This window comes from Gossypium hirsutum, chromosome D12 (genome assembly GCF_007990345.1).
Source record: "Gossypium hirsutum isolate 1008001.06 chromosome D12, Gossypium_hirsutum_v2.1, whole genome shotgun sequence".
Lineage (NCBI taxonomy): Eukaryota > Viridiplantae > Streptophyta > Magnoliopsida > Malvales > Malvaceae > Gossypium > Gossypium hirsutum.
The window spans coordinates 1-69202 of record NC_053448.1 but is presented as its reverse complement, the minus strand read 5'-3'; the positions used below and the strand labels follow the sequence as shown (position 1 = coordinate 69202).

General features: G+C 33.1%; 7 protein-coding genes and 4 long non-coding RNA genes across 53 annotated transcripts; 6 read left to right on the top strand and 5 right to left on the bottom strand.

Moving 5' to 3' along the window:
* Nucleotides 1-15298: 15298 nt before the first annotated feature.
* LOC121224599 (uncharacterized) lies at nucleotides 15299-17626 on the bottom strand. The gene is made up of 3 exons (XR_005922174.1): nucleotides 17538-17626; nucleotides 17027-17100; nucleotides 15299-15469 (listed from the first exon to the last, which is right to left on the bottom strand). It is a non-coding gene; the product is annotated as an uncharacterized lncRNA (long non-coding RNA).
* A 6041-nt stretch (nucleotides 17627-23667) lies between these two features.
* LOC107921013 (uncharacterized) lies at nucleotides 23668-26773 on the top strand. Its single transcript, XM_041107864.1, has 7 exons — nucleotides 23668-23962; nucleotides 24909-25041; nucleotides 25122-25280; nucleotides 25345-25434; nucleotides 25633-25689; nucleotides 25805-26185; nucleotides 26317-26773. Exons 2-6 carry the CDS (start codon nucleotides 24928-24930, stop codon nucleotides 26153-26155), a joined length of 771 nt encoding a protein of 256 aa, XP_040963798.1. The 5' UTR covers nucleotides 23668-23962; nucleotides 24909-24927; the 3' UTR covers nucleotides 26156-26185; nucleotides 26317-26773.
* A 348-nt stretch (nucleotides 26774-27121) lies between these two features.
* LOC107930906 (protein MKS1) lies at nucleotides 27122-29570 on the bottom strand. Of its 6 annotated transcripts, none has more exons than XM_041108083.1 (3): nucleotides 29304-29570; nucleotides 29078-29199; nucleotides 27122-28964 (listed from the first exon to the last, which is right to left on the bottom strand). In XM_041108083.1, exon 3 carries the CDS (start codon nucleotides 28057-28059, stop codon nucleotides 27421-27423), a length of 639 nt encoding a protein of 212 aa, XP_040964017.1. In that variant the 5' UTR covers nucleotides 28060-28964; nucleotides 29078-29199; nucleotides 29304-29570; the 3' UTR covers nucleotides 27122-27420. The 6 variants fall into 6 exon arrangements, with proteins under 6 accessions (XP_040964017.1, XP_016718159.2, XP_040964018.1 ...); XM_016862670.2 differs by having other exon boundaries at nucleotides 27122-28912; nucleotides 29304-29552; XM_041108084.1 differs by lacking the exon at nucleotides 29078-29199 and having other exon boundaries at nucleotides 27122-28912; nucleotides 29304-29553.
* Nucleotides 29571-30587: 1017 nt separating this feature from the next.
* On the bottom strand, nucleotides 30588-33744 carry LOC107931023 (valine--tRNA ligase, chloroplastic/mitochondrial 2). Its single transcript, XM_016862798.2, has 4 exons — nucleotides 33071-33744; nucleotides 31952-32537; nucleotides 31647-31813; nucleotides 30588-31069 (listed from the first exon to the last, which is right to left on the bottom strand). Exons 2-4 carry the CDS (start codon nucleotides 32052-32054, stop codon nucleotides 30941-30943), a joined length of 399 nt encoding a protein of 132 aa, XP_016718287.1. The 5' UTR covers nucleotides 32055-32537; nucleotides 33071-33744; the 3' UTR covers nucleotides 30588-30940.
* Nucleotides 33110-35269, top strand: LOC121224598 (uncharacterized). 3 transcript variants are annotated; one of them, XR_005922173.1, is made up of 4 exons: nucleotides 33110-33263; nucleotides 33561-33711; nucleotides 34384-34779; nucleotides 34871-35269. It is a non-coding gene; the product is annotated as an uncharacterized lncRNA (long non-coding RNA). The 3 variants fall into 3 exon arrangements; XR_005922172.1 differs by having other exon boundaries at nucleotides 33122-33263; nucleotides 33506-33711; XR_005922171.1 differs by having other exon boundaries at nucleotides 33122-33263; nucleotides 33506-34779.
* A 2173-nt stretch (nucleotides 35270-37442) lies between these two features.
* LOC107931033 (uncharacterized) lies at nucleotides 37443-40341 on the bottom strand. Of its 6 annotated transcripts, none has more exons than XR_005922169.1 (4): nucleotides 40052-40181; nucleotides 39585-39666; nucleotides 38121-38209; nucleotides 37443-37959 (listed from the first exon to the last, which is right to left on the bottom strand). XR_005922169.1 is itself a non-coding variant. In XM_016862834.2 (4 exons), exons 2-4 carry the CDS (start codon nucleotides 39663-39665, stop codon nucleotides 37794-37796), a joined length of 336 nt encoding a protein of 111 aa, XP_016718323.1. In that variant the 5' UTR covers nucleotides 39666-39669; nucleotides 40005-40341; the 3' UTR covers nucleotides 37443-37793. The 6 variants fall into 6 exon arrangements, 3 of the variants coding, with proteins under 3 accessions (XP_016718323.1, XP_016718314.1, XP_016718298.1); XR_005922170.1 differs by having other exon boundaries at nucleotides 39585-39669; nucleotides 39774-40163; XR_001693105.2 differs by having other exon boundaries at nucleotides 39774-40161.
* A 2029-nt stretch (nucleotides 40342-42370) lies between these two features.
* LOC107930916 (uncharacterized) lies at nucleotides 42371-51377 on the top strand. Of its 20 annotated transcripts, XM_041108077.1 has the most exons (21): nucleotides 42371-42576; nucleotides 42870-43037; nucleotides 43768-43865; nucleotides 44311-44333; nucleotides 44488-44660; nucleotides 45154-45267; nucleotides 45365-45407; nucleotides 45740-45822; nucleotides 46042-46137; nucleotides 46770-46824; nucleotides 47699-47798; nucleotides 48130-48322; nucleotides 48648-48813; nucleotides 48899-48930; nucleotides 49325-49388; nucleotides 49472-49582; nucleotides 49673-49707; nucleotides 49818-50192; nucleotides 50352-50739; nucleotides 50844-50898; nucleotides 51017-51377. In XM_041108077.1, the coding sequence occupies exons 3-21, from the start codon at nucleotides 43824-43826 to the stop codon at nucleotides 51038-51040; spliced, it is 2172 nt and encodes a 723-aa protein (XP_040964011.1). In that variant the 5' UTR covers nucleotides 42371-42576; nucleotides 42870-43037; nucleotides 43768-43823; the 3' UTR covers nucleotides 51041-51377. The 20 variants fall into 20 exon arrangements, with proteins under 20 accessions (XP_040964011.1, XP_016718182.1, XP_040964006.1 ...); XM_016862693.2 differs by having other exon boundaries at nucleotides 42870-43019; nucleotides 49818-50739; XM_041108072.1 differs by having other exon boundaries at nucleotides 49682-49707; nucleotides 49818-50739; nucleotides 51029-51377.
* A 657-nt stretch (nucleotides 51378-52034) lies between these two features.
* On the top strand, nucleotides 52035-54720 carry LOC107931065 (uncharacterized). Of its 5 annotated transcripts, XR_005922164.1 has the most exons (6): nucleotides 52062-52280; nucleotides 52402-52519; nucleotides 53078-53163; nucleotides 53916-54013; nucleotides 54109-54180; nucleotides 54321-54720. XR_005922164.1 is itself a non-coding variant. In XM_016862862.2 (5 exons), exons 3-5 carry the CDS (start codon nucleotides 53145-53147, stop codon nucleotides 54292-54294), a joined length of 303 nt encoding a protein of 100 aa, XP_016718351.1. In that variant the 5' UTR covers nucleotides 52035-52280; nucleotides 52402-52519; nucleotides 53078-53144; the 3' UTR covers nucleotides 54295-54314. The 5 variants fall into 5 exon arrangements, 2 of the variants coding, with proteins under 2 accessions (XP_016718351.1, XP_016718344.1); XM_016862862.2 differs by lacking the exon at nucleotides 54321-54720 and having other exon boundaries at nucleotides 52035-52280; nucleotides 54109-54314; XR_005922163.1 differs by having other exon boundaries at nucleotides 52078-52280; nucleotides 53916-54180.
* A 1995-nt stretch (nucleotides 54721-56715) lies between these two features.
* On the bottom strand, nucleotides 56716-59200 carry LOC107931080 (uncharacterized). Of its 2 annotated transcripts, none has more exons than XR_005922162.1 (4): nucleotides 58864-59200; nucleotides 57637-58564; nucleotides 57254-57321; nucleotides 56716-57019 (listed from the first exon to the last, which is right to left on the bottom strand). It is a non-coding gene; the product is annotated as an uncharacterized lncRNA (long non-coding RNA). The 2 variants fall into 2 exon arrangements; XR_001693107.2 differs by having other exon boundaries at nucleotides 57637-57677; nucleotides 58864-59118.
* Nucleotides 59201-59412: 212 nt separating this feature from the next.
* LOC107931005 (uncharacterized) lies at nucleotides 59413-60433 on the top strand. Of its 3 annotated transcripts, none has more exons than XR_001693101.2 (3): nucleotides 59413-59536; nucleotides 59656-59832; nucleotides 60046-60433. XR_001693101.2 is itself a non-coding variant. In XM_016862783.2 (2 exons), the coding sequence occupies exons 1-2, from the start codon at nucleotides 59665-59667 to the stop codon at nucleotides 60280-60282; spliced, it is 405 nt and encodes a 134-aa protein (XP_016718272.1). In that variant the 5' UTR covers nucleotides 59550-59664; the 3' UTR covers nucleotides 60283-60433. The 3 variants fall into 3 exon arrangements, 1 of the variants encoding a protein (XP_016718272.1); XR_005922161.1 differs by having other exon boundaries at nucleotides 59498-59536; nucleotides 59622-59832; XM_016862783.2 differs by lacking the exon at nucleotides 59413-59536 and having other exon boundaries at nucleotides 59550-59832.
* Nucleotides 60434-64532: 4099 nt separating this feature from the next.
* LOC107931099 (uncharacterized) lies at nucleotides 64533-69194 on the top strand. Of its 5 annotated transcripts, none has more exons than XR_005922067.1 (4): nucleotides 64533-64909; nucleotides 65805-66488; nucleotides 66574-66655; nucleotides 68077-68468. It is a non-coding gene; the product is annotated as an uncharacterized lncRNA (long non-coding RNA). The 5 variants fall into 5 exon arrangements; XR_005922069.1 differs by lacking the exon at nucleotides 64533-64909 and adding an exon at nucleotides 67217-67308 and having other exon boundaries at nucleotides 64925-66488; XR_005922070.1 differs by lacking the exon at nucleotides 64533-64909 and adding an exon at nucleotides 68532-69194 and having other exon boundaries at nucleotides 64936-66488; nucleotides 68077-68182.
* Nucleotides 69195-69202: the final 8 nt, after the last annotated feature.

Here is a 69202-nt window from a genome sequence, read left to right as displayed (position 1 = left end):
CAAATGTCCCTAATTGTCGCTCATCTATCTCTTCCAAATAAGTTATTGTTTCTTTTCTTCGTTAGTAAAGTTATAGCATAAGCGATCTTTGGTTCTCTATAATCTCCCATTGCTCATATACTCATTCCTTCTATATTTCGTCGTCATCTCATTGGTTTTCCAAATCTTCATCCCTCTCATACGTATATTTGCTTGGTTTAGGTGGAGTTCGTTCAAACACTTAGGATGCTTGTCTTTGTAATTTGGACCCCGTTGGCTTAACGAATCTTTATACAAGCAACTCAATTTGGATTCTTCGTTCAACGACCTATAAAATTCCAAATTCATCATTAAATTTGATAATCAACAAGGTAAAAAAAATATTGAAACAAAAAAAAATTACTTAACTACAAAAATTTAAAATAAAATTTTTTGAATACTAAAATAAAATAAATAAAAGTTAGAACACTATCTAGCTCGTTCTTCTTTCGATTAATATTATTTTACAATAATCAATCTAATAAAAATTTCACCGTTGCAATCCCCTACAACATCGCCAAAAGCTTGACCACCTATAAACGTGTTATCGTTTAAAGTAAAAATATCATACCAAAAAAATATATTAAATTAAATCGGCGGCGTCTGCAAGCGTACAAGTCAAATTGTAATATAATAAAATTTACAACGAAACACTAGTAAGTATTCTGAGGATCGTCCCCAAGGGATTGTAGTTTAGAGAAACTATTATTAAATCAATTATAGAAAATAATTACTAATTGAGTCAAGAATTAGTAGTGTTAATCCAAATTAATATATTGATTAAACTAATTAAATTAGTAGACCTAAATTAACCTAATGGAATTTCCTTTTTCTAGTGTTGACAATTCGAGCCTCTAGCCTATGATTGATTAAATCCCTAATTGTCTAATTAAATAATTAATTATTCCTGATTGAGTTATTTATCACCTTTAGCAAGAATACCCTTTTGGTCTCATCTACACTAAGGATTACCACCTAAGTCACCTTTTTGGGCTCTTCCTATACATATGGATACCATTCCGGTCTCACTACTTGGCACAAGGTATACACGACATGATACTCTTCCGGTCTCACCACTTGGCACAAGTTATACACGAGAGGATACCCTTTCGAACTCACCTTTTTCAATAGTCTATCAGAGGCTTCACCCTCTAATATACTAAGTACTCTTGAATAAACAACCAATTTCGGACAAATAATCACTTAACAAATAAATTAGTTTAATAATGGAAACATGCAAAATATAAATAAAGCACAAAAACCTATTCTAATATTTATACAATGATTAATTGAAAGATAAATAAAAGAAGAAACGAGAAGAGAAGAGATAGGAGAATGCTCATGAATAAATATTGAAGCATGGATCCGGAGTAATCTCCGCTCACAATTGTCTTCACATCAAAATAGAAAAGTTCTGACTGCAAGAACATGAAAAGAAAATAAATCTAAAAGTTGAATAGAAAAATTGTGTTTGATGAATGGATGCCCTAATTTGTGTACTGAAGTCTCCTATATATAAGCTAAAATATGTGCACTTTATGTCCAATATGCCCTCGATACTTTGGGTGCAAGTAAGAAATAAAATCTATGAGAACATACCAAAATACGGTTGCCAATGTCATCCTTGCTTGTGGGCCACGTTCAAGTTATGGCTCAACACAGGGTACGTGTCGCACCATAGACTTTGCATATGGTGCCACGACAGTCATTTTGTGGCTTTGGACGTTTTTTCATGCTTTCACATCTCGAGAAGCTTTTTTTGTGACTCACCCCAAGTTCCTATGCTAATTGGGCCTAAAATTAAGTCTCCTGCACACTTAAATACCCAAATTAAACCTACCTAAGGCCAATGTTGGCCTAGAAGGTCATAAACACTAAAAATGTGTTAAAAACACTTATTTTTATTAACTTTTTATCATAAGTCCTAAATACTAAAAATGTAATATTAAATACTATATTGGCTAGAAACTAAGCTCCTTAAGTGTGGAAATAAACCGAAATAAATACTACATTTAAGCTCCTTAAGTGTGGAAATAAACTGAAATATATACTACATTTGATGTCAGGTCAAGTACATTGAAAAGTTGTGAAAGAAATGGAAGTCCATTAGGACCAAATAGCATCGAAAAGACAGTAACACCCCAAACTCGGTCTAAACATTATGACCGAATCTGGATATGTCACATTGTAACACCTCTTACCCGTATTCGACGCCAGAATAGGGTACGAGGCATTACTAGAAGACATACATTTGCATACGTATTAAACCGAGTTACAAAATTTCATCCGAATTAAAACTTTTAAATTATTAACGCGCTTTTATAATTCTTTAAAACATATCCTCGAAATATTATATTCATAACAAATAGCGCATACAAGACTCGATATTTACTCATGTAATTCAAAGCTTCATTTCCATTTCATTCAATTCACAATTTCTCATGTTCACAATTCAAATCAATTTCTCAATCCAATATATATATTTCAATCATCTAAGAATATAATTCAAGTTACACGAACTTACCAGGCTAAATTGCAGATATACCGAAATTCAGAGACATTTTGGTAATTTTTTATTTTCCTCAAATTTCCACCCAATCTTGATATAAATTAATATTTCATTCAATTTATTAATTTAAATAATAAAAAAATACATTTCATGCAATTTGGTCATTTTTGACATTTTTACCAATTTACCCTTAAAATATTACTTTTATTCAATTTAGTCCTTGAACCTAAAACATGCAAATTGGCCATTTTTAATAAGAACTCATGCTAGTTGAATAATCCTTTATTTTCCTCCTCCTCCTCTCCATTCCACATCCTTAATGCATAATATGCTTATATGTAACATTATTTATAATTCCACCATTTATTTATATATTAATTTAAACCTACCCACTTGAGTCATACTCACTAAATTATTTATATCTTGAGTTACGGAACTCCAAATTAGGATCTGATAAATTCATATGAAACTAGACTCACATATCTTCTTACCATAAGATTTTCAGAATTTTTGGTTTAACCAATAAGTACATTTTATTCTTTAAATTTCCCCTGTTTCATTGTTTGACAGTTCCGACCCCTCTTCATTAAAAAATAAATATATTTTTGTACAGAATTTGGATGATGTTTCTATTTGTTTCTATTGAAAATAAACTCATTCAGGATTTTAAAAATATAAATTTAGGCCTCCAATTATTTTTATTCCATTTTTGGTGATTTTCCAAAGTCAAAATAGGGGAACCCGAATTCATTCTGAACTTGTCTCACAAAATTTGTTATATCTCATGATTTACAAATCCATTACTTACACTGTTTCTTCTATGAGAAACTATACTTAATAAGATTTAATTCCATATTTTTTTCATCCTCTAATTCGATTTACACAATTTATGGTGATTTTTCAAAGTTAACCTACTGCTGCTGTCCAAAACTATTTTAGTGCAAGATGTTGATTACTAAGTTTTAACTGCCTAATTCCCTTTCTCTATAATATTTCCCTTCATTTTCGCTTATTTCCCTTCACTAATATATCAAGAACATAAGACTTTATTCAATAAAACTCTACTATAACATCATTTCCATGCTTTTTCAACAATCACAAACTTAAAAATATATTGAAATCTTGATGTTCTTAACTTGTGCTATTAATTTCAATCTTTAACTTGATTTTCTCTCTCCTCCAGCTTCTATTTCTTGAATCTAACTTGACATTATAGCTCCCCATTGTCTCCTTATTATTTTTCTCTCTTGGAAGCTATGGAAATTCTTTTGATTTCTAGGTGAAAATAGTGAATTTTTGGTGAAAGGACCAAATTGTAAAGAAAGCGAAACTTTCTTTCTTCTCTTCTCTTCTCTTCTAACGTTGGTTGCATGGAAAGATGATGATTTTTTTCATCATCTTTCCTCCCTTTTATATTAATTATTTAATAATAAAATAATACTAAAAAGCTTAATAAAATATTAATTAAATAACATTTATCTAATTAATTAATTAAAAATATCACAAACATCATCATTACCTTCTAGAATTCTCTCTCTCTCTATTTGAATATTTTTCCCTTTATAATCTTTTGAAATTCCATCCATGAGTCATCACTTAATTTGGTAAAATTACAAGTTAGTCCTTCAAAATTCTTCACCTTTTCAATTTGGTCCTAATTCATCCATTTTCCTTAGTTTCTAGATTGTTCCACCCTTAAAATATTTATACTATTGGTCCTTCAAATTTTTCATATTTATACTTTAACCCCTCAAATTTTAAATATTTACTCTTGGGTAACAAAACTTTTCTCACTTTTACAATTTAATCCTTTCTTGAATTAATATGTCTTAATATACTTCCCAATGTTGACATAACTCAATATTACCCTTTTTATCACTTTATTTCCTTATTTTACTATATCAAAGATATTATCTTACTTTCTTACTGTAATAATTTTCGGCGTATTACCAAGACCATGTGAGAATACCAAAGGTTGGAATGGTCAAGGGATACCTGAGATAGATATAGTCTACTGAAAAATGGTATAGTGGTTGGAGTATCATAAATACTGGACTAAGGTGAATGAGTACTTTAGGCTTACATCATGGCATAAGTCCAACAGAAAAAATATGGTATTTTTTAGTCAGACGAACATCATATATAAGTCACAAAGGGTGATACAAGGAAGAGACCCTAGTCAGGGGAGGCGATCAAGCATTGGCTACTTCAAAAGGTAGGTTACCATTAGAATAGAATGACAGATCCTTATGGGGTTCAGTATGAATTAAAAGGATCAAGGTAGGGATCCATGATTTTGGCGAATACTTAGTTAAATGCTGATAGTTATTACCAACTCAAAATGGTAAATATGAGTCACAGTGAATAGGTCTATCAAAAAGAGTATAAGTAAAGTTTGGAACAATGATAAACCTGGTCAAGACCCATAATAGAACATCCCTAAATGAACCATGGCTATAATCAAACCATTGGTTGTGTCCGCCAAAGGTTAATTCAGAGAGAGAGTAGGACATTGGCTACACCAACAAAATTTGTGAATCCTTCCATAAGATTCAGGGAGTTTTAACTTGGGGCATATAATCTCCTCTTCTTAAATTTTTATGCACTTTTTCATGGTCACTTAGGTACAAATCTCAGTAGGCTCTTTTGAACTTATAAGAATTACTGCGCTTATGCAGGGTAGATAAAGACTTTAGAACTGAGTGGAGGGATTAGGCCAGACTCCGTTAGACTCTAGAGTTGAGTGCAGTAACTATTTCATGTATATAGAGGGGCACCTTTAGAGGCTACGCCTCAGGGTTTAAGTTGATTATATGTGTATTCAGGTTTTAATTTAAAATTTATAAATAGTTGTTGGAATCAAAGTTGTAAGGATTTATCACTAGTTTTGTACGAGTTTTAATAATAGTTAGATTTTGAAATTTAAGTTGTTTAAGTATGTAATTAAAGTAGAATAAAAAATTTTGTTAAGTTATTTGGGTTATTTTATCATCCGACACCTAAACCAGGTAATCAGGTCGGGTTTAGGGTGTTACACTTCCATTACGACGAAGCTCCTCTTGTTGTTGATCCTTTGCAAGTCTGCTATAGGAGTTTGTTCTGGAACCATTTCAATAAGGCTTTTTGTATTTCCCAAAATTTCTTCAAGAAAAATAACATGAGTTGGAACTACTATTCTTTGCTCTTTTGGGTTACAAAACAAATCACTCTTGTTCCCTTAGGATATCCCACAAATATGCACAATTCTATCCGTGAATCCAACTTCTTCACATCTTTATCCAATACGTGGGATGGGCATTCAAAAATCTTTAAATGACTTAGATATGACTTCCTGCAGTGCCACAATTCGTATGGACTCTTAGATGTAGCCTTATTTGGTATATCATTCAGAATATAATAAGTCGTTAGCAAGACATGTCCCCAAAAGGATATTGGTAGCTCTGAATAACTTAAGAAAGATCAATTTATTTTTTCTGCCATGCCATTCTATTGTGAAATTCCCGGTGCGGTTGTAATGACCCAATTTCCAATGGTTTTTGAAAAGGCAATTTTAGGACCCTATTTTTGTAAACCGATTACATAGGTGAATTAAAATTTGGATAGTCAATTTAGCCAAATTTGGAATTGGTTGATCATTGATAGTTATATATGTTTTATGTCAATCTATAGCCAACTTCGACCTAGATTCATCAAGAAGGAAAGGAAAATCCAAAATCATTGACAATTAGCTCAAAATTCCAGTTTGTATCTTTATTTTTCGGGAATACTTAATTTTCTACATATGTATGTCATTTAGCATTATATGGGATTCAAAGTGAGTTAGTGATGATTACTTGAGTCAATTTGATGGGTTTGAGATTGATTCCCGAGATAAGGACTAAATTGAATAGAATGGAAAATTTATGATCAAATTGATATTGAGAATTGGTATGAAATTGTGTTGAATATATGTTGTATTATATGGTGAAATGATGATTTGTAGGTTAATTGGATATAATAAAACATAACTTGATCTGTATAAATTGAATTGTAAATTTGATTACCCTATCAACTTTTGGACCGAGTCGAATATAGTTAGCATGACATAGGGTCAAATTGTTAATTAAAGTCATCGTTATTGGACAATTCGGGGTGGTACATATTACGCATCGAGTCATTGTTGTTGGGCAACTCGAGTGGCAAATTGATTGAGTTGAGAAAACCATTGTTGTTAGGCAATCAGTGTTTGCAATATGTATCTTTATAGCGTAATCGTTGTCGGGCTACTGGAGTGGCAGATCCATGTATTTGTACCGAGTCTGTATCTGGTTAATAGAGTTAAAAATACATGAATTGGCTATATGGTGATAAGATGGAATGAAATGGAAATGTGAAATGCGATATCATGTGAATTGAGTTGAAAATGATCCATGAGGGCTACTTGAATACGAAAGAGCTTATAGATGACCGCCTCCGGACGTTCTAACGTCCAGAGTGTGAATACTGCAACAAAAGATATATATAAATGGAGCGGTATTCGCAAGTATACGGTTTAGGTTTGTAACACCCCTAACCCATTTCCGTCATCGGATTAGGGTTACGAAGCATTATTGTACAATCGAAACATTTGAACATTATATCATTCAGTAATTCAATCACATCATAAACCATTCATATACATGCATATTGTCCCTAAATCGAGCCCTTGAGGCCCTAAAAATAGCTTAAAAGAAATTCGGGACCAATTTGAAACAAATCAAAAAGTTTAGAAAAAGGTAGCAAAAATTGGGAAACAGGGGTCACACGACCATGTGCCTCACACGGTTGAGACACACACCTATGTCTTAGGCCGTGTATCTTTCGAACTAGGAACACACGGCCGTGTCCCAGCTTGTGTCCTCACCTGTATGTCAGGCCATGTGTTAGGCCGTGTAACTTACTGACTTGGAACCTTAAGAAATTCTCAGATGACACATGACCATGTGGCCAGGCCGTGTGCTTCACAGGGCTGAGTCACGCGCCCGTGTCTCAAGTCGTGTGAACCCAAATTTCACCTAAATCAAGCTATTTCATAACCTTACCATGCATGAACATTCAACTTATTTGTCCATATTTAAAAGGGGACCTAAACGACATCCAAAAATACATTGAAATGCCATTTCAAGATCCTAGTTCAACTAACTAATATGCCATTCAAAGGCAGCACAATTATAACAACACAACATCTACCAAAACATATGAACATTACCTAATTCCATGCATAAAGACCTCATTCTATTATTTGCCTAAAACACAGCATAATTGACCATTTCCAAGTCAACATCTTGTACCAAAATTCCATACACATCAATTAGAAAAAACTGACCAAAAGGACTTACCTAATCAAGCATTACAAGTCTATCAACAATACTTAAACATCAAGGCACAAACATACCAAATTACCATTTACATATTCATCAAAACACCATTATAAACCACCTTATACATGTTAATATTGCCATTTCCAAACATGATAACCTAGTTCTAATATGAACTAAAACATGTCACAAGTGACTATTTCCAAACCATCATCAACATACCAAGAGAACCATAGCAACAAGTACTTTAAAGTAACCAAAATCACATAACTTGGTAAGGCATCAAGGTGTACCAAACCAATATAGCTTTCCAAAGCTTAAACATACCAAAACACCATTAACACATGCACCATATTACAACTCACCCTAGACATGCCATTATAAACCTTAGCCAAATTACTCAAAAACTATCGAATTGTCCATTGGATACTGTGCCTTTACATATAACCATAACATTTCCTTTACATCAATGTTTACAAGAGCTGTGAAATGAGCCTGCTCACACGAGCTGTGGGTCAGAATGTAAGCTACACGATGCTGCTCACACGACTTTTGGAGAATCCACAACAAATGTTGGAACTCAGCCATCAGCAGGACATTCAAGACCGCAATCCGAAACATGAAATCCCTAATGACATGTCATTTGTATCCTAAAATTCTTAAGGTTCAACCGGGGCTCAATATTCGTAAATTCATCATAACATTGATAAATTTGTATAATGATTCATTTACATCAAAATAACATCATAAACATTCAATTTAAACAAAATTTAAGCGATAATAGTTCATACGAACTTACAGGACTGAATTGCAACAATGACTAAGTACAGGGGCTATTTGGTAATTTTCTCTTTTCCTCGATTTTCCACTCGTTCTTGATCTAAAATAATAATTCCATTCAATTCACTAATTCTAACAGAAAAATCAATTCATTTTATGCAATTAAGTCCTTTTTGACATTTTTACAAAATTGCCACTAATGTTTTACTTTTATACAATTTAGTCCTTAAGCCCAAAACATGCAAATTAACTGTTTTTATTCAATTTCAAGCTCATACACATTGTTTGGAACTCTATTAAAGCCCATATTTGCAGTTATTTCATAGCAAGTACTTGTACGTTTACTAATTTAACATTTTAGTCCTCAAACATTAAAATTACCAAAATTACTTTACAAAAAGTTCTATCTAGCAACCAAGCTTAAGATTCTACCATAAACTTTCAAGAACATCTCAAATTCATAAAATTTGATAATTTAACAAATTGATCCTCGAGTTAGCTAGATTAAGCTAGTACGAGCCTAAAAACATAAAAATCATTAAAAATGGAGTCAAAACACTTAGCATGCATCAAAATCAATTTGGATGCATGCTTCTTCCCTATAAAAATTTGTGTTTTGATCATCCTTTCTCCAAATTAAAAAGATGATATCTTCTTCCTTATTTAATTTTAAGTTTAATTGGCTAATTACCATTTTACCCTTAAATATTAAACCAAATTTCACCAAATGCCAAGCCATGATCATCCATTAACTTTAAATTTGGTTGAATTACTACTTAAGGCCCTTATTTCATGCTTTTATATCCATTAAATACAAATAAAGCTATAGCTATTAAATTTTACATATTTACAATTTAGTCCTTTCGAATTAATTAATCATTTAAACATTAAAATTTTTGAACAAAACTTTAATACAACCTTAATAACACTCCATAAATATTTAATAAAATATTTACGGCTCAGTGTATAGAAACGAGGTCCCAATATCTCATTTTTTAAAACCACTTGACTTTAAGGTCATACCACTTGAACCTAATAATTCGTTCAAATAGCATAAATTGCCAATTCAAAATTTATTTTAATACTATAATTGAGTCGTAAATATTAAATAATAATATTTACGGGCTCACTTGTCAGATTTGTAGCCCTGAAACCACTATTTCTGACACCACAGAAAAAAAGGCTATTACAAGGTTGTAATATAGTTACAACGGAATAGGTGAGTACTCCGAGGATCATACCCAAAGGAGGATAGTACTAGATCAATTTTCAACCTAAACACCAAATGATCTAATTAGTACTTGAAATAGGTTATATTATGAAAATATAAATAGTAGGGATTTTTGGGGTTTTTATAAAAATAGTAATAAAAATAATAAAAGCAAATAATATTGGGAATTTGAAAAGTAAAATTGATTTGATCTAATTATTGGTGATTATCTCACTTCGATAATCTTGATCAACTATCACTTCGCGCTCCTCATTAATCAACTAGTTGATAACCTAGCAGGATCTTCCTATACATCTATTAGAATAACGAGTCAATAAAGACTACTTATCTTTCGATCTCATAGTCCAGACCGGCTCGGGGTTAAGGTGTTCACGGATAGGCCATATCAATTTTGGGTTAATTCCCACCTTGATAACTTCCAAGGGTCATCAACCCTAGGGTTTAGGTTCTCCCTTTCTCGAGCAGCTGATCCGTTGAGTAACCCTACAAAACAATCAATACATCATACATCCACTAGCTAATCCCGCATAGAGGGATTAGTTCCTCATGGTTTTTGTAAACAATATAAAGTTTATATAGAATGTAAACATAATAATTGAATTGAGAATATAAAGTTTAAGAAAAAACCTGATTTGTATTAAGAACAAGAGTGAATCCACAAAGTCTGATCGCACCCACAAACCAGATTTCCCGAGATAAAACAAAGAACAAACTGAAATAAATCTAAAACGTAAGAAAAGAGAAAAAAATACACTAGAATTAAAAAGAGAGATTCTAAGCTAAATAATTGATGTCCATAACACGTGCCAAATGAGCCTATTTATAGATTTGGGGTGGCTGTCATCCTTAACCCTAGGTTAGTTGACGTTTTCGAGTTTAAAGTTAGATTATGTCGACCAAAATGCCCTCGACTTGCATTAATTCCCATTCAGAGCTGATGTCGTGACACATCAGGACTTGTGTCGTGACGTAGAAGTTAGTATGATCCTCTTCATGGTGTTTTCAGAGGTATGCTGTGACACCCTTAGGCTGTGTCGCGACATCGAAGGCAGTCTTGAAATTCATTTATTCTGCTCTCTATGTTGCAACCTAGCAACCAATATCAGTTTAGCACGCCTTTTAATGGTCTCCTATACACTTACAAAGTTCATTAGCTCACTCTTAGGCTTCATTCAGCCCCTAAGGTCAATAAAAAAACTCAAATTTCACATTTTATTGAATTTAATTAAACTTAATAAACATAATTAAAACCTAATGGTAATGCTTATTTTTAAGCTCCTAAAATGTGGGAATTAGTTTAATCTACTACACCGAATTATGGCAGATCAATAGACTCAAAAATTGTTGAAATGAGAATATGGAATTGATCATATATGAATATGAAATGTATACTAAACGATGGATTTGTGATTGTGATGTGAATGGTAGGTTTAATCACCTATGTGATTAATAGAGTTGTAAGAAAATATGTAAAGTCTATAATAAGTAAACATGAATGTGCAATTGAATAGGCATTTAAGATTGGTATGAATGTTTGGAATTGAAGGTGTTTGATATAAATGGCATGAGTTTGAATACAAATTGAATGTCTGAATTTGCATAAGATTAATTATATTATTTTTCATGCACAAGTTAGGATCAATTCGAGAATCCCAAGCATACTCTTTAGCATCTAATGGAGAATTCTGGACTCACGACGTATGTGTATTTTCTTTCAATAGTTATCTGGCATGTACCTAGGTTGTGTTAGTTTTAATACCAAATTATGTCTAAATATACTTTTGACTTAAGATGATGATGTATGTTTTTTGCTAACTTGATAGTAGCTTTAACTGGTTAATGATTATGGTTAAATTACCTAGGAAAATTTTAAAATTGGCTCATAATTTGCTTCCGCAATCACAAATAATTAATAATTAGATAAAATTGAGGTGTTATAAGGTCGGGGTGTGTCTTGGGTGGTCATTAGCTGGAGAGTCACTTAGGTGGCTAATGTAATACTTCAAATTTGGGTAGGTCCGTTCCGATCGGGTTAGGGGTGTCACAAATCTCTTCAGTGAAATCCACATAAAAATCCTACCGTGGGTAGTTAAATTGTCATGCCATCACAAGAGACCATTGATAGAGGTCGTAAGTTTTATTTAGGGACCTTCTCCAACTCAATCTTTTAAAAACATGTAAGGCTTTTAATGTCCGATTTCAATCATGAATGATTAACAAATGCATGACAAGTACATGTGGCGTTATTCTTCTAAACTATATGGCATTCTTATTGTACATATGTATGAACATACTTTTGTAGTCAATAAAAGCATAAATTTAAATGACTCTAACCAGCCAAAGTTTTCATGTTTCCATCCTAGAAAAATAAAAAATAAAAATACAACGGTTACCCTAAAGCATAATTTAGGTCTTCTGGTTGAAAGCTAAATATTCTGATTTCGTGGGTTTTCCCTCAAAACCACTAATGACTTGAAAACCACCAAAGGGATCTACTATCGAACTATTATTGCCACTACGGACATTCACTGGCATTACGATTGATGTCACCATCATTGTCGTCAAACCACCGTCATCACCACCATCGAGGATCGCTGGCTTATTGTTGGCCACCTCCAAACCATTGTTGAGCTGTCATCATCTGATACGAGCCAAGGAGGTGACACTCAAGGGGTTGTTTTTCCTAGTGGTCCAGTCACTCGAAGCAAGGCACGACAATAAAAATCAAAGATGAATGCTTTTGTCCAAGACTTTGTTGCTACAAATTTAATTCATCATGTTCGTGACGTTGACAAATACGGGAATGCAATCCACTGGACCAATCTGGGAATAGTGAAAGCCCATAAATTGGTGGATTAATCTTTTATGTATCTTATTATTATTATTTACTTAATTCTCATTGGTTGGGACACATCACTTATGAGTTAAGTAATTTTATTGGTTAGGTTATTATTTATTTTCTTAGATAATTTTAAAAGAGTTTTATTAGGATTCAATTATTTTCTTAGATAATTTCAAAAGAGTTTTATTAGGATTCAATTACTCTTGTAATTTGCCTATAAATAGGCTTGCTCTCTACACATTGAGGGGGGAATAAAAAAAGGGAGTATTTTGTTTTCTTCCAAATTTGTGTAAGGCAAATTTTTGAGAGTAGAGTGATTCTTCTCTTGCTATTTAGTGTGGAGTTTGTTACTTTCGAGGGTATTTCAGAGTTACAAATATTCAAATTTCTTTCCCGTTCATCGGTGTTTCTAGAGGTTCTTCTTCTAGGGGTTTCGTAGGGAACCGATCAATCATTGGCATTTTTTGTTACAAGTTAACCAAGGGTTCCATAGGGCAAATCTATCCTTTTTTTTCTTTTTTATTATTTAAATAATTTTATTTATTCTCGTTTTTATTTCTAATTTGTGTTTCTCTTGTGTTTAGATCCGGGATTCCGCATCATCATCGGTCACCACTATCGGACCACCAACGACTTTCGTCATTGATCCACCATCGATTTTTTTCCAATTTGCTAGGTTGGGTTTGCATCGTCTCAATCAGTCTTGGATACCTCTTGGTTCTCTAAGATTCGTCGAAAAACAGTTATATAACACTTATGTCTGTTTCTAGATTACATGAATTATTCTAAAAGTAAATAAATAAAATAATTCTTACGTAAAGATGATAGTTCACAATCTAATTATATATCTTGGAAAAATAAATAATGATTACAACCGAATTTCTAGGAATAAAAACTTTAACAAAATTACTTAATCATTTAAATAAAAAAATAAAAAAATTACATTCATTCTCATACATAACCCAAAACATGCTAATAATTATAAAAATGTCACATCTTATCAAAGAATTAACCACACCGAAAAAAATAAAAGTGTACATAGATAAAATACTACACATAGGGCACCAAATTCAACATCTTTTACTTAGCTTGTTCCTTCATGAGTAATGGCAAACTTGTCCCGAATCTCCTGGGCACTTTGACATCGGGACACTCTATTGTACTCATTAGGCTTTATTACACAAAAGAGAGTGTGCATGGCCTTGGAATTTAATTGAGCCTTCTTCTTGTCACCATCTTCCCATTCATCTTCATTATTGGTGTCCTTTAAATCACCATTTGAGATAATTCTCCACACATGAAAGTCATTGGCTTGAATGAAGAGCTTCACCCTTGTTTTTCAATAAGAATAGCTCTTTCCATTGAAGTAGGGAGTCTCATAATGGATTAACCTTCACTTATGCTAATTGAGCCAAAATCTTGTGTCATATTCAATCTCAATATTTTCTCCTAGAATTGCTTCTTTCGGTGATAAAACATTTGATGGAAAGCTAGGTCTGATACTAATGTTAGGCCTAAAAATACTAAAGAGGGTGAACTGGTATTTTAAACTTTTCTAAATTATAAGGAAATGGAAGAAAAGTTTGGACAATTCAATTTATAATGGTTCGATCCTAATTACCTACCTCTACTACTTTGGTATACCTCAACCAAGGATTTCCCAATTCATTATACTTGAATTATTACCTTTCAAGGAAAAGGTATAACCTTTGCAATCCCTATTTTTTTTCATAAGGCTAAGATAAAACTTTCCCCCTAGTTTTACTGGCTAAACTAGAACCCTCTAGCTTTTACAAGGCTTAATTATAACCCTTAACAAATTACTTTAGGTTTTATACCTCAAAAACCTTAAGTATCATTTAGCAAGTACAAAGGAATGATGTAAATAATGAAGACATATTAAAGGTGTAACACCCCTAACCTATCTCCGTCGCTAGATTAGGGTTATGGAGCATTACAACGCAAATCATAACAATTACTAACATTTAACCATTCAAATATCAAATTAAATAACATATAATCAAATTCAAATGTCATTCAGAGCATAAATATAATTATTGGCCTTAAATCAGGCCTACAGGGCCTTAAAAATAATTTAAGAACAACCAATGGTCATTTTGATACAAAACAAAAAAAAAGGAATAATTTAAAAATATTTGATAATAGGGGTCATACGGCCGTGTGACAAAGCCCAAACCGTGTGGCTCAGAACATGGTTTTGTGGCTACTCGACACACCCATATGACTATTTCACACGTTTATGTATGCAGACCATGTAACTAATTGTACCCATGTAATATAAGGTCACACAACCATGTGGCCAAGCCGTGTAACTCACTGTGACCGTGTAGCTCAAGGTCACATGGTCATCTGCACTAAAAAAATAAATAAGGCATATAACCGTGTGACAGTCCATGCCCTAGGCCGTGTGTTCGCTAATGTAACACCCTCTAACCCCAAACCGTCACTAGAATAGGGTTATGGAGCATTACCAGACATATCGAATAACTTATAACTAATTCACAAATAAATAACAGACATAGCATGCTTTAATCAAATATGTCATATTAGTTCCATTTCATACTTATAACCAATTTAAACATCATTCTACAACAGTAATAACAAAACTCTTATACTTAACCTATACATCACCTAGGTACATGCCACATTATCAAAACAAAAGTACATCACTAAAATTTCTCTGAGGTCGGGATTGCTCTGGATGCTGGACCGGACACTGGCTTTCTACTAACCTGCGCACAGAAACAACCATACGGTGTATTACCATAATTCAAATTAATAACATTAATCGATAAATTATATACATTTAATTTATGTCTACAATTATTCATTAATTGTCTCATACTTTAAATCAACTTGATAATTAATAACAATAAGCATTGTACTCATACCTTATTTCACTATCACAATTCCATTGGATTTTTCAACATCTCATTCTAATAACTCATTCCAATTCATACAAATTCAATCAATTTATCAACTCATTCATTATCATTTCTATTTATATTCAATTTATACTTTAAAGCTTTTAATAATCAAATTAAACATTTAGACTAATATGTTTCAATAATAATAATAATAATAATAACAACTAATTTTATAAAATTGTATTCAAATTAACTCATACACTATTTCTTAATTCAATTTATACCGTTAATCTTTCAATAAACATTTAATACATTAAATCAACTTGTTTCAACAACAACAATAATAATAACTATCTTTCAATTCGATTCGTTCATTTATGATCAATTTACACTTATAATCTTTTAACACTCAATTTATACATTAAATCCATAAATAAATTTCAATAACTTGTATTCAATTAAATTCACATATTATTTCACTATTTCAAATCATTTTATTTTCCCTTCTCATTTCTCAACCATAGCTATTTCAATTTGCTTTTCTTTACTTATATTTTTACATCATCTCATACTACCAAAACCATTTCATGAACTATATCATTATCTATTTCTTGAACCCATGGTTCATACTTTTCATTTCCACATCTCAATTTAATATCTAATTTCGATTCATATTCAAGATCATTCAATAAAATTTATATTATCAAGATTATTCATTTACCCCTATTAACTTGACTTGGACCTTGGCGGATACACGGATCCAACTACATACACCAGAATGGCACCCAGTGCCTCATCGGATAGTTCGAAGCAATAAAGTGACACCCAGTGTCTCATCGGCAGAGCCGAAGAAAGTTGGTACCCAGTACATCATCGAAACTATCCGAAGAAATATAGTGACACCCAGTGTCTCATTGACTCGAGGTCGAAGTACCCCTGAACACTTCCAATCCCCTGAACACTTCCAATCCTATGGCATGCCAACTATATTCGACTCAGCCCGACTAGTTAATAGGGTATTCATATCACAATTCAATTCAGATTCACTTCCCACTTTCTAATCAATATACAATTCAATACCAATACATATTTCAGATATTCACATATAATCATACTTTGATTCAATTCAAACCACTTTTCAATCTATACACAATTTACATATTCACACATAATCATAATTTAATTTACTTTTATTCTATTCATATTTTTAATTCATTTAATTCAATATCGATATTCACCTTATTTTTATTTACTAAACATATTATTCAAAATTCAACAATTACTATCAATAAATTCAATACCAATACGTATATATATTTTTTCATTCAATTCAATCATGATACTCACCTCAATTTGTTTATCATGTATATTAATTTAAATTTCAACAATTAATAATTAAATTCGAATTATGGTAATACTAACCTAAATTTTCTCGAATCACTCCTTGTCCACATTCTCCTTTCCTTTATCGGACAATGACTCTTGCACGACATTAGCTACATAATTAAACAATTAAAAATCATTAATACATAATTTCATTAAAATATTTCCATTTATACCTAAACTTTACCTAAATTCTAATTTAATCCCTTATCAATACTAATTTTATTTTCCCAATCTAACTCCATATTCTCTCTTAATTCTTACTATAAACTCATTTTAACTCTTCATTTTCACCATAAATCCCTAATTTTGAAATTCTCTCAATTTAGTCCCTATTAATTCAAAGCATATAATTTATTTTACAAATCAACCATTTACTAACTTCTAACTTGCAATTCAATCAATTTAATCCCTAATTCTTCAATTTATTCAACATAAACAACATCTAAAAATTTACTAACTTTTAAAATTTCAACTTAAATCAACTATTATTTTATTCTAGAATTCCAAAAATATCAAATTACAAGAAAAAGGGACTAAATTAACTTACCAATTAAATTTAGAACTTTTGAAACCCCTAAACCGTGGCTCTCGTTCTTTTTCTTCTTTCTGTTTTTCTTTCTCAATTTTTGTTTTGCTTCTCTGTTTCGTTTTTCAATTTTGTTTCTTTCTCTTTTATTTCTTGTTTTATTATTATAATAATATAATATAACAATATACTTATTATTTAAGTAAACATAATATATAATATATTGTAAATTAAAAATATCTTAGATATTTCTTTTCTTATGACGCCTCAATTTAGGCTGATGGCATAATTGCCTATTTGGTCCTTTTAACTTTCTTTAATCTATAATTAAACTTTTGTCTCTATTGCAATTTAATCATTTTTCATAATTAACCTCAATTTAGACAAATTCACTTAATTAAAACCTAATTAACTACACAACTAACTTCGTAATATTTATAATAAATATTTACGAGTCCGATTTATCAAAACGAATTCCCGGGAATACTTTTTTCAATTCTATCTTTTAATCAATTAACCATCGGAACATTAAAATTTTTTAACGAAACTTTAATACTACCCTAATGACACTCCGTAAATATTTATAAAAATATTTACGGCTCAGTTTATAATATCGAGGTCTCGATACCTCGTTTTCGACCCAATTTACCTAATAATTTCTTTTAAATCACAAAATTCACTAATTCAAAAATATTTATAAAATCACGCTTAACTTATAATTATTAATTAATAAACTTTTTCTAACTTTTTCATCAAATTTAGTGATCTCAAATCACTATTCTGACACTACTGAAAATTGGGCTGTTACAGTTAAAAAGTTTGCAAAACAAGGCACATTTTCATTCAAAACTTAGGTATCAAGCCAAATCAAAACCAATCAATCTCATATCTTAAAAACACATTTAACAAGCCTAAAGTATGCCAAAATATACATCTTAAGTGCCTCACCAGTGTGTCTTCATTGACACCACAATTCAATTTTTCAACCAAGCTGTATACAAAGCCTATAATTCTTTACTAAGAACACATGCAAATTTTACAATTCATACATACCATTCAAGTTTACTTCTACCATATTACAATCATTCAATAGTAGCATACAACCAAATAACCAAAAACACTTATTTATGAACCATTACAAGCCAAATATCATAGGCATATATACACATAAACCAAAACCTATTCAAAACCAAAATTATTCAAGTATGGCATCTATCACAAGTAACTAGTAACCAACACATTTACAAAGCACCTATTACATTTCATGCCATCAAGTTAAATCCACCATATATCAATTTCAATATCACATTAAAATCTCTAAATCATGCTATGATCAAACACATTATTGGCCACAAACAATCAACTTAAAAAAAAGTATACAATATGCCACTTATAATGAACACTTATAGACAAATTACAAGATACTCCTATTATATGTCACATATCCCAAAGTAAACATTTTCAAAAACTACTGAAGATAGTTGGATAGTGTGATCTTCCACTTGATCCGATTGCCCAGTTTTGCAAAACAAGATCTACAAGAAGTCAAGAAAAACAACACGAGTAAGCTTTTACGAGCTTAGTAAGTTCACAAGTTGAAATGTTATAACTTACCGTATAACCACGATTTTATAATTAACAAAATCAATAGCTAACATTAACCCTATCAATCACAGCCATTCAATAGGTGAGTTTCATACATACAAGTCATTTAACCACCTCATTTATACAATATCAACCATTAACAAGTCACCATAAAATATCGGAAACCATAAACACAAGTACAAGTCTTTCACAAGAAATCATAACCAAATATCAGTTACCTATCATCATTAAATCATTTAACCATTAAAAATTTGGCCCGATGAGTGGTATAACAGATATGGATACACGGTTATCCATCCAAAACACACCAGAATGATCAAACGAGCTTTCCATCTGAGAACACACCTGGGCACCAAGTGCCAAGCCCGAAGGCTTTACATCCGCCCCCGATAACACGCCAGATCACTGTAAATATAACACGATAGTCGCAGCAAATGCTGGACTTCGGTATATTCAGTCGATAGTAACAAGTCAATAATCATCATCTCATCACAAGTCAATCTCGTATCGCGCATAATATAATATATTAGCATGTCAATTGTATCCTATCATATGTTCATTTGAACTCAATATAGGTAATCGTATAACTCTTTTCAATTCAATTTATTTTTCTCACCCTATACCAATTTATAACAATTAAATTACATCTATATATTTATTAACATACTACAACGCAAAAATCAATATAATATTATGAATTGTTCTAATTTAAACCATATGGATTTACTAGGGCTAAACTGTAGAGATGGCAAAATTTAGGGACTAATCAATAACTTTCCCTTTTCCACGATTATGTACTTGTTCTTGATCTATAAAGTAAATTTTATTCCAATTATTAACCTCAACATATTTTTAAATTCAATACATATATCTTCTTATTTACAATTTTGTACATTTACCTCCAAACATTTACATTTTATACAATTTAATCTCTAAACCTAAAAATTACGAAATTAACCTTATTTAAACACATTCCAAGCCAACCGAATTCCTAGGGTCTCAAAACAGCCCATTATTTAACATAATTTTACAATATTATCATGAGGTATTTACCTTTCTCTCAATTTAATCCATTAACACTAATTCATCAAAAATCCTTTAACAAAATAAGTTTATTCAACAACCAAGTTAAATATACTATCAACCAATTACACAAAAATTTCAAATTCATTCATGTAAAATCCCTAAATTTCTAACAATTTATAAATTGACCCTCGGGTTAGCTAAATTAAGCTAAAACGATAACAAAAACATAAAAATCATTAAAAACAGAAATCAAATACTCATACATACATGGAAGAACTCTAGCCGAAGCTTCAAACCTTTCCTTCCATGGTGAAACCAGTCAAACAAGGAAATGAGGAAGATGATCATTTTCTTTCTTTGTTTAATTGTTTAATTTATTTAAATAATTACCAATTTGCTCTTCATATAATAGCATGAAAATTAATTAAATGTTAGGCACAATCGTCCACTAAAGAATCAAATGGTATATTTACCATTTAAATCCAACTAATTAAGCTTCCCTAGTTAATTGACACCTTTAATTAATAGAAATCAACTTTTCTAAATTTTACGATTTAGTCCTTTTTACCTAATTAGCTACTTAAACGATAAAATTTCCAGACCAAGATTTAATACCCCTATATATCACTCTGTAAATATTTAATAAAAATATTTACGAGCTCGTTTTATAGAAATGAGGTCCCGATACCTCAGTTTCTAAAACCACTTAACTTTAAAGATAACCCACTTGAACTTAACTATTCATTCAAATAAAAAATATTATCAATTCAAAATTTAATTATAATACTATATTTGACTTTTAAATATTAAATAATAATATTTACAGACTCACTCGTTGGATTTGTAGTCTTGAAACTGCTATTTTTGACACAATTGGAAAACGAGCTATTACAAAATGTGTGTGCTTAAAAGTGCTCACCTCACTCAAAGAATTGAAATGAGAATGATAAATATATTTAACAATAAGCGCCTAAAGAGATATGTACAAGAGGAAATGAATAAATAAAGAATTTGAGGCTTTTCTCTTTATTACAATACTTAGATGTTCTTCTTTTGTGGCTTCAAGTGTTTTTAACTTGCATATATACCCTCTAACTAAGTTTTGGACATTTGGAGCCGTTGGAGGGTGTTTCTAGTTGTTGGAAGAATTTATTTTGCGCATTTAATGTAACCTGCAACAATATGTCTAGAGAAATATAACCCTTGTCTTGAGAAAGGAAGAACAACTATGATCGTTGGAGCTTGAGGTCTCAAGACAAATAGGCATGTCTCGAGACAATTTCCCGATTGTCTCGAGGCAAGGCTCACCTAAAGCATACATTAGCTTCGTTTTTGGCTAGTCATGAAACAATATGCCTTTTGTCTTAAGACAAGATTCTTTTGAAACATTTTTAGCTTCGATATTGGTCTATCTCAAGACAAACATGCTTGTGTCTTCAGAAAAGATTGAGAACCTTAAAAAATATGGCTTAGAATCATTTTAAAAAATGTGGCTTAGAAATATTTTAAAGGACTTGGTAATTCTCAAAAACTTTTTTAAAAACTTTATGTCATTTAGAAATTTTATTTTTGAGTTTGTAATACTTGAAAATATATTTGGATAAGATTAAAATAATTTATACAAATTTGATTAAGGGATTTTGTAATTAAGTTTATTATATTAAAACAATTGAAAATGAAAGCTAACATCCTCAAACTTTACTTAAACTAAATTTAGTCTCTAGCCAAAATTGCTCCTTATATTTTCTTTCCTGGTGTTAAGTTGAACTCTAGTAACTTTATCTAATTAATAATTACTTACTCTCTTCGAAAATTTACTATTGATATTCCTAGAAAAATATTATTTAATATTCCTAGAAAAGTATCGTTCAATTACACCAGAAATATCGAGATGTTACGATAATGGGTTGAGTGAATAACAATGTCATATTTTAAACTAATACCACATTATTTAATTTGATCCAACTTATAAAATTGACTATCTTTTTTTTTTGAATTATTACAAAATGATCATATTGCTCATTTTCTTAATGTACAATGACATGTTCACTCGTTTTAAAAATATAAAGACCTAAATATACAATGTACTATAGTACAAGGATATGTACAATAGTTTTACCAATTATTTAAATGTTCAAAATATATAAATACATATAATATAATAAAAATATTAAACTCAAAGAACAAGTATCAATGTTACATTACTTAATATCTCTTTCGAAAGAACAACTCTTGTTTAAAATGATCGTCGTTTAAATTAACTATTGTTCAAGAATAATTACAAATGAGAATAACTATAGTTCAAAACAACTACAAAGTAAAAAAGCTCCAATTGAGAACAACTATTGTTCGGAACAATTATTTTAAGAATAACTACGTTGAGGTCTTTACTAATAATAAAAATAGGCTTAATCTTAAGTTGATAATAACCTATTGAGGGGGGTTGACTCCTTCGGGAGAAGTCTTCGAAATGTTATCCACCGAGCAGCTAGTTGGACCCTCAACAAAAGAAGTTATTGTCCTTTACTAGAGGGTTATCCCTCATACTCTTTCGAGAGCCAACGTGCCTTAAGAGGTTGCATAAGGAGGCCTGGATCATAAAGTTGAGTGTCTCTTGGTTAGTGGTGATATGACCTAAGAAACTCACAATAAAAGTGTCAGTATAAGGCGTAATATTAATTATGTAAATCACTTGACCTATGCGGGAAGAGGGGGGAGGAGACTCACGCATACAAGCAAGTGGCTTATATGCCTTAGGTTAGTGGTTCGAGTCTCTCCCTACATGCAGGTCAAGTGATTTGCATAATTAATATTACACCCTATATTGACACCTCCTTCATGAGCCTTGCAAGTCATATCATCACCAATTGAGGTGCTCCCAACTCTGTGAACTAGGATTGTTTAGGCAACCTTTTAAGAAATATTGGCTCTTAGTAGAGCATGGGGAGCAAAACCCCTATTGGGAGAACAAAACCTTCTATTGTTAGAGTTTTGTTAATTACTAATAGATGACAATTTGAATATAATATAATTAAATTAAAAAATAAACTCAATTAATTTACAAAAACATAAATTTTCACTCAAGATACCTCGAAGTTGGTACCTTCTCCTAAGTTGGTAGTTATAGGTTTTTTTTGTTCCAAAGTTGGTATTTAAATTTTCATTCCGTTGAGAGTTTTGATACTTTTTTATAATAGTTTTAAGTTTGATACATGTGACAGTTTTAGCTAGTCACACGTGATAATGCTAATGTCATAACTCTTTTATAAAAATAATAAATTAAAAGTATATATAAAAAGATATACTTTTAAAAGTATATATAAAAAGATTTTAAAACCATAAACCTTTATAAATAAAAATAAAATAAAAATTACAAAAATAAAATAAAATTAGAAGATATATACTTTTAAATTTTTTAAATATTTTTATAAAGTTCGAATTATAATATTATAATGATATCAGCTTTACTATGTGTCACTGTTTAAGATTACCAGGTGTATAAGAGTTAACACGGTTATAAAAAAAGTACAAAAACCTTTGGAGGCACAAATTTGATCCAACATAGCGCAGTTTGTTCTGTAGCGATTAAATTCCCCGTTTTTTAGTACCGAAAAGAATGTTCCGGTTTTATCGGGGCAGTCTCCACTTCTTTTCTAGCCATCATCTCATTTGGTCCAATCTCTTCAGGTTGATCATCATTTATGGATCGTACCACTGTAAAAATCCGTCATCAAGATAGCTTAAGTTAGCAGAGCTCATTTAGACGGTTGGTTATCAACTGTTCGGCTTCTTCTCAGACCTCATGAACTGCATCGGTAAGCATGCTTTATTTCAATTTTGCTTATGTCTTTTCGATGTTTGTGAAAATTTCTGTGAAGTGGTAGGATTTCACTTAACCTTTGGGTCTTGTAGTAGTTCAATTTTATGTACTTATGTTGGTAATTCTATTATAGTTCTGATAACAAGTGGGCATTAGTTAGGAGGAGAAAGTGGAAATTCCAAAATTCTTGCACTTGTTACCATGACTTATGTAAAAGTGATATGGAATTATTGTTTCAAGGACGCTAGCATTTTATGGTGGACTTTAACTGTGTACAAAATTGTCATTTTTGTTCCTAATAATCAAATTATTCTCTCAAGCACATTTAACATAGTATTTGGAGCCATGTTGTATCAGTTGGATGTCCAAAACCAATCTTGTTGTATGTTAAACTTGGTCAATGTACTATGGTGTCAAACATATCTTTGTGCTCATCTTAGCAGTGCATAAGAACTCATTCAATGTACATGTCTTTGTGCTCATACATTTCTGAAAAGGTATATGAGGGATGTGGAATTTATCTTAACGATTCTTGGTCTTGAGCTAAGCTGTTAGGTGCTTTCACGTGCATAAGAAATCATTTTAGGAATCCCCTTCATATATGATACTTGAGACTCTGTTTTTCTCCTTGTGTGATTGTTTGGTTAATGAATCAGAATTATTGATTCTCCTTACATTTTTCTTTTTTTGGTATATTGAGGATGCTATTATAATCTTTCATGCTTGAGCGTTCAATCTCTCATTGCTCTTCTTAAAGCTACTGAATTGAAATTCTTGATTCATACACGTGGGTTGTGGTTGAAGTTGTATAGTGGATTCTTTAACCACCTGACCTTGGTTTGCTGAACAGCTGCTTGAATTTCTCTCTGACCCTCCATTTTTTTTTCAACATTCTTAAAAACAATTGGTTATCAATGTTTTTGACCACCTTGTTTTAGCAGGCATAATCACACGGTGTCTATGGATCCCTTTGGAATGCAATTGGTTGACAAGCCATCTTATATATGGCGAAGGGTTTTGCTTAAAGTAAGTGGAGAAGCACTTGCAGATCACTCTCAAAACATTGACAGAAAGGTTTTGATGCGAAAAATTGTTTTAGCTTGTGTATTGTATCTTCTTTTCTTGATAATATTGAAGTGTCTGCTTGGATACAGATTACGATGGCTATTGCAAGGGAGGTTGCATCAGTGATGCACTTTGGCATTGAGGCTAGTCTGAAGCCCCTTCTTCCATTTATATACTTTGTCCCTTTTTCTTTCTCCTCTAGTCGTTTTAAAAGTTGGTTGACTTTTTTCAGTTTTAGCAAGTGTATTGTTGCAATATAATGTTTAATTTTGTCAATTTTGCATTGAAAGCATGGGATGATTAAACCTTTAGATTGAAGATCATGCATTGCTATTGGAGATTGCTAACAAAGATATTTGCTTTATTTGGGTGGATTTCAAAAAGAAGTTTGAGCAGGATAAAGTATTCATACTACAAAATAAAATGGTACCTATCTTACTTATTAATGAAGTTGAGCTGACTTGAAATTACTTGATAAAATGCTTTCATATGAAGGTATTAAAAATACTGGGAGGAAGTTGCTTAGCAAGAAAGAGTTGCTGGTTGTCATATGGGCTTACTGACTGAAGGAGACTAAATCCTTTTAGGTACTTGTTGTAGGTTGCAATTGTGTCGGGGGGGGGGGTCATATTTTTCATGGATCTTCTTGGGCATTGGGTAAATGTTTTATTTTATTTGATGTTTCTTATGTTATAGTAGCAAAAGACATTGGAAATTTTATTTTATACATAGGAAGAATCAGCTCATTTATTAATAGACTATAAAAGAATAACTGAAAGAAAGAATTAGTTATGCATCGAAATTTCTTTTATGCGATGACTGTAATCTTCTCTCTCATTTGTATTATTGCCGCGTTTGTTTTACTAGAATGTTTGCAACTGTAATGAATGCTGTATTTCTTCTAGCAACAATGGAGAGTATTGGCATCCCAACATGTGTCCAGATTGCTTTTTGTATGTCGGAGGTTGCAGAGCCATATATACTTAGAAGGGCTGTGATGCATTTGGAGAAAGGAAGGGTTGTCATTTTTGCAGTGGGAACGGGTAATCCGTTCTTCACCACAGTTACTGCCGCAGCTTTTGGTTGTGCAGAAAGTAGTATTTTTCTCTCCAGTCAGAATTAGGAGTGTAATCGATTCAACCCCTCTCAAGCAGTAAGAAGCTCTAAACTCGTTTTGAGCTTGATTGACTTCTGTTTTCAAAGCTCTAGCTCAATCAGGGCTAAAAATAGAAGTGCTCATGCTTACTTGATTAAGCTTGCTTTTCTAAGGTTTGTGAACCACAGGGTCCAAACCAAGTGAACTAGGCCAGGTATGCACAACCAGCCCACATCAGGCACATGACCATGTTAGGCCGCACCAGAACGGAGGAGAAGGGTCCAGCCAGCTCCGGAAACGCCTGGCATGCGCGAGAAGCACCTGGGGCGTGTGGGAGAAGTGCCGAATGGTGCCAAAAACATACCCACACCACGTCCAACAAGACGTTGTGGGCCTTTCAATTCTTTCCCTGAAGATTTGAACCCTGGGAGTTTTGGTTTCAACATTGAAGCCTGTACCAATCTTTACTATTATTTAACATTGTCATTTACTCAATAGCGGACATTTCTGGTCCCTCCCCTTTTGATTAACAAATCGCATTCACATCCATATTTAGTCAAAGAAAAGTGTATATGTGTGTTAACAACTGGCTATCTCATGCTTCTCTGCAAATGGCATTCACATCTATATATATGTTGAAGAAAAGTGTATGTGTGTTAGGCTAGGCTTTTTTTCTGGAAAATTGAAAGCATCCGACATAAGAACCGAGAAATGGACCAACAGATATAAGGGGGAATTATTTGTGTTCAATGATATGTATCACTAATTTTAATGAAACCAATTAATGTGACAGGAATGCAATACAACAAAATAAAGGCTGTCAATCATATCATTGCACATTTTAGTGAGTGAAGATGAACAATCATTATAAATAAATAAACCAAACCCCCATGATTGTATCAGGTATGCAGATGAAGTTGAACGGAACCAACCTGGCCTAAATCCTCACCTTCTTATCCTCATTCAATTACTTGAAAAAACAAAAAACAAAAATGAAAAATCAGTCTCCATTATCCAACAAACTACCAAATTTTACAATTAAAACTCAAATCCAAATACCACTAAAATAAAATTACAATTAAAAGACACAAAATCTCTTGCAAAACAAATTTACCATCCTATACTAATTTCTCTAACTCTTCGTCTCTTTATAATGCTATGTATGAAAAAAAAAGTTAGTACATTAAGACATTATTAACAACATTATTACAATTTAAGAAGCCCCTGAATCTAATAATGGAATCTCCAAATTTGCAGAGCCAAAATTTGATGTAGATATTAAAAAAGAATGGCTAAAAGTTCCAAATTTGAGCAAAATAATCGGAATTTGGAGAAGAAATTAAAGGCCCTGAAAGCAATGCAGAAGGGCTTGGCATGAACGCACTTCCCTGTAACATCGGGCTCCACTCATGCCACGGCGACATCATTCTCGCTTCCGAAGCTGGCGTAAAGAAAGTCCCCGTCGCCACTGCCGGCAACGTCTCCGGTGCAGGCGAAAGTATCCCTGTCGGTGTCCGAATCAGAGCCTCTTCCATCCCACCTTCTCCCACAAATCCCGAGTCCACTATTTTCTCTCTCGGGCTCGGACTCGCTTTTTCGGTCACTGCCAACCTTGCCGCCGGGGATACGTCACCATCGCCAGAGAAGTTGCCGGATGAAAGTCCTGTGTAGCGTTGGACGATGGACATGAACTCGGATTCTTTGGCGTGGATGACTTTGGGGGAGACCGCGTAGATGATAACCGGCTCCCGACGGCGTTGATCCGCAGCAACGGGTGGTGGGATGGAGGCAGCGGCAGTGTGGGGTGGTGGGTGAGGCGGCTTTTTGATTTTATGGGAGTCTTTGCAGACTTTGAGTGGGGTTGGGCGTGGACCTTGGATTTGTAGCTGACGCCTTGGGGTTGTCCCGCCGGCGGGGAATTGAGAGTCCATGGTTGATGATGAGCGGCGAAGAGACGGGTTTTTCGGGGTAGGAGAAGGGAAAGAGGCGACCAAATTTGTTGGTAGATTTGAAGTGAATCATTTTGAACACTTTCAGGCAAAATTATTTGACTTTGGAAAACACGAACCAAAAAGAAAAGTCAATGCAATTATTCTTTCTTTCTTTCTTATTTTTTTCCCTAATTATTTCTAATTTCTCTCCAATCACATTTCACACTTAAAATTTCATATTATATCATATAAGCTTCTTTTGGCCCCAAGGTTCTTTTGCTCTTCCCTTTCAGCAGGAAAATGCCAATTGGTGTCTAATGGTCTTAATTAATATAATTAATATTATATAAACTATAATCATTAAAATGTGTATTACACAGAAAATTTCAATCAATTTCTACAATCATCAGTTAATCAAAACTCATGGTACTAAAAAAGTAAAAATGCTAAAAAAATTCCATAATAACACTCGATTTTTTTAAAATAAAGTAGCTTTGTACAAAACAATTTAAAATTTATTCGGAAGGTAAATTGCTGGATCTAAAAAATATGTTTCAACCAACAAGCAACCAGGAAAGGTCAACAAGAAAATATGTTAAATACGCTTGATATGAAGATTTTCATTCTTTCACATCGCATTTCCACCAATTGATTATAATTACCTCATCTTTGAAATGTTTTTTGTAGCGAACAAGTTGTTGCAGTTCCCATAATCAGTGATGCCGAGCGGCCAATCGTGTGAAAGGAAAATATCAATCAGTTCCTCTAGGTGCATGAGCTTGTGAGCATCATACTCCTAGACATGATACAGACCTGATAGTATTGTCATTATAAAGTGGCCTTTTATGGTGTCCTGCTCAAGGAAAAGCTAATTCATTTCTGTTTCAAAGCTTCAACTCTCCACCCTAAATAAGAATCAATGTAACATATTTGACACTCACTTGCAGTAAATAAACAATTACCACTAGAACTCCAGAATGAACACAAAATAGACTAGTAAAAGAACTTCAAACCCAACCTAAACAATAATTACGCGCATTGTAAATTCCAGAAAGTCCACCGATACCGATATTGCCAAACTTCACAACCCCAGCAAACCCCAAGAAGTATATATTAAGAGCTGCCCATCCCCCATAATACCTAAAGTTTACACATTTCAATTGCAGAAGGTAAAATTCCAGGCCTTGTCATGAAAGAATCAAAATCCCCAAGCTAAAACATATGAAGAAACAGGGGTGACTTACAATTCCCATAAATAATTGGAAGCTTTATTTTTTCCATCGATAAAAAATGGTGGGAACTGGGGCAATCTTCTGACCCAAACTTCACTCTCCGATGAAGCAGGACCAGCCATTTTCACTCTCCTCAAAACCCTCCTACTTTCCTTTTTGCTTTGCTTCGAGTGTATCTGAAACAAAAAACAGAGATGAACAGGCGAAGACAAAGGATTTATTTCGCCTAAGGATTTATAAAAAAGAAAACAAAAAATTTGAGATTTGTCATTCTTTTAAAAATCTTATTATTTGTTTTTTTAATTGATTTTATATATAAAAATATTATCATAATAAAATAATTTACTTTGTAAAAGAAAATATTTTTAACTATTACTTGAATATATTAAAATATTTAAAAAATAAAAATATATATAATTCATTAAAATTTTAAAAAATATCAAATACATGTAAATTCTGAGTATTGTTGTAATGTTTAAAATTTTAATATTTTAACTAATGTTTTATTAAAAATAAAAAATTCACTTTTTTTTAAGATTAAACAAAATTTAACTAATCAAATCCAGAAACCCTTCCCCAAGTCCCATAATGATTTAGTAGCCAACCTTGACAAAAACCCACCGAACATATTAGCAAAAAGAAATATATCTCAACTAAAAACAGAGAGGAAAAGTATTCTGCTCAGCAGAAATTACAAAAATACTAGGTAGATATTTCTTGAGTCTTGGAGCAATGGGAGCACAACTTGAGAAAAAAAAGTTGTACTTTAAGATGGCCACCTATGTAGTAGCATAATTTAAGAACTCCACTTACTTTTGAATTACGGATTAGACCATAATTTAGGAACTCTACTTACTTTTGAATTATGGATTAGACCACGATGATATACATATGAAAATGGAACAATTGCTGTGAATTCCATTCTCATCATGACCATTTTTGCTACCCAAAAAAACAATATACCCTGACTGTCCAAAGAGAAAGTAACATGCCAAATCTAGAAGGCCATTGAAACCTCTACACATTAATTCACTTAATCCTAATTCACATTTTATTACACAATTTCATTGAAATTCCTAAACATGTTAGTATAGGAAAAGTAAAAGAATCCACGAGTATTCATGTCATGCCTCAAACTGATGCATAAAAGACGCGAGAGATAAAATCTCGCAAATATACAAGGCTAACACTGAGTAATAGAAACACATCATCTTCCATTCTCCCACACCAATAATATTTGATAAAAGAAATGCTACTTAAATCTATGGAAGATTGGAACCCAAAACAAGAAACCGATGAAATCAATACCTGAATAATGGTACAATGAAGAACAATGAGCAAGGTTTAATATTTTTCGTAACTTCGATTAAGCAATGAAAGCACAATTATGGCATTTCAATTCCACTCAATTTATGGATTGCTCTATCCTTCTTATCTGACCAAGCCAGTTGCATTCTGGGCTCACATTATCAGTGCAGAACTTTGGGTATAATATGCTTCTAACAACAGAAAACTGCAAAGTCCTCTAAAGGTTGAATGTGCAGAACAGTTGAAATGGAGTTTATAGTGACATAAATGAGTAAACAGTGCAGATCATCCCAACAGGACGTGTAGCTTTGCTAAAACTGAAAATATGACCAATATGGAGCCTATTGTGAAAGCATAACAGTTGATTTCAGGAAAGCCAATCGGTTTTTGGTCAGATTAATCTTCTCTTCTGCTTCTGCTGCTTTGTCCTGAACCCCACGGACAACATCCTTGGGAGCTTTCTCTATGAACTGCAGTGAACACATATTATAGATTGTAAGAGGCTTGTAAGCAATTGCGGGCATCAACAAGCATAGGAGAATATGAAGCTTGTTGGAGAAGAAAAGGCCATCAGTTGACACATCCTAAGAAGACCTTCGCGAGTAAACAGTGAACTATCAATTAACTTTAGTAGCAATGTTGAACACGAACAACAGCTAGTTCTCATGATACACCAGATTGAAGGGTGCCAAACTTTTCCAAATGCTTTATAGCACATAAACTTTCCCAAATGATTTAAAAAAAACCAACAGTTTGAGCTTCTCCCTAAAGTTAATTTTATGAAGTTCTCTGGGTAAGTGCCCCCACTAAAGTTGACACATAATAAACATAATGCCATAGCAAACATATTCAGGAATCCTCTCCATGAAACTCTGACTACTACAAAGTAGTGTTGTTTTTAAGTTCCGTGCCTTGTTTTTATCCTATTTTAATCCGTACATTCAGTCATGTTTGACAAGCCTAAGCACGGTGGTCACTATTACCATTTGTGCCAAAGTAATGTGCAATATTAGTGCATCTACATCAATGACAAAGTAAAGTTCATACTTTAGGAGAGTTGAGGCGAGCTTTAAGTCCCTCATACTCCGTTTGCATCTTTGATAGGCGCTTGGTAAGGCGTTGCACTTCAGCAGAAATATCAACCATATCAGCAAGGGGAAGATATGCCTCCAGTCCTTCACTTGCAATAAGGTGAACTGATTGTTTTGCATCCTCTGCAAGTATAAATACATATAGATGTCCAACATTTCATATATCAAAGAGAATCAATAGGAAGTACTATTAGTGAAATGAATATGCAAAGCATTTCTTTGTCCCAGGACCAAAGCATATATGGTTCAAAGTAAACATGCCTGGAGGAGAATCAGCGAAATGAATATTGTCTAAATCTAGCTTGGATAAGAGAGCCAAAACCTCCTTCTCTTCCTGCATCAAGAGGATACAACCTATCAACATTGATTTGTGGACATGCTAAGAAACTGAAGACATTAGCATTGTTCATTAAGCCATTCCTTTTTCCGCCAGACTTTACAACAGCATGTGGTAGTATAGTTACAAGTATATATTATGCATTGAAAGATGGCACAATCAAGAAAAGAAGCAAAACGGTGCCATTCATTTTTCTTTATAATTAATAAGACAATCCCTAAAGAAACGGTACCAACAATAGAAGCAGTTATGCGATTTGCTGGCTCAACAGAATACTCAGCTGTAGCATTCCGGATTGCTTGAGTCTAGCACATAAATTATCAGAGGTTTGCGATTCCCTTACCTTGGGTTGAAGAGTATTTGGTGGCGAATGTAGAGGAAAAAAGAAGAGTTCTATAAACTTACCAGAGCTTGTAAATTTTCAAATCTTTTTACCAAATCAGTACTCTTGGGAAGAGAAGTTTGTGGCCAGGAAGATATTATAAGAGTTTCTCTCCGATTGGGAAGTGCCTGAAGATAAATAAAAGAAAATAAAAATCCACAGTTACATCTGCAGAAAACCTTAGGGGATGCCAAAAACAATAAAAGAAAAGAAAAAATATCATTTCTTGTATTTGTATGAAGCACTATTCATGTAGGTGTGCACTATTCTGAATTAGATAGCAATATTTTCCAGATATGAAAAAGAAAAGATAAAAAAATATTTTCTATTTTCCAGTTATTTTTTTAGATGTGTTAAAATTATTAATTAAAAATAAAAATATTTTTTAAAATATTAATTATAAATATTTAATGGTTATATTTAAATATTTAATATATATTGTATATTCTAATTAAATTTTATAAATAATTAATAATTATTATTTAAAAATATTTAAAACTTATATTTTATATATTAAAATATTATCAACAAATTATAATATTTTTTTATATTCTTACAAAAATATAATAATATTAATTAATTTAAATATTATTTAAATACATAATAATATGTTTAAAATTAACAAACAAAAGATAAAATTAAAAAACAAGAAACCTAATACCTGGTCTCCACTAAATTGTGGCCTTTTCACATCTCTGTACCAGCAGTCCAATCGATAGCTAGTTTAAAAAAATCTTCCATTTCCTGCTATCTCTTTTCTTTGCAAACCTTCCATGAAAACCTCTTCAATCTGAGTGCCTCGGCCATTTTTCCTATTGTTTGTGTCGATTGTGGACTATTACTGCTCACTCCAGGTACTGTTCTTGTCCCCTTTTTAATGCTTCTTTCGCGAGTTCGTGGGCACAACCATTTCCTGATCTTTGAACAAACTGGAAATTGATTTCTTGAAAATGGTCTTTTTTGCTTTGAATTTCTCTAATAATCGCCCCAATAACTGATTTATCTGACGCTGTTGATTTACATTTTTGAATGACCATTCTTGAATCCCCTACAATTTCTATTGAGTTAAAACCCATTGAAATTCCTAATTTAACAGCTTGTAAACCTGCATGTGCCTCTGACATGAACGGGGACGACATTGCGGTGTGTAGGACTGTCTTCGAGGCTAAAATCTCGCCCATCAATCCCCGAACCACCAGACCCGAAGCCGATTTGGAAAATCTTCTGTCGAAAGCTGCGTCAAAATAAATTGCTACCCTTGTGTTCCCCTCATGTTGTCTCTGCCTTCTATCAACATCTGAGGTAAGCGTTCTTTCCTCCAGCCCATTTAACTCTTCCATGTAACTTTGAATTCGTTTCTTTAATAAGCCCTGAATGTATTTTCATTCTTATTCTGCGCCAGGGATATCCCCGTGATATCCCGTGCCGCGATAAGCTATTCCAAGATTATCCGCATCATATCCCGTCCCGGTTCAGCAGTTTTGGTAGCCGGTTCAGAGTTTTAACTTGTCTGGACCGGGTTACCTAGCGCAGTTATTCCTTCTGGGGATATCCCATTCCAGGAATATCCGGGCTTGGGATATCCCATTCCAGGAATATCCCGGCTTGGGGTTTAGGGGTTTGAGGCTTAGGGCTTGAGTTTAGGGTTGGGCTGGTGTTTTTGGGCTTTTGTTTCGGTGTTTGGGGCTTTGAATCTCTTAGGTTTTGGATTACTGGGTTTTGGACTACATCGGATAGTGATTTCTGGGACCAAAATATATATCCAAAATTTATTAGCCTTGTAAATTATTAAAAAAGAATTGAGGATGGGGTTTCTTTTTAATTGAAATGGGCTCTTTTTATAATGAATCCAATAAGCCAACTCTAGGCCATTGATGACTTTAATCCAACAAACCAAATGGACCGTCTGAATGAGGGGAAGAAAATAAGGAAGCCAGCCACTAAGAAATGAAGCTTCTCTCTCCTTTGTTATAGGATTTATGAATAACCTCGATTTCAATCTCTCTCCTCCTGATATATCTCCGGCTGTAAAACTCCACCGTTTCTTTCTATCTTCGTCAATTGGGTTTTGGCTCAGATCGACTCCCGGGTAAGAATTTGTCACAGTTCGAATCCTTATTTCTCTTCTCCTAAAGATTCTTCTCATTTGAATCTTTGCCATTATCGTTTTTACACAACTTTTGGTTTGGAATTACGGGTCGATCATTTGAATCTTTGCCATTATCTGTTTTGGAGTGTGGTGTGTTTAACTGTTTTGCCATTATTTGTTTCACATGTCGTGTAAATAATCGAGATTCCAATTCAAATGATGAGACAAGTGCTAGGGCTAGTCTATCCAGAATCGTTATGTTAGTTGAAGCTTTATTTGAGGTAATTTTTATTTCTTATGTTATTAGTCTGGGTGGTTCTTCTTTCTCTTTGCACCTATCTGTTGGAGTTAATTTCTATGCATTTTAACTAGGTTCTGGATGAAATCCCCCAGCAGTCTGTGGTTTTATCTTCTCGACCTTCTGTATCTTCAATTGGATCTGTTCCCGCTCCTAATGAAGTTGTGGAATTGCTTCCTGTCAAAATTTATAACAAGTCACACAAACTTCATAATGATGAGGCTGGACAGTAAGTATTTATTTTTCTCTGCTGTTTGAGAAATGTGAAGCACACTTGAATTTTTTTTTTTGTTGACGAATAGTTGAAGATGAGATTTAACTGTGTGTGCCTTGACTTAAATGGACCTGCAACAAAAGAATATGTGGTTGGCATTTTAGCTCAGAGTAAGTTATGAATTTGTATATGAGGTAAAATCAAACATAATCAGTTCTACTGTGAAAGTAAGTTGCAAATGCACAGTAAGTTGCTTCTATTGTGAAAGTCTCTAAATCTGTGTTCTCTTTTTGCATACTGGTTTGTGATCCATCTTTTTGCTCGGGCCACGGATTTGGTTTTATTTTCATTTTTTAGTGTTTTGGGTTGGGTTGTTTTGGAATGCGTTTGATCTGTTTTTATGTCCGGTTTTCTTTTGATAGTATTTAATTTTAAAAAGATTAGTAAAATATTTTTGAACATAACTGTTTAATTTTGAAGCAATTGTTTTAAAATTAAATAAGTTTAAAAAAATCTAATATAATTTAAATTTTTAAGGTTTTTTACTTCTCTCTGTTAATTTGTCCAAAACAGTAGTAGTGATTTAAAGAAGGTTTTAATTACCATTAATGTTACCGTTGCATTATTCGTAATCTGAACCTGCTTTTATGTTATTTGGACATCATGCTTTGGATTTTTCTGTTTAGTTGTAAAGAATTTTTTATCCGGTACAGATTTTTAACTGGCCTGCTGTAGTTAATTTTCTTTCTTATTCTGCTCCGACTTTATTCCTGTCATACAGTGCCTGAATAGCTTCTTCAGTAGTTGCTTTTTTTTTGTTTGGATAATAGTTAGATAGAAGTATAATTTGTTCCAAGCTTTCTTATTGCCCGCAATAGGACGACATTTTCCGGAAATTAATTAACTATCCGTAAAAACTGGTCAGTTTTTTTTATGTTTTTAATTTTTGAGTTCGGTGTTTTGATGTTTAGAAATTGCTGTTTTGCTATGTGTTATTATTGAGGTGGCCTGTGACTTACTTTGTTGTTTTATGCTGTTTATTTCATTCTGTTATTTTCTAAATAAGAGGACCTAAATTAAAAAAAAAAAGGTGTCTAAAAAAATGACAGATACATCAACAAATAATATATGAAAAGAAAACATTTCTTTTAATTATTCTTCTGGAGCAATTTACATAATATATATAATTATTTCAATAGTTTTCCATTCTTTATAGAAATGCGAATTATCCACTAAACGATCAAAACCGGCATATAGGATTCCAGACTGGGACATTCTGTTTCTTAGTTTTCTCAAAAATTCTGTAGTTTTAAAAAATAATAATAATCTAATTGGGATGCTTGTTAATATTGATAGTAATTGAAGAATTGGAGAATTTCAACTGATTTGCTAATTGCGAAGGTTTTTTTCGATTTGGGTTCGTATACGGTGGAGGTTGTCAAGATTGTGTATGCATATATGTTTTCTTTTCCATACTGCTAGGTGCTTGCATTCATTAGTAAGGATTAGGTATATTTTCTTTAAAATAGTTGGGATTGTTCGTGTTCTGTGTTTTATTTTTTTCGATTGTTTGTTTTCTGTATTTAAGGACATTTTCTTGCAAATCTTTTGAGTCCTATTTATGAGATTTTATAGCGAAGATATGTTTCTAACAACTATATAAGTATCTACCCTAAAACCCTAACAGAAAATAAATGGAAACATTTTCTTGTTTCTTTCCCTTTTATTGTCTCCTCATTTTACCTTTTTCAACAAGTAAAAATATTATATTTGTTGAAGGAATAAGAAAACACTAATTAAATTATACTGCGTTTTTAAATATTTTCAGAGAATTTGGCATTAAGTACTGAGTTAATTTTCATTCTTATTTTGCTGCGGGATATCCTGTCATATCCCGATTCGGGATAGGCTATTCCAAGAATATCCCCATCATATCCCGTCCCGGCTCATTATTTTTAGTGCCTGGTTCAGCTGTTTTGGTATTCGGTTCAAATTTTTTACGTGTGTGGACCGGGATACCTGTCGTACTTATTTCAATAAGTGATATCCCATTCCAAGGATATCCCGGTTGGGGGATATCCTATTAAAGGATACCCCGGCTTTGGTATATCCCATTCCAGGGATATCCTTTTGTTTTCAAGTTTATTGCCTTTATGTTATGGACAGCTATATAAGCGGTAGTTTGTATGAAACCCAACAGTTCCAATAAACAATAAATGCAAACACCAAACAATTTCCAAAATTTATTCTTTTGAAAATAAATAATAATAAAAAAGTCTATTCCAGAATGTAAATTTAAATAAAAGGATAAAAAAATATAAAAACGTAATATATACATGAACAGATAATAAATGAAAAAAAGATAATTTTTTTGTTTAATATTATTTTTCAATAGAAAATGCAATAAATGAAACTTAAAGTAGATAGATATATAATAAATGAAAATATATTTCATATTTATTTATTTTTCTAATGTTTCTTTTACTTCTCTGTCTATTAATTGGGAATGAAAACCTTTTTCATATTTATTTCTCATTTATTATCTCCTATTCCCCCCTCTTTTCCCTAACGTCTCTTTACATTCTTTGTCTTTAATTTCCCCCCCTCCCCCCCAAAAATTAGTAATTTGAATAAGTTATTAATTACCATAAATGTTACCGTTGCCACATGGGGAATTAGGAAATCTATTCTTTTTGGGCAGTGACGGGTAGGAGAAAGCTACCCGTTTTCTTCAGACTTTTCATATCCCGCTTCCTTCCCATTATCTCTCTCTCTGTCTCATTTCAATATTTCCTCTCATTCTTTTTCGTGGGAGCGAGAAACCCAAAGATTTTGTCTGCCGTTTCTTTTTCTTTTTTTGGTGATATTGAAATCCCCTGTTTTCGCTGTGTTTGAAATCTTTCAATGTCGGTCTGTCTGTTTCTTTTTGGTTGTTTTATTGATCTCTTCCTGTATATGCATACAGCGATTCAAACCAAGAACGATAATAAATGAAATAAGGCTATCTAGATCAATATTGCAAAGAAATTTAGGAAAGTAGATTATATTTTGAACAAATTTTTATACAAGAAAAAGGAAAAAGAAGAAAAGAACATAGGACAAAATTGCACCGATTGTTCCATTCCATTTTTTCTTTATCACTTAGTTTTCCATATCCTTTGAAACAAAAAGGGCTGATAAAACCTGTTATATCATAGACCTGCAAGAATAATATCGAACATATTTAGAACTTAAATAGAGGGAGAGAGACTATCTCAAAAACAGTATTAAAAGGCTGTTACTTAGAATCGAGGGTTAGTGTCAGATGCAATACAAGGATGCGTCCAACATGGATATACTAAATCTTTTAAAGTTTTTCCATATATTTAGATCACCATATTTTAGAAAAAAATGAAAAGTCTTGGTAACGTAGTTAAAAAAGACATATAACTCATACATTCCATTAATCTCTAAAACATTTCAACTATAAAAAATACCAACAAATAGACCCAAAAAGAGAAGGGAAATTACCTTTACTATATAAAAAAGAAAGAAAGAAAGAAATTATTATCCAGCTACTCAATTTACTTCTAAAGCTAAAGCCAACTTATGATATTTAATGATAGAATTGTATTATGTTTCCAATGCATGATTCTTTTGTTTGGAAAGTTCAAATACTCCCAGTGTAAGAATGTCTGAACTCTGAATATGAGTATCAGAAATTAGATAAATATATACATTCTGTAATCTAAAGGTGAAATGTGAATTCCATCATACTGATGACAAATCTAATACTGCAGTTCTAGGCAGTCCTAAATAGATTAACCTAAGATAAAGTGGTTTAAATCTAATTTCAATCGATTTCGATAATTTCCCTAAATAGTCCACAAACTTTGGCAACTTAGAACAAACCTAATAAACTACTCCAACTTGGGCATGGACAGCAAATGTAGATATGGATAACTTTGACCCAAAATTCAAAGATACAGGTTCAAAAGTGGAACCACTACCAGGGTCTTTTGGTGGTCAGCGTGAAGCTGTCTTATCCTAAGTTCCCCAAACCTTTATGATTCATTTGAGGTTAGAATCTCGGGAAGGCAGGTCTTTTATGAGCGTCGGCACAATTTAGTTGCATCATTGTTGGTGCCAAACCATTTTTTTCTCAACCAACCTATTCTTCCTCTCTGTTTTAAGGTACTATTCACAGCCATTCTCTTTTTCTTAATTCCCAATTTCAAATCCTATTCCTAAATTCTGGAAAAAAACAAATGGTAGAAACTGGCCGAATAGGATTCTAAGCAATTTTATACAACCATAACTATTACCATTGCCAGAAAAAAAAGCTACCTATGAAGCTAATCTATCAACAAGATTTAGGAAAAAAAAATTTAAGTAACACGAACTAGAGAAGGCTGAGGATGTTTTACCGAGTGCCAAGATTAGAGTGTATTGAATTTATAAAAGATGGAAAAGAAAACGAAGATTAATTAAAGCCATTGAATTTGACCGATATCTACGAAGAAGAAAGAGCTGAAAAAAATTCCAATCCACCAAAAATGTCGTTGATGAAAGCAAAAGCATATTGGACTACTTACCAGTTTGCAGGTGATGATGCCACAAAAGCATGATGCTAGCCAATAAAATTCTTTAGTTGAAAAGGAGGGCAAATCCGCCATACTGCTGGTAGAGAAAGACAGGGTAAGACGAAATTGAATCAAAGACATGTGCAAACCTATCTATCAGAAAACAACAGTTGCAAAGTCCTGTTCAAAACTAATAATTACCATAGGGTATATATAAGAACATCATACTAGTAACTCAACCAAGTAAATTGAACAACGGTTTGGCAACAAGCATATGAAATGGATGAGAAAATGGAAATTAAAAAGAAATGTCCAACAATGTCCTTAAAATTTTTCGATAAAAGAGATGAAAACGGTAACAGAGACTTTGAAATGAAAAAGAAAGGCAGGCAACACACAATGCAATTTGCTAGCAGACAGAGACGGCCTTACCTTTACAAACAAACAAAGGTAAAATGAAAAGATACTTGGTTACTTACAGAGAAAGGAAAGGTGGGGGAGGGGGGGATGTTGGCGGGGAGGTCAGAGAAGGGAGGAGAAGACTTTATTATTGATGTTGGGTGTCTCTCCTAACCGAGATGGGTGTTGCTCAGTTTTTAATAAATCATCTAGTAATAAGAATGAATGGTCCGCGGTCGTCCGCGTAGATTTTTTTTTCTTCTTCTTTTTTTTTTTTTTTGTAATGAAAGGTGCTCAACATGAGCAAAGAGTGACGTACAGAAACAGTAATAAGAGATTTGATGATGAGTTTTTAATAAAATAGCGGTGGCGGTGAGATTAGATATTATAGCGATACTGTAGCGTGCGACAAAAAGTAAGCTAAACGCACCGCATCGTACTAAATTGTCAATCCAAACTCACCCTTACTCGGGAATATTTGATCCATCCCAATTAGAGCTTCTTTAAGCTTCACTGGCAAATATGTGGGTATCTTCTCGTTTCCATCAATCCTTTGTCACTCCATACCCATCATTCCTCTTCTCACTTTTCATTTATAGATATATTTTATCGGTATTTTTATTGTATTCACAAGATGATGGTACCTATCAATGATGAAACACCACCGATAGTCTTACTTGTGTGAGTAATTTTAGGTTTGATTTTGTCGTCTTCTCCTCTAGTTTGATAGATGCTTAGTTCTTTTGTTGATTCATACTCGCTGATTTAGACCATCTGAGGTTGATTTTCTTATTGTATTAAATGCTTGCAATCACTCTTGATATGTTGTGCCTGAGTTGTGACAGAACCGATTATTAACGTGCCATAATATTTTATTGATGTTGGATTTGAAGCTTTTGTTGTATTAATGGAGCTTGTCCTTTAGCGCGTACAACGTATGTTTATTCTTCCTCGAAATTGTATAATCTTATTCATTGAATGAATTTCTCTTCAAAAAAATATATATTTAAGTGTAATGATGGATAGATATTATCACTTAATTAAAATTTTGATGGATGAATGATAGTAACTCAAAATTCTAATATATATATTATAGATATTAATACTAAGTGTTTTAAGTATTACGAGTCAACTAAAAAATACTTAAAAAATCAAATTTTAAAATGATTAATAAATATTTTTTAATGGAATTAGTGAATAACTCTACATTAAATTAAAATCTACTTCCTAAAAGAAGTACCATAAAGATCTTTCTCAAAGCTATTTTTAACATCCTAATGCATAGGAGCATAGATAAGAGTACCATTATCAATTCTCATTCTCACTTTCGCCATCTAATCAGCTGTCATATTATACAAAGGAAATAGCTCTCACCAAGGCTAGTTAACTTGAGCAAGCCTCATGATCATTTAATAAGCTCACTACAGTGACTTTGTCAACATATACCAGAGACCAGTCAAACTGCAAACCTTCCAACACTACCGAAAGTTCTGCCTAACAACTAGTCGGCATTGGAGTCACGTATGACACCCCCAATAGAACTAATGCCTGAAATGGTAGGGACTGTACCATTAGTCAGCTCAATTCCAGTCTTTTCGCCCGAGTTACATCTTTGTTATCCGTGCGACCAGAAAAGTGTTTCGCCGGAATACTTTCTTCACTTCCATGCCTGTCAAATAAAAGACGCAAAGAATACATTTCAATATACACCACTACCATTACAGACAGTACTAGTCCAGAGGTTATCGTATGACCAAGCCAGCAAATAAAATATCAAAATCACTCGGATTTAGCAACTTATACCAGAGTCTTTTACCCGTTGTACAGTCGCGGAGTATTTTAATAAAATTTTCATAACTAATTATTTAATACAATTAAAATAGTGCATGGTCGGCAGAACATCCTAGTAGCATATAGATTGGATTGGCTGGATGAGAAATTGTGTATGGTGATGGTCCATGCTAGGGTCTCATCAGTCAAATCAAATCACAGTAATAGACTGATTATTATTCCCTAATTCCCTCCCACAATTTTAAATGGGCTTGTGGGAATGACAATTAATTAGAGGACAACAATTTTTGATTATAATTAATTTAATCAATTTTGAGTTTAATTAAATTGGTTTGAGAGATTGGTTATCAGTTATTAAAATCTATAATCCAACCAATTGACTTAATAGTTAAAAAAACATTTTAAATATATTTATATTTTATACTTAACCCAACCCAATAATAGGTCAAGGCCAAATATTTATATTTAATACAGCCCAATAAAATTAAATGAGAAGCCAACAAATTAAATAGATTTAACTCTAAATTTAAAAACCTAAACCCAGCAATTTAAACTAAATTAAATAGATATAACAATAAATTATGAATCATTATAATATAATCCAAATGAAAATATAAATCCCCCACCCCACCCAAAACGACAGTTTCAATAGCATTTTTTTCCAGTTTCTTCTCAAGCGGTGACACCTCCGTTATTTCTCCCCGACCGCCCAACCGTCGTTCATCTCACAGACTCACACCGTATAGCCTCCCTCATTCTACAAGCCGGGGCACCTCACCTCACCATTCGACCTCCCTCTTTCAGATTCAGTAAGGTATTTCTTGATTTAGGATTGAACCTCATTGACATTTGTGGTTATTGATTGTTATTTGCGTTCTTTGTGATTGATTACCACTTAATTTTTGTTGGTAATCTTTTTTAAAAAAGTTTTCAAAGCTTTCATAGATTAAAATAAATAAAACTTCTCATTTTTTTAAACTTTTGTTTAGTTACTTTTCTTCAATTTGTTGTTACTCTTTCTTATTAAAACTCCTCACTAATTCATACTCTGTTTATGAAATTTGATTTATTCTAATTTCTAAAATCATCTAATTGCAACCATTTCAGCCATTTGCGGACACAGATGATGCTATATATACATACAACTTCCTATTTGTGCTGTTATGGTCCTTCAGTTCTTGGCGTCCGCTACTTGTTATTGAGTTCCTGGGCGAATTTTTCCTCAAAACTTTCCAGCATTTCATTTTTGACATAAATGTTAGAGCAATAAACTTGGTAATTGTATTGTAATTAAAAATTTATATCCAAATATTCGGTTCCCAGTAGCTAATTTTTATTTGCTATAAAAATTCACATTGTACAGTAAAAAAATGCCATATCCTGAAAAAAAGTTGGTTAACTGACCGAACCAACCGAAGTTAAGTCGGTTCAGTTAGGTTGGATATGGCACTCCAAGGCGGGTTGGTTATCTTAGGTTAATGTCAGTTAAGTCGGTTACATACAAATAACCGACTCGCTCACCCCTACAACTCACTCATTCGGCATTTGAATTGACTAAAAAGCTTTTGGACCCTTCATCCTGCCAGCTCCAATCCATCACATTTGATTTCCTCAGCTCAGCTGCCTTGCCTTGCCTTGGATGGATTTCATTCTCTTCCTTTCCAGTCTCTGACTCTGTTACTGCCACTTAGAGTTGCCAGATTTTCAAACTAACTGACAGCCAATTTCTCATTTACTACCACTATCATTATTGCTAACACTATCATATCTGGTAAGAATAATAAGATCCTTCATTTTAAGATTGAACGAACAAACAATTGATTGATTTATACATACCAAAGTTTATTAATGTTCTTTTCTCTCTGTACTAACAACGGATTATGTCTCCTGCTCTTACTCTCAAGTCTCAATGTTTGCATTCCTTCATTAATTTGATTGAAAATCTATCTTAGGTTTTTAGAGCTTAATCAAAATTGTAGGCTTATTTGCTCTCTCTGGATCTCAGCTATTCTGTTGCATTGTATTCAAGATTTTCAAGTATTTGTAGAGAGGGAGCGAACAATGCTGCAGTGGATGGGGGGATCAAGACGGAAAGTCACGATTGTAAGCGTTACCTAATCTGAATTTCACTTTTTGACTAGACTCACTCATTCACTCAGAGGTTTTTACTTGTTGCTTGCTACACTCTTCACAATTTTGCTCCCTAGGTTAGTACTTTTATAACTATTTACATGAACATTTAGTATTTTTGTGCCACCATCCCATCCCAACCCAACCAAGCGCACTACTTGCTATAAGTTAATTTCTACTCCCACACATCTCTCCCCAACATTTCACTACTACTTTCCTGCTTTATTCAATTATATATAATATTATATTCTGCCACATTTGTATTATCGCATAGTGATAAACAAACTACACTGCTACTTTTAGAGTATTACTATGACTATGACTATGACTATGGCAATCTCATTTTCAACTGCCATTGGGTATCTACAAATAATACAAATACTTTTGTGCATGCTGTCCTGTCTCTCCACAATCTCAGTCAAGGAAATCTACACACAACAGGTACACAACCTTACTCTATTTTTACTTTTATTTGTTACTCATCAATCATTTTCCTACCTGTCAAGCACTGTAACATAAAATCCAATAAATTGCCACCTACTTTTGTGGAAATTATTTCCTACTTGATGCTTTCCTTTTTCTTGTTATTGTCAAGGCAAAGGCAATACTTTGAACAAAGGAAACAACAAGAAAAGACAACAGGTTATGAGGACCATGCTGATGAAACTAGCATAGCTGGACGACATCAAAAGGAATGTCAATCTCTGGATATCCTCAGCTTGCTAAACCTCTCAACTTTTTCTGCTGTCGGCAAGTGTTATCCCAGCAGTAAGTGTCCTAAATTTCTTTTACCGGACAACTGATTTAGGCAACCCAAATAAGATCGCTTGAAATGTCAAGCTGATAATCACCTGCATCTATGACCTCCATGCTCTGCTCTTTAGCAACAGGAATTTAGCAATATTTTTGTATGTCTCTTGAAATTATCTTCAATCTTATTTTCATGTCTGAGTCACCCGTTCATTTCTTTAGTGGTATGTTTTCAGTGCTTTATTCGATATGTAGGTTTCTCTACTAATGCATCATGTGAAAATTTGAAAGGACATGCTAATGTGTTTTTACCAGGGAACTATATCTATCTCAATATTCGTAGACATATGTATAAGGGCTACTATGTGCTAGTCATAGGAAGTGCCTCACTAGAGATCACTACTTTTTGATACATGGATGGCGTGTTGCATTTTATGCTGTTGTTCAAATTTTGACCAGCCTTGGTTTTTCTCCCTTGTATTCTTTGTATTCTTTGTTTTTAACCAAGTAGGAAGTCATTGTAAGTCTGGTCCTTCGATAATTAAGTATCAAATGCCAGAGGATCCAGCGAAGATCATTACAAGTTCAGTACCCCCTTCTTACTCTGTTAAAATCAAGGAAGCAGGTATCTGTTAATATCTCTGTGCATAACTTTGTGAACTAGGGTGTAACTTCTCTGGAATCCATGGGGTTTCAGTGCAAAATGCCATTTGCTGGTGCAGGTGCTCCACCATCAAGCTATCAAGGAGAGTTACAATGCCCAAAGTAGGTCAATACTTTATGTCGCACTGAAATCATATTTGTGTAACTAAAAATATCCTCTATTACACATAAACATCAAATCTCTTTTGATTTAGGTGGTGCTAGGCAGACAAACCTGCAAAAATTTAAACATAGCTACAATTATTTATATTAACAACTTGATGTTAATGTTCAATTACTATTGCGTCTGTTTTTACCAAAAAAATAAAGAAAGCTTAAGCAATGTAATATTTTGACATAATAATTGTACATTGACTAAAATGGAGACTACTTTCTCAAATCATCAAGAACGCTTGCTGACACTGTGAAAAGCTAATGCTTGTTTTGCTGCACAGGATTTCATTTAGCGATCATGATAATCATGATTTAAATGCTTCCAATGATAGTTTGGATCTCTGGAATGCAGCCACTGAGAATCGTAAGTTGTAATGTTGGACTATTGGTTATATACAAGATCTCAACTAATTTGGTTTACAATTTCCATATGTCCTGACAGGATTGTAGCTAGCCAAAAAAGTATATTATTTTCTTATTGCAATATGTAACTCCGGCATACTATTAGGATTCTTTTTTCTTGATGTTTTTAACTAAATATATAGTTCTCTTCAAATTTTTTCTCCATCATTTACTTTTCCAGAATTATCTGTTTTCGACATGCTTATTAATGATGAATCAGAGGTGGGTTCAGAAAGAAGTCTGGTTCATGAAGCTCATGTTGCTTTTTCAGTTGAAGGTATGATACATTAACAATGGAGGGAGCCATTAAGGCAGTAGATATAATAAATATATTTTTATTTTTTAATTTTAAAATACTTTAAAAATATATTTTTTATTTTTTTATTTTTAAAATATTTTTTTTGTGTTTATTAAAAATCGGGCTGGGCCGGGCTCGGGCTTATTATTTTTTCCCGGTCTGGGCCTGGGCAAACTTTTAGGCACATATTTCGGGCCGGGCCTGGGCCTAAGAGTCGGGCCGGGCTGGTCCCGTGCCTAAGAGTCGGGCCAAAATCTTTTCTGGGCCCGGCCCAAACCCGGCCCGGCCCATGGACAGGTCTACCTGTAAATATAAATAAAAGAACCACAGTAAGCCAAAAATTGGACACGGAAGGAATCGCCAGAAGATAAGTGGATAACTTCTAAATAGAATAGTAGCAAAGAAAGTGGCTAGCGTCTAGAGTAGGAATTACAGTTATCCTTACCCATTTAGGCTCTAATTAACCTGCTAGTGCATCGCTAAAGAAAGTATCTCAACTTTGATTAATTACTTGTTTTCTATGTTATCAAGATACTGATGCAGTGATATTGGTTTTCAAATTTCAACATCCTAATAACATGGTATTACCCAAATTTATTCTGGTTTATCAGGTTTAGGTAAGATGAGAACAAAGACTCCATTGCACTCACCAAAGCAAGGGGGCAGGTAATGGATAATCTGCAAGATCTCTCATATTCCCTATTCACTCGCTAGATAGTTGTCCTAATACCAGTTAGTTTTAGTTTCCTAGACTACTTTCTGTGTCATGTTTTTTCCATGAGCTGCATACTTCATGAATCTATTTTCCATTTAAAATGGTACTTCTATTTGCAAGCAGCAATTAATTGATTCTCTAAATTCAAATTTGTGGTTTACCTACATCATAAAAGAAGGGAATATGAGATTTCCAAAGAAAATAAATATGTTTATCACCAACCTGGAATTATTTTTGATAGGTGTGATATGATGTGTAAGAAAATCTGGTTTCACTTCAAAGTTAATTGTATGTTGAGGTATGGACTGGTAAAGTGAAATTTTACTTATATAACTGATATGACACATTTAACTGGTGTAGGATGTATTTAAGGTGTGCCTGAGAATATCCTTCTATCATTCTTACAATTTTTTTTTCCCTGAAAAGGTGTCGTTGATAAACCTCCTGGGAATATTCCTTTATTTCATTTGGCCCTCTAAGCAGTAAATAGTTAAGTTCTTTTCATGGCATGAAGCTAAACAGTTCGAAGTTTTTGTACAACCACTCAAGAGTGAAAACTACTGAGAGATTTGTAGTCTTCGGTTCTCATTTCTTACTATCTTCTATTCTTTTTTATCTTCTTGTGGACTATGTTCAACTTACTTCGGTCTATCACACAGCTTATATATTTTAGATTCCATGAGACTGACACGTTCTTCAGCAGCTGAGTGCTAATTGTTTGTTTGAACAAAGTTTATATGATGTATTTCCTGATAAACTAAAAGTTATAGAATTAAGGAGTGGTAAAATTTTATCTAAACAGATCTTAACTTTCTGCTATTGTAGAATCTCTTCTGATGATTGCTCATTAGCCTGGAACTTTTCAAGGCAACTAAACTCATTGAAGGGTTCTAACTTTGTGCTAAATGATAGTGAACTAGAAGTGGTGAGAGAACAAATTGATACTCAGTTTCTTATTTCTATGCTTCCTCTAAATTAATCTTTTCCTTGAAAAATAACGTTCACATTAAACCTCTTTCATTTACAACATTAGCCTCCCAAGAATATCATGTTTGTGATTGTGCATCTTAATGTTGTTTAACCTTAAATGATGGGATCGGACTATCAAATGAAATGCTCACTTTTTCTTCATTTGCTTCTTTTTGCAAATTGAATGTATTATATTCTCCTTAAAATTAAACTCAAGTTTCTTATCTTAAATTTGGTAGAGAAGGATTATTTTTATCATGTGCTAAATGCAGGATGCTATGATGCAGGACATGGATGTTCCTCTTGGTAGCAGTCCTTCGCAGTTCTCAGTCGATATAACTGATTCACATGGCAATTGGAAGCCAAACCTCTCCACTTTTTCTGATGACATGCAACTTGACAGCCATTACAGAAATAGCAAGTGCTCTTTTGGTGACACTGACATTTCCTACAACATAGGAAGGGAAGATATATGGGATGGTGAGTCTCAGCTTTAGTCGGTGTTTTTTTTTTTTTTCATGAATCACAATTCTTATTGTTCATTTTACACATTGCACCAACTTGTGATTAAGATATTCAGAAATTCTTTTGCCTATCTTCACTTATTGTTTCAAACATAGATTTTATGTTAGTCATAGTGAATATCTCTTGCAGCAGACTATCATTCTTGTTGTCTGTGTCAATAAGTACCATTTTGAACTAGTTCTTTTTTTCACTAAGCTTTTCTCATATTTAGACATCATTATACTGTGGAGGCTTCTCTGGTGCAACATGTCATTTCTTTTTTTTCTTATATGTTTGTCAGCTAAAGTTAGTTACCTAGATGATGGCTTTCCCCATGAAAGGGAAGATGACATTTCTTGGAAATACTGGCCACACAAAATAGATGGTAATTCTGGAGATTTTTTGGATTATGAAAATGGTGAGATACCAGATAATGCTTTTGAAGGGCATTACATGCTGAGGAAAAGGTTAGAAATCAACAGTGAATATTTCCTTGTTCTGAGAGATAGGAGTATACCTTTTCTTTTTGATGAATTCATTACATCTATGCAGGGGTGTCAAAGCAACAAATTTGAATAGTTTAGGTGCTATTTCTCATTCAATTTATGGAATAGTTTAACTCAACACTTTTTATTTAATATTAACAGGACAAATTAGTTTTTAATTATTGCTTTCTCATTGGTTTTTTGCTGCATATGCTAACTTTGAACACAAATTATGATATGGCGTTATCCCTTTGTCTTTTAAGAATTTGGAGTGCTCTATTTCACTTACTGAGAATTTTCTGTGGGGGAAATCTCCAGATTCTTGGGATGATTGTTGGCTCAAGTTACTTCCAAGGGGGAGGAGTTAAATGTGAAAGTGTGGTTGCCTTATTTCTTTCATGTTATTATTCTTTACTTGATGCATCTATGATTAGAATTGTGATTAAGAATGTTTTCCATCCACCTCTAATTCTTTCTCTTTTTCCACAATCAGATCCTTCTCCAAAGCATTTATCATCAAAAGTTGGTCATGATTTGACAACTTTAATTGGGGAAAGGTATGAAATTTCCCTCCAAGGTACTTGGGAAATTGGCCTTCTTTTTATTTAATTTTCTAAATAGAACGGTTGCTTTGATATAGTGGCAGGTATAACCCAATTCAAACGAATTATGATGTAAGAGATTTGCCAGCCCAACCAGGTTGGCCTTTTTTTGGGACTGAAGATGTAAAGGATAGCTTGAGCTTGCTGAGGTAAATTATAGCAACTTTTTGTTGCAAGGTGATTTGGTTGGAAGGTACTACTGTAACTTACATGTTTCCTCTCTCTCTCCCTCCCTCAAGCTTTAGCAGTGAAGAATCATGCTCTTCTAGCGCAGGTTACGTTTGATTTCATAAATTGCTTTGACAATTCATTGTCATTTTGTAGTCTTTAATGAAAAGCTCCTCTTGTGAAACTAAAGCAATCATTTAAAATATTTAATTGCAGTGAGGGGTGAAACGATAGACAGTTCACCTCCAAATCTAATGCCTAGGCAGAGCAGAAGAATATGTAGTACATTTGGTAGGACCAGAATGAAGTATGATCTGGACAATGATTTTGCCAAGGAAACACGTTGCGAAGACAGAGATAATCTTGGGCAACCATCTGGCAAATATATGAGGACTCCAGTTCCGCTCAAGTCAACAGCAACCAAGCGTGCAAGCTATTATCTCCAAGGGGGAATAGAACTATCTCAGAAATGGTTGCTTGAGGAAAGATGCAATGGAGTTGATATAGATTTGGGTTTCAGTTCTTTCCATTGCACCACACAGGCAAACCTTCCATCTGTAGGATCCCAGCTGTGGGCTGAAGATCCTATTGGTGCCTTTCCTGTTCCTGAACTGAATCTTAATGTCAAATCTTGCTTTAATACACCTAAGCACAGTGAATCTATTCACTGTTTTCCTTTTAGCTGTTTCACATCCGAGAAGTTTGCTTTTTGCCAACCATTGAATCAAACAAACGCTTTTGATTCTCCAGTATTCTCAAATATCGGGGCTGGATCAATCAAGCATGCCCTATCTCCAGATTCAGGAAGACAAGGTGTTCCTTTGGATTTGTTTGATGCTGGTCAGCATAGAGAGATTGGATTTCTTGATTTATCAGTACGAGGACGAGTTAATGGAGATGATAAAAGAAAACCAAAGTCCCCACCAGCCAACTGCAAACAGTTAGAATTTGAAATGGAAAATTGCTTTGGAAATGATTTATTATTTTCAAAGGAGCCCATAGTAATGGGTGGTTCAAATCCGAATAACAAGGAGGATGAATTCAATGAAGCAAAAGATGGAACTCTAGAAACAAAGGGGAGCCTTGGTGTGGAAACATCACCATCTGTTAAGATCCATGAGAAAGGAGAGAGCAAAGGGTAACTATAATCTACTCGGATTTCATCTTTCCAATTTGCCATCACTTTTTTTCCTTGCCCTCTGTCAAGTAAGATGCTGAGATAAGGTTTTTCATTGCTGCTAGATATGAGTGTGATGTAGAAATTCCACTTCCTTGTCAAAGCGGGACAGAACAGAAGGTATGTCTTCTTTTAGCATACGGTTTTTTTAATATATACACATATATGCATATTAAAGTTTGAACTGCCATTAGATGTTTGCTTGATGTTCTGGATTCATGTATAACGTTTGAATCAGAGCTTAATGCAGGAACAGAAATGAAAGGTCCAAGGTTGAGGAGGGAAAAGCTATAAATAGAGGAGAGTAAGGTGGGGATAATCTAAGCAGGTGGGAAAACTAGCTATGTTCAATTTGTTTAGCTAGAGAAAGTTGCAAGGAAAGGAAAGGGAACATTTGATTATGCCTTGCCTTGGACATTATTATCGTCATCAACAACTTGAAAATGTATAAATAGAGTTGGAGATTGGGTAACAGGGGATGCTAGGTTTTCTGATTTTCTCTAATCGACACACTTTTAAGTAGCAGAAAATGGTTAAGAGGCGACACTTTTTTTTTTGTTAACTGCCTAGAATTGAACTAAGCTCTTTTGCAATTGCTATTGCTAATCCCAGCAACTACTCCATCTGTCAATGTGTAATGTTTCATTTCTCTGCTAATGATGGCCACATCCTGTGGAAGGGTGGTTGCCTTGCCCCACCTGGAGCCGATCCAACCTTGGAAAGATTTCACCAATTTCGATGTCCACAGAACCCGGGAAAAGACCCCAAGTCAATTAAGTTTTGAACCATTGACATGAAATTGGAAACCCCATTTCGCCTGGTGTTATTGGCATAATAATTGCAGCTTTGGTCCACCGGTTCTATTGTGTGTATTTATATTTTAAATTATAATTTCAACATACTAAAGGGTCTGAGATAATAATTAGACCAGAATACTAACAAAGCCTAACAAGGTCAAACTAAAATGGTCATTGAACTTTGGTGATAATTCTTTTGCCATTGAAATACAAGGTTTTGGTCACTTTGTTTATTAACAGCCGCATTAATTTAAGGGTAAATATACAATTTCATCTCTGAATTATAGTTAATACATTCCATTTGGTACTTTTATAATATTTTAATGATAATTTTAAAATGAATATTAAAAAATTTGAAGTATAAAAAAACTTGAAAATTCCGAAAATTTACTATTTGTTATTTGAATTTATAAAAATATTTTTAAAATTATAATTATGTAAAAAATTTAAAAATCATAAAAAAATTAACAATTGTATAATAGTTTTGTTTATTATCAACTTAACGTGAACAAAAGTTTCAGTCATCAACTCCCCAAAATCAAATTTTTAATAAAATCACTTTGCCCAGAACCGGTCCCGCAGATGTGAATTTAATAAAATTTAAAATACTTTGCTTTTCTGGTCTGTTCAGTAATCCATACTGAGCTTTATGTCATTGGAAACCCACTGCGAATTTAACCAATGTGTATTTCCACTCAAGCTCAGGTTAACAGAAACTAACAGAGCTAAGGGGTTTTACCTATGTTTTCTAGCTGAAGTTGGCCTTTGCTCTGTGGTTTCAGAATGGCCAAATTTAAAAACTAATGCAAGTCTGTGAATAATGCAGGATCCCACAGTGTGAATTGAGGGTCCATCGATAGTGCTGTAACAACTAGTGTAAAGCCAGAGTCCACTGACAATGCAGTGACCCCCAATGTCAAGCCAGAATCACCTGGGAAGATTTGGTAAGTATTCATTAACTGAAAGTTTTCTGGTGATTTAAAAATTCGAAAGTAGTGTTTGATGTTTATCTTTAGATATATGCTTATTTGAAGTTTTTCAGAAGATCTGATAGGAAAGTCGTCTTTTAATGTTTTGTTTTCCTAGTGAATAGTCTGCTTCAACATTTGAATCTTATTCATGTTTCCTTTTCATATGTGCTAATATTACGAGCTTCGACATCTAGTAACATTTTTTTAAGAACCTTCATAAAGGCTTTTAACAGCTACCATTTCTTCTAAAAACAAATGATTTTGGTTGTATCTAACCAAGTGAGGGCCTTTATGATTTTAAAGCCTGGGCAAAGAAACATGTTTTACATTTGCATGCTTGATATGTTGCTTCACGATGAGTTTTGTGGAGATAATCACTACTCAGAGCTTAGTTTCATGAAATGTCATTCTCATACGTGCAAATTAATTTTTTGTCATCATGGTGTGTTAATATCAAGAACTTAATCAAATCCCCCTTTCTTTTCCTGGAGACCTTCAAAATTCAAATGATGTTTCTTTTGTTTCTTTTAGGTGCTAATCCTGGATTTCAGGTGGAACGAAAACTAGAAGTTGATGACCCAAGTGAAGTGCTACAATAATGCAAATGCAAGCTATTGGTATATATTTTTAATCTAATCGTAGCTTGGATATCTTTAGTAAAATCCTCCTTAAAGTGGGAGGAAGTACGTCACTTGAGCAAATGTTTGAAAAAGAATCCACTCCTTATTATAATTTATGCACTGGTATCTCATTGATATTTAGCAACCCAATCAAGATATCCAAGTGCAATAAAATGCAAAATGTATGAAGAAAATCTTTGTCACAAGATTTGTAATTAACTTGGAAATATAGTGTCATGAAAATGACTGCATAAATTGGAATTGCCAGTAGATCTTTTGCTTTCGATAAGAATTCAATGTATCCATGGGAGAAATACTGAAATCTCATGGAGATATCTTAGAGCTCAATATATTGATGATGGTTATAGATGATTCAAAGGTTGTAATGTGTTAAAAGGATATTCCGAGGGTATTGTGGTGGACTTGTGGTAGATTATTTTTTGCATTTTATAGTAGGCCGATTGTATTGCTTTTAGCTATATTTGGTCTGCATGAAGTTTTATGTCAGGTCCCAAAGCATTTTTCCACATCAGATAAATTGATTCCCAGGGGCTCAATGTACATTAGACTGAGTTGTATGGTAGAAGCTTAAATGCCTTCCAGCTTAAGATAACTAGCTTGTATGATCAAAATGTTCTCATTATCTACATGATGTTAGAGCCAGAGAACCTTTAGACAAGCTGTCTTGATGCCAAATCTGGTTAATTTGCTTCACACTACTATTTACATCTCAATGTTCTCTGATGCAGCTTCTTCCAATGCAGTCTGTGAAGCCTTGAAGGATGAACACCTTCAAAAATTTATCTCTGATCTCGATAGCTCCCCAGATGCATTGAATATCAGTGATGTTATTTCCACTTGAAAACCAAGACCTGAGACTTATTTTCCTTTTTGCTGATGTTGTTTGTGTGCCTACTGAATCGTGTTTTTACCTTTTGTTAGGAACTCGACAAAGCTATGGGACTGGATGTTTTTCGCATTTTCGGTGATAAGGCATCTTATCATCTTCAACCAGTTCCGTCTTATATTTCTACTTTAACAATATTCATATTTTCTTCTTCGCCTGTCGGGTTTCTGTATAATTACACTATTGTTGCCCATCAGAACTTGGTAATGCCGAAAGTTTAACTGTCTATTGTTTTCTCTATCATCAGATTTTATCCGCGATCAATCAATGACCACATATCATAAGGCTTCTGAAGTTCTTTCTTCGAATACGTCAATGCCAATATATTTATGTCCAAGTTTTTCTGCTAGCTCAGATGAGAAATCATCCCGCCGTCTCTGAGCCTGGTCAGTGCTCGATGTTTCTGTATGTTTAGTATTTTGGTTAATCATTATTCATATTTTTCTTGTGTTAGTTTTCATCTCGACGAAAATGTCTGTGATGGCCTCCATGTCATTTCTTTTTACAGTAGATCCCTACAATTTCCTTATCTCTTTCAACTCACTGTTAAATTGTTTGTTCTTCCTATGAATGGTAGTATTATCATGAACACTCAAGCTTTACAAGATATGATGTTTCAAATATAAGTAAAAATTTATTGTTCCAAATCTTGCGATGGGTTAAAATAGAGCTTAAATCCTTCAAGGAAGGTCTATTATTGTCATAATTAGTAATACTAAAACCCCAAACCCCAATTTGCAAAGAAAAAGATTATATATGATTATAGAATGTAAATCATGTAAATATATAATTTCTGTTAAATATTGTAATTCAATAGTTAATGTTGATATGTATTTGATTGGTTGGAAAGGTAGATAGATAAAATTAAGCTAATAATGATTGATGAACTATTAACCAAATGTATCACTAAATTTATTATATCAAATTATAAATTTTTTAAAGGGTAAAAAATTAAGAGGGACTAAATATAAATTTACCCTATTTAAAAAATGTATGGTATTTAAGGAAGTTCAAAAAATTCAAGAGGGAAAAATAGAAAATGTTCACTTTTTGGAATAGGGGGCCCAAACATGTAAGTATTCCAATTTGAAATGGGATACCACAAGCTAGGGAGCTTCAAAATTTTAGGGGCTAGTCCCCTGTGAACCTAGTGTAGGCTGGATTTTAAATAAGCACTTGATTTTAATATTATAACATAACTGGAAAGAAAATTCTATACTCTGCAATGTCCCAGCTAATATATTAAAAAAAACTTTTAAACTACTACATTTTAATTAAACTAAATATTAAGATAAAAAATTGTGTTATGAAGATTTAACGTTGCATTATCGCAATCTGAACCTGCTTTTATGTTATTTGGACATAATGCTTTGGATTTTTCTGCGTAGTCGTAAAGAATTTTTTATCCGGTATAAAATTTTAACTGTCCTACTGTTGTTAATTTACTTTCTTAGGGTCAGTTCTTCATTGCTTTTGAGAAGTGCTTTTGAAAATTTTGAGTGTTTGGTATTGTTGTCAAAAAGTACTTTTGAAGAATAAAATGTCCATTTTAGACATGATATTATAAAGTAACAAATATGTATTTAAATAATGTTCAAATTAGTTAATATTACGATATTTTAACAAAAATATAAAAAATAATTTATTATAACTTATTGCTAATATTTTAATATATAATATTAATTGTAAATATTTCTTAGTAATTAATATTAATTATTTATAAAATTTAATTAGAATATATAAACTATATTTAAAAATTTAAATATAAAAATTAAATATTTGTAATTAGATATTGACAAAATTGTATTATTATAAAAATTATTTGTAAAAAAGAATCCATTTCTAATTTGGCCAAGTAAACAAATGGATGAAATTGCATGGAATTCGGTAGTTTCATTTCATTTCCCAATCGACTTGTTTTAACAAACAGCAATCAAAGCACAATAACAAGAAAAAGTGATTTGTTATGAACATGGTGTTAGGGTCAATAGTATGGGAACTCAACCTTTCAATAGCCAAACAAGTGTTTCGAAATTTATTAAACGACTCGATCTATTTAACATTTTGACAAAGAAAAGCTAAATCCTTAAAATCGAATGATTTAGATAAAAAATACCTCAAAATCGAATGACTTAGGTAAAATATAATCTGCATTTGAGCATTAACTTGGAACCTTTTAAAATTTAAATTGGCATATGATTAAAATTTAATTTTTTTTAAAATTTTAAATTTTAGTTAAATTCTTAATCTTATAAAAATTATTTTTGTTAAATTCAAGTTAATTGAAACATTTTTAATTACATTGTTATTAAAGGGGACCTTTTTTATTTAAAAAAGATCACACTAACCAATTTAACAATTACAATTAATAGTGTTAACAACTGAACTAAAATTTTGAAATCTGAATTCTTGAAAATAAAAGCATAAGGACTAAATTCTTAATTTACTAAGAGTGCAAGTACTTATAGCATATTTTAACCTTGCATAACTATACTAATAAAAAAAAAAGTGCCAATTAGAGATGACAGATTCAATAAAAAATCAGATATAACAATTCTGAATTTGCACCTTGTTAAAGAAATAAAAATGAGGTTTGTAAGGAAATTAAACAGTCAAGTATATAAAAGTACAATATCCATAAATTTATTTGTAACCCCCTCTCTTTTTTCCCATTTTCAATGTTCATGTTGTTACAAGGAAACAAATTATGTACATTGCAAACTGGGGCTGTTCATCCTTTTTGCTTTTAAGACATCTCATAGTTTGGCTAAAATTATCAGAGAAATCAACTAAAATAAAACATCTTGGTTCAGGAATTTACAACATCTTTTTGTTCATATGGAAAGAGGTTACAAGCTCATGTACTTCGGGATTGATGGTACGACAAACCTGATCCTAACAAGCCCTCAAGAATTTCGGGACTTATGCTGCTCAGGAACAGATAAGCTGCAGTGTAAGAACAAAGATAAATCAACAAAGATAATCCGAAATCTTGAAAGCAAATAGGCTATAAATTCAACCTAAATGCAAACTATATTCAACAAAAAAGAAAACCATTCCCGATTCACAAAAGAAGAAAGAGGATGTGCAGTGCTCATAACCGATGTTACATTTCTGTTAGAAATGAACATTTAACTTCTTCAAAAGAATTTTTATCTTTAAATTTTACTATTCGCTTACCAACAATTACAACGCCGAGCGGCTCCGCAAAACCAGAAAGAGTTGCCAACTTGAATGCCTGCCACTTGCTGACAAACAATACAAAACCAAACAGTTAACAGTTTCGTCATACAAATAGTTCAAGTTCATTTACGCTAACACCTGCACCATAACAGGCAAATTAATCCAGCTATCATGACTAGAATAGACGAAAATCAGCTAGTAATAGATGAGCAAGCCATTATTCCACGATTATTGTCCTATCATTAAGTATTAATTCTCACACACTGTGCCAAATAAATTCAGAGCTACCACCTACAAGTTTGGAAATCCCTACTTTCTAACCATTTGATTGTCAACTTTGAACCCCGAATTTCAAGACTGGTGTCTCAATAAACTCTCACCTCTGTGTAGCAAAATAAACAGGCAGTGCAACAGCAACACCCTATAAAATGAACATAAAGAAGTTAAGGGGAAAAAAAACTTGCACTCTATTATATATATATGTGTATGTATGCATTAATTATAATATAAGATATTAGAATATTGCATTTTGTAAGCATGACCGATTTTTGATCAACTCATAAGATTATGAGTGGTCTGTGGAAGGATCTGCTTGCTCCTCTTGTAGGAACTTACACTTAGGTCCAGAACTTGAAACAAAAGAAAAGGAGAAATTGGAACACATGTATGAAAACGTCAGGCAGCCTTTTGTTTCTCTTCTCTTTAGCATGAATGAATATTCTTTGATAGAACAATGAATTAATAATAAATATATCAATACAGAGCAGGGTTTTCTGATTATGAGTCAACAATGCAGATAAGCTCTCTCTGCTTTGTGGACAGCTCTCAGTCATTCTGTAACTTTGCTTCCAAGAACAGGAAAAAAAAAGTGGTCTATTGAGTCTATCTTTGAGTTTAGAGTCAGACAATTAGTTAGGAATTATGTTGTCTTGAGTTTACTATAAATTCATGGAAATTCCATTGTCATATTTCTACTTTCTTCTCTCGACTACTACTATGATGCTTCAGGGGATGATTCACAGCACAAGGGTAAAACCATGAGTTTATTTCCTTGTCATTCCAATGCTTCAGAAAATTCTAGCAATCTTCCTCCGATATCCGACCCTCTTTGGATTCCTATCCCTGTCCCTAAGTTCCTACTGTAAACCTTAAAAAGCTGTATTCTATAAGCAGGAAGGCTTCTACAAATCTACCCTACATCAGAAACTGCTTTCCCGCTATAAGTGATGGTAAGTAGGAATAATACAATCGACGATAACTTCAACCAAAATGAAACACAGCCATGGTATCTTATCGTAAAGCTAAACCCTAGAAACAATTAAAAAGAACATCATCAGAACTTTCAAATACAAAAGATACAGAAAATTCAGCAACGATATGAAATTTGGATAGAATTTTGATTTAGTCTATATTTCTTCTATTCTTATCAACTAAAATAGTTTGGAAGAGTTACAAAGCGAGCAAAAGAGGCACAAAACAAAAGAGGCAGAGCAAAGCAGCAGTAGAGGCACAAAACAGTAAAGCAAAAGAGGCACAAAAGCCAGAATTAAAAAGTATATAAAAACAAAGCATAACTAATAACTAAAGAGAAGAAGAAGAAAACGTACTCAACTGCGGAAGAGGAACAAAGAACAGGAAGGAGCTTTCACAGCGAAAATGTGAAAAAAATGGGTATAGAACTTTCACAGCAGAGGAAAGAACGTTTTTCCAAGGGGGAGAAGATAGGTTATTTTGGTCATTTATCAACCAAAAGCACTTCAAGCTTTTTAGATGGTGAAATTTTCAGCTTCTCCATCTGGAGAAAATGACGTTTTAGATGGTGAATTTTGAAAGCAGATGGAGGCCGTTCTGCGTTCCTTTTAAGGGAAAAGGACTTTTTAAGGCAAAAGTCCATTTAAAACGCAATGAAGAACGGGGCCTTATTCTGCTCCGACTTTATTCCTGTCATATACCTTTTCGGAATAATCTATTCCCGGGATAGACTGTATTTTCTCATTCCGGGTCACAATTTTTAGCCTCTGGTTTAAGAGTTTTAGTGGCCGGTTCAGATTTTTTTCTTGTCTGGACCGGTGTACCTGTCATGCTTATTCCACTCAGGGATATCCCATTCGATGGATAGCCCGGTTCGGTGGTGTCCCATAAAGGTGTAACCCGGATTGGGTATATCCCATTCCCGGAATATCCTGTTTCGGGGTTTTATGTTTTTGATTATAATTATTTGGATATTTTTCGGTCTTTTGTTATTTGAATTATTGGCGATCAGTAGTAAAGGGAGAGAAGGTATGCCTTTTTTCGATCTGTTTTCCTTTTTGTTCTCTCAATTACTAAACTTGTTATAGTTTGTTTTAAATGAAATAAAACACAGTTCATCCTCATCTACTCAACTACTATAAATTTAGGGAGACAATATGTTTGGGAGTATGATTCGGTACTTTTCAACGAAACCCAAGCCGAAAATGAAGCCAATCGAGTTGAAAACGTCGCCAGAGCAAACGCAGACCATAGCCAGAGTCATCTTTGACATTCTCAAGGAGCATGGGCCCCTCACCGTCGGTGATACTTGGGAACGAGTCAAGGTCAGTTGTTTAGTAGACTATAATCTGTATTCATTGTGTATCTATATTTGTTGTTTCCACATCTAATTAAGCCAAGCCCAAGAGTGAAGTAAGGGCAGTGCAGTTTTATCGTTGCATAATTTTAGGATCTTGAATTCCATGCATTATTGTTTTTTTCACGCTTTACTTGCCTGTGCTCGACATAATGGAGTAGAAATGTGTTTATGAGTTCAGGAGGTTGGATTGAGAGGACTTACAAGCAAGAGGTACATGAAGATCGTGCTGAGATGGATGAGAGGGAGACAAAAGATTAGGCTAATATGCAACCATGTGGGGCCTCACAAACAATTTCTGTATACAACTTGGTTCACTAAACCAAGCATCAGCCACACAAGAGCTGTCCATAATTCCTCAACTTCTACAACTAGTTTTTCTGTCGATACTTCTAGTCCAAAGTCGTCTTCAGGTTAGGTTGTAGCACGCTTGTGCTGGCTGCAATACCATCACATGTACTGTTTTTTGCAATAGTGTAATACAATTGTTCTGTTGTCATGTTGTGGAAACTTTACCCTCTTCTTCCCTTATATTTTCGATTTTAATGTACAAATTCCAAGTTCGATTACTTATCATCATTTCTGCCATTCAGATGGCTCTATAAAAAAATGGAAAACAAAGTAAAAGAGCTAAGAATTTATTAAGAATTTTTTTTTTCGCTTTTGTTCCATTGAACAAATTTTAAAGAAGCATAATGGAAATTTGAAATTTCACAGATGCTAGCTGGAGATCAGGGTGGAAATTAGATCATTGGGATATTGAAATGATCAAATGACTTTTATCTTCTGTTCTGCTTACTTGATGGTTAACTTAACCACTTGAATGTCAAACAATGCTCAAGAACCTATTATTTGCCTATGCTTTAGGGAATAAGAGGCATTTATTTTTAGTATATAAGTAGTAAAAACCTGTCATCCTTCTTTAGGTCTTGAAGGAGGCCTCTAGGCTTTATGCTGCAAGTTGGGTAAGGGATATTGGTCCTCTTAGACCAAACAATTATAAGAAGGATGATGGGACTGAAGGTAAATCCAATGGAGATAAGAGTAGGAGTACAGAGACTGAACCTTCAACCTTGGAGGATATTGGTGAGGAACTTTACTTTGTGGTTTCTTATCTTGAAATGTTCGGATGTATAAGTTGTCTGTAATGAATCAAGAACTATATAGCATGACTTGCAAAATATGCGGCATATTATATGTGCAATAAACCGTTAGATTCGTGCTTGAGACATCTTATGGAGGTCAAGGAACAAAGTCCCATAATGCTTGAGTTCAGTTAGGTTTTCATTTCAATTTCCTTTTTCAGTAGAACTTGTCTGGAGGTTCAATATCCTTTTTCAATTTCCCGGTCAGAGTCATCCGTGACTGCATTTTGTTTTATTATGTTGTTGGCACCTGTGTTCAAGTCTTAGATTTTATGCTTCCATTGGCATATTTTTGGTGAATCCCTTCTTCACCAGGCCAAGGTTCAGTTGTTAAGGAAGATATTAAATTACTGTTTATCTCCTAGCAGTCTTAGTTATCTAGGTTTCATTGTCTAGAGCCATTACAGTGACGATTGTACCGTTATCTTATGCTACCTAGGTACCTTTTTTTTCTTCGTTTTGGAATCACCCTGAAGAATGATAGCATGATGTGCCATCTGCCAACATTCTATTTTCTGAACATCTTAATATATATTTCTTTAATTGATTTTAGAAAGGAAATTTTTAACTCATGATAATTTTCCACTTATTCTGTCATCGTTTACCTTGTTGGTACAGCTTCTCTTTTTCAACTAAAATTTTTTAGGTCAAATTTCTCTCGTCTCACCCATTTTTCTCTCTTATTTTCCTGGTATTATAGTTTATCTTGTTGAATTTTACATGGTTTAGGGTTTATGATAAACCATTTCATAAGAAATTACATGCTTTAATTTATACCCTTTTTCATATACATAAGCATATTACCAATTAAACACTTATCGTTTCAATGTATTTCATTAAGACTAATCATGATATAATCCAATCATAAGCTTGGCACAAGCCTAAGTATCGTCCACAACTCATGTTATAGTATCAACTCATAAATCACTTGAAATAGCATAAGTAAGTCATATACATGAACAACATCATTTGAAATCTTCAATTTCATGAGCGTAAACATACTTTCATTGAACATTACCTTTTCATTCATTGTCATAAATTCATGACATAAGTGATTTGAATACTTACCATTCCTTCCCTTTTTATACCCATTGAACCACTTAAAATAATATCGAATATACGGGAAAGCTTACACAAAGTGTGATAAACATATAGTCGTAGTTGACATGAACTGTAAAATGAGTCTACTCACACAAGCTGTCGGTCGGAATGTAAGCTACACGATGCTGCTTACACAAGCTATCGAGTATCCGCAACTAATGCCGGACTTCAGCCATCGGTAGGAAATTTAAGACCAACATCCGAAACATGATAACTTGGGTGTGCTTACACAAGCTGTCGGTCAGAACGTAGCTACATTGTGCTCTTCACACCAATTGTCGAGTATCCGCAACACATGTCAGAACTCAGCAATCGGTAGGACATTTAGGACTAGCACCCAAAATATGGTAAAACTAATGACATATCATTTGTATCCTATATATTTCTAAGGTCCAAACGGGGCTCTATAGTTGTCTTATGTCGTTGAATTTCCATCGTTTCTTGACAAGATAAATTGCGTAATAATATATATAGATTGATTCAATAACAATAGAATCATATACTAACATTTAATTTAATCAGCATTATACGAAATTCAATTCATACGAATTTACTTGGTTAAATTACAAAAATGACAAAGTATAGGGATATTTTGGTAATTTTTAATTTTCTTTGATTTTCCACTCGGTCTTGATCATGTTAGCTTTCACCATGGCCGAACCTTAAAGCTTAAGAATGACTTCTTCTCCTTTTTCAATTCAGTGAAGAAGAAAATGTGAATGATGGTAAAACATTTTGGTTTTATTTAATTTAACTTAATTTAATTGACTAATTACCATTTTACCCTTAAAAACTCAACCAAATTTCACCAAATGCCAAATCATGTTCATCCACTATCCTCTAAACTGGTTGAATTACTACTTTAGGCCATCATTTCATGCATTTATATTCATTAGATACAAATAATGTTATGGCTATTAAATTTTATCTTTACAATTTAGTTTTTTTTAATTAATTAGCTATCGAAACATTAAAAATTTTCAACGAAATTTTAATATGACCTTTATAATATTTATAAAAATATTTACGACTCGATTTATAGAAACGAAGTCCCGATACTTCATTTTCTAAAATCACTTGGCCTTAAGGTCTTACCACTTGAATTTAATTAATCATTTGAATAACATAAATTATCATATCAAAAACCTTTTTTAAAACCATATTCGGCTTGAAAATATTAACTAATAATATTTAGGAACTTATTCGTTGGATTTGTGGCCTCAAACCACCATTTCTGATACCACTGGAAACGAGTTGTTATAATAATGGCTTCTTTTTTGAGTTGTAAGTATTGGTCTTGTTGTTTGTGATATTGGGTTTCTTTTTAGGGTCAGGTTTTAGGTGTTGGTGCTTGAGATTTTGGTATTGTTTTAATGGTTAATGAACTTGATCTTTCTTGTGCTCAGTTTGTATCAGCTCGATTTTAGTGGTTTGATTGGTTTCGTGTCAAGTTGGTATGGTTCGTTTCGATTTGGTTTGCGTACATCGGTTATGGTTTGGTATTATTTCAATTTTAGTTAAGTATGTCCTCATTTTTTTGTGTCGATTTTTTGACCGATTTGCAACTATTTTGGTTGTGGTTTTGGAACCTTTTTGTCCGTTTCTATTTTTTTTGGTTTTTTTCAGGTGATTTAGTTTCATGTTTAGGGTTTTTAGTGCCCAGTTTTGTTTGATATTGTCGGGTTCGATTTTGTTTATAAACGATACACAACTTGTCGTTTTAAATCATTGGATGTAGGTGTCGGTGTTGTTGTCCTTCTTGTTAGTTTATAGTTACTATGTTTGTATATTTCCTTTGTTTTTCATATTATTTTTTTGTTATTGTCATTTTCTTTCAAAACTTTGAGTGGTATTTATAAGATTTTATTACTAAGATATGTTTCTAAAAACTAACAAATATAAACTCAAATCATAATTTTTTTATGATACAAAACTCTCTACTCTATCTTTGATTTTTAAAGCGTACATAAATATGTTTTTCTCATTTTAAGAAAATCTTCAAAATGGCTATCCGCCATGTGATTAGCCGATTTAGGAAATTCCTATCCTCGAATTGGCTTGTTCGGAGTTAGGCCATATTGGAACAGACTGGAATACTAGGTATTTTAAGATATCCTGGTTTGAAAATAACCTGTAATCTTCAATAAAATTAGAAGCTTATTTAATAAAATAATATGTATCACAATAATTTTAAATATTATTAAAAAAATTATATTTATTGAGCGAATAAAAAATATTATTTAAATCATATTGAACATTAGTGGAAAAATAAATTAAATCAATACTCCTCTTCTTATTAGTTTAAAATGCCCAATTAACATCTTAAATTTTAGGCTTCTCTCTGCTATTCACCTTCTTTTTTAACTGTTTATATATTTGATATGGTAAATAGTATTATTTTAAAAATAAATAGTCTTTTCAAATCTTCTTCCATCGTTGGAAATTTAAATCCTCTCTCCTTCACTTTGCCAATTCTTCACCATCTCTTTCTATTCAAAATTTTCCTCTCTCATCCGTTTTCTTCTCTTCCTTCTCAATCTTTTCTGTTTTTTTTTTCTGATATGGAAATCACTTGCTTCATCCATAGATTTTGGGTTTTCAGCCCTAGGAAATATTGTTTCAGTTCGTCTTTTCAAATCTATGAATGTCTTTGTGGTTGTTCTTGTTGGATGCTTTGGGAAAGAAAGAAACTCTGGCTCTGCAAGATTTCACCAGCAATGGCCTCTCTTTTGCAGTCAATCTCTATTATGTTGATTCTTATCCCAAATAGACACGGTATTCCCTTCATCGTATTGCACGGTAATGTTCTTATCCCAATATCTTTTCTTTTCAATTTTAATGTTCATATGCACTCTCCCATGGCTTAAATTAATTAATTATTGCCCTAAAACTTGAGATAAATGGGGATTAGATGCCAGTTTAACCTGATACCCATATTTCTTTTATGGACATAATGCTTAAAGTTCAACTAAGACCACATAACTTCATTTCTAGTGAAATTGTTTAAGCAATTGTGCCTTTGTATAAATTGTTAAAATTCTGTTAAATGTACGGGTTAAACATGGTTCTACTTATCAGGGAATTCGTTTGACAATAGGGTTATGCTGATAACGCTTTCTGCATAATATGGTGACTAGTCTCGCAGTCTGTGGAATCGACCAAACTGAATAAAGTAAATTAAAAACAATGTTTCTTTAATTTTCATTTTTCTTGAAGTATCCGTGTTCAACACATTCCCGGCCGTGGGTATAGCATATGACCCTCCAAATACATGAAAAGGTTATGTTACTCGGACTTGGGTGTACGTGTTGGACATAGGCATCTGACTTGAGTATTTTCAGTTATTTCTAGGATTGCATGTATTTGGAGGACTTTTGGAGGACCATATCTCAATGCCCATGTCCGAGCATGTGTTGGAGATGAATTCAGACACAGTAGTTATTTAAGCAAAATGAAGAGTTGGGTTAAAATATAGTGAAAAACTTACGAAAAAAAAAGTCAAACATACCCATATAAGATGCGTGCCTCTACTCACACCCACTTGAGTCCAAGTAACATGTACTGAGTGTTGGTGCACTCATATGGTCCTTTGACTGTTTTTTTCACTCCAAACTATCAAACTGGTTGAATTCTAATGTTTGTTAGTCAGATGTTTCAACTCAGTTTTGCCCTTTGATTTTTATTTGATCAATAGGGACTATGCCTAACAAGAAATTCGGAGGAACCTTCACATATTGTATCCATGTTCGACTACTTATGGTCTAAAACTATTGCTACAATATTGTGGCCATTGCATGTCTTATCAACAAAGTTTGTCTACAAAAAAATCCGCTCTGCTATTGGGATACAAAAGGTTTGATATATTAGCTACATAAACTTGTTATTGAAAAATTTTCTTCCAGCTTCAGAGTGAACTCTATTTATCAATCAATAAAACCTGCATGTATAGTCTATGTTTCGCCAACTCTTTCATTTTTCTTTTCTTGAAGTACTTGGGTCTGACACTTGTGTTTGACATATCACTGGACATTGTTTGGGGATATTAGCTGAGCCTTCAAATATATGGAAAAGCATACGCAAAATTAAACATATCAGTGTTGCTTACATACCCGTATTTGACACTCTCACCTGTGTCATAGAACGTAGTGTATTGCAATTGAAAAATAAGAAACCTTACAAAGGAGAAAAAGAAGAGGAACCCATATTATTATTTTTCCTTTCATGTGCAAAGATCCTTGTTGGAATGTTCCTTTTATTTTTCTTTGTTCAGCATTTCTAGTATTTCTGTTCTGGGTTTTATTGATTATTTTCTATCATCCTCTAGACTGCCAAAAGCGGAGGTGGAAGTTTGCCAACGCATATTGAAAAGTTTTATGAGGTTAGATGCTAATATGTTTTTAGTTTTCAAATGAAAAGGTTACTAGTCAATTTATCTCTTATTTTATGATGGCTCGTATGTGCAGACAATTGGTCTGGAAGTGCAGAATGGACATGGTTTAATAGAAACATTCACCTTGCGTTGCTGGTTGACAACCTTATTATAATGTAAGACAGCTGTAGGTCTTTCTATTATAATATTCAACTGAAACTATTCTCTTTCTTCCATGCTACCCCTGATAGAACATGTGATTTCTCCTAAGCAATGTGAATAAATTCTTAAAAAGAGAACTAATAGTTATATATCGGTAATCTCTGTTGCTCCTGCTCTTATTTTTTCTTGTAGTACACGCGTCTGATGCTTAGACAGACTTGGATACAGGGATATGTCCCTACAAAAACATTCCAAATGCATGGAAAAGCTTAAAAAAATTGAACACACGTACATTGGATACATATCCGTTTATAAGGCTCGCACCTGACTCCAAGTAACTAGCTAGAAATCTACTTTTTAAAAGACAGGATATTGGGGAAAAATGTGTTTGAGATCAATTGAAAAGTAAACATGTTATGCTGGTACTATCTTTTCTTGCTAAGTTCCTTAATTGGATCAAAGGAAAGGATCTATGTATGTGCTTTGGTATTAAAGTGAGTTTAAGAGAGTTTTCGTAAGCAGTTAATAAAATGTAAAGAAAAAAATAAAACATAAATGGGGATTTTGGTTTTCAGGTTTACAATTCACTGTTTTGCTCTGTGTTTGAAATCTATCGATATGGGTCTGTCTGTTTCTTTTTGGTTGCTTTTTCGGAGACTGATTTCGGGTATGAATCTTTACTTGGGTTTGCGTTTTCATTTCTTTGCCTTTGTCTTTGTTTTGTTTTGTCTTTTTCCTTTTCATTTCTATTTTATGGTTTTTGGTTTTCAGGTTTAGACATCACTGTTTCGTTTCGTGTTTCAAATCTATTGATCTCGATCTGTTTGTTCTTTTTGTTTGTTTCCTCTGTACTTTTGCGAGGTACAAATCCTAAGTTTTCTCCTCTGTTTCTGTTTTTTATGATTTATGCATTCCCCCTAACTATGTTTTTTTTATGGGAACATCTCTGTTTTTTAGTTTTTGATACATGCTTTTCACTTGAATTAATTTGAGTTTTTTTTCCGTTCTCTTTGCCAAATCCGATTAAGGTTATCAAGCTTGAGTTCAACTTGACAATGACTGAATTGATTTGAGTTTTATTTGTAGCCGAATCCAAGTGACTTATGGGCACATGTATCTGGTTTTTACCCCTAGTATTGATGTTCATTTTTTAGATACGAGAGTTACACATTTTAATTTTAGATTAATTCTAGATGGTTGAGCCATGCATGATTAGTTGATTAAAGATTTTACTTACTCCGATTAATCAAAATAACTTTCTTTTGTGATAAATGTTCTCTTTCTCATTCTGTATGTTGGATTGATCTTCATGTTTAAATTATCCAAATTAAATGCTAATTATACTGCTATGACAGATCTCTGGTTAAACTCATTGTGAAGGGAAACTATTTGATTCTAAATGGTGCTTTTAAAATATTTTTGGATTACCTTGCAGTGGAATTCAAAAGCGGATATCTTCAAGCCCCAATCCTATTAAATTAATAGTATTTTCATTCATAAGGATCAGCTTGGCATACACGGAGTTGAAGAGATTTTATGAGGTGATGGCAATTTTTGTGAAACTAAAGTTGAATTCTGCAGATTCCTTGTTAATGCTTTATGTTGTTATGCACTCTCCCATGGCTTAAATTCATTCTTTAATGCCCTAAAACTTGAGATAAATGGGGATTTTAGATGCCAGTTTAACGTGATACCCATATTTCTTTTATGGATATAATGCCTAAAGTTCAAGTAGGACCACATACTTCATTTCTAGTGAAATTGTTTAAGCAATTGTGCCTTTGTATAAATTGTTAAAATTCTGTTAAATGTACATTCAAGGTTAAACATGGTTCTGCTTATCAGGGAATTCGTTTGACGATAGGGTTATGCTGATAATGCTTTCTGCAGAATATGGTGACGAGTCTAGCAGCCTGTGGAATTGACCAAACTGAATAAAGCAAATTAAAAACTATCATCCTGAGTTGCTTTAATTTTCATTTTTCTTAAAGTATCCATGTTCAAGACTTTCCTGGACGTGGGTATAGCTTATGACCCTCCAAATACATGAAAGGTTATGTTACTCGGACTTCGGTGTAAGTATTGGACATAGGCATCTGACCTGAGTATTTTCAGTTTTTTCTAGGATCGCATGTATTTGGAGGACTTTTGGAGGACTATATCTCGATGCCCATGTCTGAGCATGTGTTGGAGATGAATTCAGACATGATAGTTATTTAGGCAAAATGAAGAGTTGGGTGAATATAGAGAAAAACTTACCAAAAGAAAAAAGTCAAACATACCCATATAAGATGCGTGCGTGTCACATATACCGAGTGTTGGTGCACTCATATGGTCCTCTGACTGCCTTTTTCGCTCCAAACTATCGAACTGGATGAATTCTAATGTTCGTTAGTCAGTTGTTTCAACTCAATTTTGCCGTTTGATTTTTATTTGATCACAAAAAAATCCACTCCGCTGTTGGGATAGAAAAGGTTTGATCTATTATCTACCTAAACCCTAAACGTTCCTTTCTCCTTTCTTAACTACTGTTTTTTCCATTCTTTTCAAATATTTTCCTT

Excerpts from the sequence above, each read along its gene's own strand:
- LOC107930906 (XM_041108083.1), bottom strand. The coding sequence starts at position 28,059 with ATGGACTCTCAATTCCCCGCCGGCGGGACAACCCCAAGGCGTCAGCTA.
- LOC107921013 (XM_041107864.1), top strand. The coding sequence starts at position 24,928 with ATGGATCCCTTTGGAATGCAATTGGTTGACAAGCCATCTTATATATGG. Across the intron at positions 25,435-25,632 it reads AGAAGTTTGAGCAGGATAAA|GTTGCAATTGTGTCGGGGGG; the intron begins GTATTCATACTA and ends TACTTGTTGTAG. Across the intron at positions 25,690-25,804 it reads TGGATCTTCTTGGGCATTGG|CTGAAAGAAAGAATTAGTTA; the intron begins GTAAATGTTTTA and ends ATAAAAGAATAA.
- LOC107931005 (XM_016862783.2), top strand. The coding sequence starts at position 59,665 with ATGTTTGGGAGTATGATTCGGTACTTTTCAACGAAACCCAAGCCGAAA. Across the intron at positions 59,833-60,045 it reads ATACTTGGGAACGAGTCAAG|GAGGTTGGATTGAGAGGACT; the intron begins GTCAGTTGTTTA and ends TTATGAGTTCAG.
- LOC107931033 (XM_016862834.2), bottom strand. The coding sequence starts at position 39,665 with ATGGCGGATTTGCCCTCCTTTTCAACTAAAGAATTTTATTGGCTAGCA. Across the intron at positions 38,210-39,584 it reads GCATCATCACCTGCAAACTG|GTCTATGATATAACAGGTTT; the intron begins GTAAGTAGTCCA and ends TTATTCTTGCAG. Across the intron at positions 37,960-38,120 it reads AAAATGGAATGGAACAATCG|GAAGAGATCAATAAAACAAC; the intron begins GTGCAATTTTGT and ends ATGCATATACAG.
- LOC107930916 (XM_016862693.2), top strand. The coding sequence starts at position 43,824 with ATGCTGCAGTGGATGGGGGGATCAAGACGGAAAGTCACGATT. Across the intron at positions 45,408-45,739 it reads GGAGAGTTACAATGCCCAAA|GATTTCATTTAGCGATCATG; the intron begins GTAGGTCAATAC and ends TTTGCTGCACAG. Across the intron at positions 47,799-48,129 it reads ATGATAGTGAACTAGAAGTG|GACATGGATGTTCCTCTTGG; the intron begins GTGAGAGAACAA and ends GCTATGATGCAG.
- LOC107931023 (XM_016862798.2), bottom strand. The coding sequence starts at position 32,054 with ATGTTGATAGGTTGTATCCTCTTGATGCAGGAAGAGAAGGAGGTTTTG. Across the intron at positions 31,814-31,951 it reads TTTCGCTGATTCTCCTCCAG|AGGATGCAAAACAATCAGTT; the intron begins GCATGTTTACTT and ends TTATACTTGCAG. Across the intron at positions 31,070-31,646 it reads CTCGCCTCAACTCTCCTAAA|TTCATAGAGAAAGCTCCCAA; the intron begins GTATGAACTTTA and ends TGTTCACTGCAG.
- LOC107931065 (XM_016862862.2), top strand. Across the intron at positions 54,014-54,108 it reads ATGCATTGAATATCAGTGAT|GAACTCGACAAAGCTATGGG; the intron begins GTTATTTCCACT and ends ACCTTTTGTTAG.